Below are 72,089 nucleotides of genomic sequence, written 5' to 3' on the forward strand. Positions count from 1 at the left end.
CAGTTGCTAATAGTTACCAGTAGCTACCCGCTAGGTAGTCCAGGTAGTGAGTTAGCTAGCCTCGTGCTTCACCGGGCTCAGCCGAATACAATACTTACCTGCAATAATTACCTGCAATAACCTACGATAACTACCTAGAATACCTAACTACAATCTAAGTACATGGTTTAAGCTTTACTCGACACCATATAAGCCAAGCTTACCTCCCGCCAGAGAGAGACACAACCTCACCCGACGACTCCGATGTAAACCAATACACCTTAGCCAAATACATTTAAACTCAGTTTTTCACAATTCCTGACATTTAATCCTAATAAAAATTCCCTGTCTTAGGTCAGTTAGGATCACCACTTTATTTTAAGAATGTGAAATGTCAGAATAATAGTAGAGAGTGATTTATTTCAGCTTTTATTTATTTCATCACATTCCCAGTGGGTCAGAAGTTGACATGCACTTAATTAGTATTTGGTAGCGTTGCCTTTAAATTGTTTAACTTGGGTCAAATGTTTTGGGTAGCCTTCCACAAGCTTCCCACAATAAGTTGGGTGAATTTTGGCCCATTCCTCCTGACAGAGCTGGTGTAACTGAGTCAGGTTTGTAGGCCTCTTTGGTCGCACACACTTTTTCAGTTCTGCCGACAAATTTTCTATAGGATTGAGGTCAGGTCTTTGTGATGGCCACTCCAATACCTTGACTATGTTGTCCTTAAGCCATTTTGCCACAACTTTGGAAGAATGCTTGGGGTCATTGTCCATTTGGAAGACCCATTTGCGACCAAGCTTTAACTTCCTGACTGATGTCTTGAGATGGTGCCTCAATATATCCACATCATTTTCCTTCCTCATGATGCCATCTATTTTGTGAAGTGCACCAGTCCCTCCTGCAGCAAAGCACCCCCACTGCATGATGCTGCCACCCCCGTGCTTCACGGTTGGGATGTTGTTCTTCGGCTTGCAAGCACCCCCTTTTCCTCCAAACATAATGATGGTCATTATGCCAAACAGCTCTATTTTTGTTTCATCAGACCAGAGGGCATTTCTCCAAAAAGTGCGATATTTGTCCCCATGTGCAGTTGCAAACCGTAGTCTGGCTTTTTTATGGCGGTTTTGGAGCAGTGGCTTCTTCCTTGCTGAGCGGCCTTTCAGGTTATGTCGATATAGGACTCGTTTTACTGTGGATATAGATACTTTTGTACCTGTTTCCTCCAGCATCTTCACAAGGTCCTTTGCTGTTGTTCTAGGATTGATTTGCACTTTTCACACCAAAGTATGTTCATCTCTAGGAGACAGAACGCATCTCCTTCCTGAGCGGAATGACGGCTGCGTGGTCCCATGGTGTTTATACTTGCATACTATTGTTTGTACAGATGAACGTGGTACCTTCAGGCGTTTGGAAATTGCTCCCAAGGATGAACCAGACTTGTGGAGGTCTACAACTTTTTTTCTGAGGTCTTGGCATATTTCTTTTGATTTTCCCATGATGTCAAGCAAAGAGGCACTGAGTTTGAAGGTAGGCCTTGAAATAGATCCACAGGTACACCTCCAATTGACTCAAATGATGTCAATTAGCCTATCAGAAGCTTCTAAAGCCATGACATAATTTTCTGGAATTATCCAAGCTTTTTAAAGGCACAGTCAACTTAGTGTATGTAAACTTCTGACCCACTGGAATTGTGACACAGTGAATTATAAGTGAAATCTGTCTGTAAACAATTGTTGGAAAAATTACTTGTGTCATGCACAAAGTAGATGTCCTAACCGACTTGCCAAAACTATAGTTTGTTAACAAGACATTTGTGGAGTGGTTGAAAAACGAGTTTTAATGACTCCAACTTAAGTGTTTGTAAACTTCCGACTTCAACTGTATATATTTATTTTGCCGTTAATGTATTGAAGACCTATTTCAGCAAGTTAACCAAATTTTTGCTGGCTTTGCTAGCCATGTTAATGATGAGCTAACTAGCACCGTTGGTCACTGCACTACAAAGTCACGCTAGCTATTGCCAACAGGTGATTTGCTAGCAGGTGACTTATTGAAATTAAGTGAATGTTTATTTTCTTACTACCTTAAAAGGTTTATATAAAAGGGTTGTACTTGTGCTCTGTATTTATGGATTAATATTACTTCACATTGAGGGTATGTATCACTACTGTTGCTCCTATCTAAAATATATATTGTGTCCTACCTAACCAGTGAACGTGTGGCTGTGACCGTCCTGTCAATGTCTGTCATTACTGTTTGATATCTTTTATTGCAGATAAAAACTGAGTCAACCTGAAGTGTGGGTGTCCGTGTGCCTTTCATCTGGGGGGATATGTGAAGTTGGTTACAGATGCACCCAAATCAATCAGAGGTTTAGACTGAATTAATAAAATATTTGGTTTAGTGTTAATCTATGTAGAATACTTATTGCCGCCAACAGGACAAATCTTGCCCGTCCCCCTCCACCCTCCAGGAGTCCCTAGATCGACCGCCTCCTGGTACTTTACTGCTGGGTCTGGTCGACTGCAGGAAAACACCGGGGCAGAGTGGAACTGAGCGAGGAGAAGAGGAACATGGAGATTTGATTTCATTAAGTAAGAAGCATGGTGTGTGGATTAGACTACAGTCTGCTTCTGTAACAATTCATTGATTCATTATATTTTGATGAAAATATCTGGTAATTCCACCCAATGTCAAAGAAACCGTTTGATTTCACCTAATTGTAACATTATTTCATAAAGAGCACCTGTTCAACTTCATAAAAACATGTTTTCCCATCTGAAGGGGTTCAATAAAAAAGAAATACTATAGGAAGTGCCTAAGTGCCAAATAAAGTAACAGGGTTGACCGTAACAGGGGACTGCTGAAAACAACAAAACCACCAGATTACATGGGTAAAATAGTCCTTTAAATCAGCCATAAAACCGCTTGTTACATTGGCTATGGGAGCTAGGGTTTGTGCAATAGGGAGTGGCAATTGAATACAATCTTCACAAAAAAAGTTATTGTTAAAACATTTCTAGCATGTCTATGAATGGGTAAGATGCTCAGTTTTCCACCACAAAACAGCAGAGAATTTACAAAAAGAGTAGAACCAGCTCACCTGCTTTTACTCCATGATTTGACTATTAGATGTTCAATGTTTATTTTGCAATTAAGAAACAGTTTCACCATATTAAAACAAGTGTTCAGTTCATGTAACAGGGTTGACCTTAAAATGAGGGACAGATGTAAATTAATCACATGAAATAAATAATGTTCAGAAATGTCTGTCAAAATAACCAAATAACTAAGGCTTTACATGCACACTAATCATTTCCTATTAAACTGATTATGGCAGTAGGCTGAGTATGGCATTAGTCATGTAAACACCTTACTCTGCTTATCTTAATTGGTGTGAGGTCATAACCGAAGTAAGCATACCCCTTTAAAAACACCTGGTTTTCTGAGCAATCTTTAGAATTATTAGGACATGTAAACGCTTTAATCAGAGTTATAGCGGTATATTTAATCTGTACATGTGCTAGCACAAGCGGCGCAAGCTAACTTCTTTTGATCGCGTGCAGCGAGTTCAGAAAAACTGAAAGTATGCAGCTTAAAAAATAGTTTTCACATACAAACTTTATTTGTCCAAACTCATAATCAAATATGCTTTAAAAAAAAAATAACATGGTCGCTGTGGTAGAACGTTTAATTTGATTGGCAATTTTTTGCATTTATCAAAGTCAAATGTAAACAGGATTATTGGAGAAATTGTTCTTCTTTCAAAGCATGTCAGCGTTTAAATCAAACTCTTATACTAATTGACTATTCACAATAATCGTATTATTCTGCGCATGTAACCGTACTCAATGATGGTAAAACTTTGAGAAATTATTGTATTAGGTGGATTAAAATCTTTCTAGAAGTTACACAGGGTTGACGGAGGGACCTGTCAAAATGCTGATTTGTGTCACTTTAGCAAGTCTTAATTCATATAAAAAATCTGATTAATCGAATTCTCCAAGTGTTCTGTATTAAAGGGCACTTTATTTAATAAAACAAAGATTTAATATTGAATATTGGTGCACAATTATTACTGGAAAAATAACAAAGGCATTCAATTCATGGAAAGACATCTGTTTATGGACCCATATTTGCTAAACTTAATTATTCAATGTCTTTGTTAAACAGGGGAAAGCCCTAATCGTTGCTCTCTCAGTGGGAGGGGCTTATCTTTTGGTGAACCTCAACAACATCATGATGCTGACAAGAAAGAGAAGAGTCTCTCCAGATCAGAACACCTCAAGAAACACCAGCAGAGACGTATAGGGAAGAAACCTCACCACTGCGGTTCTGACTGTGGGAATAGTTTAGCTAAACAGAAGGAATTGATCATTCACGAGCAGATTCACACCGGAGATAAACCGTACCACTGCTCTCAGTGTGGGAAGAGTTTAGCTGCATCTAAAACCTTAAAATCTCATCAGAGAGGGGAGAGGCCTTACATCTGCTTTGATTGTGGGAAATCAGAGTATCTGTGCTATGAAAAGCTCAACAGTGGAACTGCCCTGCACATATCAACATCCAAGTTATCATGTACTATCAGAACCAAACTGGTATATCCAAGAGAAATGTAATGTAAAATCCTGGGCTCAGTGCCAGAGTATACAGGTTGTGCTGAGTACCTTGGGACTAAAGAGAAAGCCTTCACCCTGAGAATCACAGACCTGAGAGAGAGCGATTCAACTGAGTACAAGTTCAGATTTAAAACACAGTATGCAGAATGTGGGTACAGCTTCCCTGGTACAACTGACTGTCACAGGTAATAAATTATATCTAATTGTAATAATTCATTAGAATCATTCAGACCTGCAGGTGAAGGTGTCTTCCTCCACAGAGGAAAAGTAGAGAACGCTGACCTGTAGCACCACCTGTCTTCTGACCGACAACCCCAACCCCACCTACATCTGTAACAAGAACGGACAACATCTCCATGACCCTACTTCCCAACAATACTCCTGGAATAGAGAGAGAAGGGAGGAAAGTGTAGTCACAAGGCTGAGACTGGGACACAAAGAGAGAGAGAGAGAGAGAGAGAGAGAGAGACCACTGTGACTGACCCAAACTTAAGGAAAGCTTTGACTATGTACAGACTCAGTGAGCATAGCCTTGCTATTCAGAAAGGCCACCATAGGCAGACCTGGCTCTCAAGAGAAGACAGGCTATGTACACACTGCCCACAAAATGAGGTGGAAACTGAGCTGCAATTCCTAACCTTCTGCCAAATGTATGACCATACTAGAGACAATTGTTTCCCTCAGATTATGTCGAGTCTCATGAATATTCATGTCATTGCCCCCCTTCCTACTGAAAGAACATTTAGACTCCCGGCACACCCCTTGTGAACACTTAAAACAAAGTAACTTCTACTGTAGCCAACACATTTCTGGTCCAAGAGAAGTTGTCTGATGAAGAAACAATAGGTTCCACAATGGATCCAGTAAGTCTGGTTTCCTTTTAACAGTATAGGCCTGCTGTGCTATATAAAATGTCTAGGTCTAGTTTTAATCATATTTGATCCACCACATTCCTGTGTTCTGTGCTGATGGCTGGACCAAAAAAAACATGACGGTAAAAGTTTTTTTTTTTTTTTCCTTCAGTAAAGTAACCTACTACATTATCATGTGTAGGAATCTGTGTCTATTACTTAATTATCTCTCCTTCATCACAAAGTGTGCACTTGTTCACCTCCACTGATTTGAAAGTCAGATGATCCATTTATGACCAGATACTCAAATGGCCACTCTAACAATGAAAATACGTATTCTTCTGTGGGGTTTATCAGCGGTTGTTATCCAACGTTATGGTGCATTACACCACCTATTGTAATGGAGTGTGGGCCAGAGACAAGGATCGAGGAACTAAATCCCACATGCCAGCCCCGTTTCTCTTTTAAAAAGATACCAAAATATTTGCTACTGTATCTATATCTATCTACTCAGTATGCTTATCGAACTCAATCCTGTACCCCTTCTCCCTAATACTGTATCAGTCTCTCTCGCTCCCTATCATACTGCCCACACTGTATCAGTACATGCTCCACTGTCTCTGTTTCCTGTCAGTAATCACACCTTCCTGTTGGATGCTTTCCTATCACATTTAATGACTTATTCAGCTGGCTGTGTCCCACCCTTAGCCTTGTAAGGATGGCAGGGGCGGTGTGTTCAATAGGGCGATATGGGCGACGCACTGCCAAACGGGAAAAGGAAGGGATTTTTTTTCTAATCAATTATATCACGGCAACAGTAGTTATCAGTGTTGTAATCTAGACGTCTGATCTGCCACAGTGCCACTAAATGTCCAATCAGGCTAAAGTCGTGCTTCAAATGGCCCCCCCCTTTGGGGCGATTTCAGTCAGGTTGAAAATCGCCCAGAAGTCTCTCATAGCCTCTAATGTAAAATCTATTTTTTTCAAATATCAGAGCTTTCAATACAATCTCTATGGGTTTCTGAGGGCTTGCACTTACGCGCTTTCGTCATACGTAACGTAACCATGAACGTAACTAAGAAAAGAGCGGGTAGCCTCATCAATCAATTCACTACTACTGTGAAAATGGCTAGCCTTCAGTGCAACTCGATTGTCTCTTTGAAAGAAGTTCCTTTTGTCGGCGAACAAATCAAGATAAATTGGCAACGAAACAATTAGGACCTCCCAGACCAAATTTAATAATTCAACAGGTTTCTACTAAAGGCGGAAAGTCCTACACCCGAGGATTTTCCAAAAATTGGTACGAACGAAAAACCTGGCTAGCAGGCTGCGATGTAGCTAATGCAGTCTTCTGCTACCCCCTGCTTACTCTTTCACCCTGAAGGCGGCACGGCAGACAGCACCGCTTGGACAGCGACTGGTGTGTAACGGACATGCACCATCTTTCAGGAAAGATTAAGAAACATGAGCTGTCAAAGACCCACATGGATAGCTGTTTGAGATTGTCTGCTTTGGGGAGAGTGAACATTGCCACAACTGGATGAGGGATACAGGCTAGCTGTCCGCCGCCACAACGATGAGGTTAGTGTTGATAATCACAAGTTTACTGGAGAACTGAAACTGACAAGGCTGACAAGATAGGACCCTTTGTCCATTGTTATTGGATAGGAACAGAACTTATAACCAGCTCCTGACCTAAATAGATCTTAGCACAACATTTTACTCAACATATCATATTCCATATTCACTATAACAAATATATTTACTACGACATTAGCAAGAACCGCCACATCCTCAGCCGGCTAATCCAGTGTGTGAAGTTTTATGGAGTGTTTGAGTTAGCTTTGCGAGGCAAAGATGAAACTGAGGGCTCCACCAACCCTGGTAAGCCAACACTTTTGAGATCAGTCAATAAATGCTTCTGGTATTGACTTATATGCTGCCCCTGTCTTCATGTTGTTGCTGGACATATCTTTTTAAAATGTGTGTAGGTCACCTAAATCATCAGAAAAATTGCCCCCCTGAGAATTTTTTTCAGGAGCCGCCACTGAAGGATGGCCTCCTCTCTTCTGTCCATTCCTACCATCCTCCCCTACTTTACTCTGTACCTGGAATAGGGGCGGCAGGTAGCCTAGTGGTTTAGAGCGTTGGGCCAGTAATCCGAGCCGACTAGGTGGAAAATCTGTTAACGTGCCTTTGAGCAACTTAACCCTAATTTCTCCTGTAAATCGCTCTAGATGACATTGCCTGCTAAATGACTAAATTGTAAACAATGAATAGATGCCTGCCCTTAGTGCCACTGTTTCACTGTTCCTGCCATCTCTGCACCACCACTGCCCATATCATTCCCTTAGCCTCTGTCTTGCTTATTGGCATCTCCACCTCCTGTCTCCTAAGGGCCTGTTTAGCTAGCATATCTACTTCCTCATTCCCTTCCACCCTCACATGGGCCGGGACCCAAGCAAAGCTTATATGGACACCCAGCTGTCTCATCTGGGCATGAATTTGTATTCCCTCATATAGCAGGCCTTGTCTGCTATGTGAGCTAAATTATTGCAGACTCATCAACACTGCACATGAGTCAGAACCTATAACTACTCTGTCTGGCTTGACTTCCTCCACCCACTGCATGGCCAACAGTACGGCCATCAGCTCTGCCATGTACACAGCCAGGTGTTCTGTAATAGGTCTCCTAACAGCCACCCAACTTTCCTGTTCAACAAAGGCTGATCCAGTCTGACTTGTCTTTGGGTCTTTTGATCCATCTGAATATATGGGCAAAAAAATACAGATTTACAGTTTCCAGTCACCTATTAAATAACAACAGATGGATTAACCTCCTCCCTGTCTTTCCGTACTCTCTCTAAGACTTGTAAATCAACTACTGGAGGTGGGAATAGCCATGGTGGACTCACAGGGATAGGTACTGTGGGGCTAAAGTCCCTGCCATACAATCCCATCTGCCTCGCCTGCTTATCAGCCACCCATCCAAAGGTTTTATTCTGTCCATGTTCATGCTCCCAACTTTTCTGTAGCACCCCTTTTGTGGGTGAGACCAGTGGTGGAAAAAGTACCCAATTGTCATACTTGAGTAAAAGTAAAGATACCTTAATAGAAAATTAAGTAAAAGTGAAAGTAACACAGTAAAATACTACTTGAGTAAAAGTATTTGGTTGTATATATACTTAAGTATCAAAAGTAAATGTAATTGCTCAAATATACTTAAGTATTAAAAGTAAAAGTATAAAAAATTTAAAATTCCTTATATAAAGCAAACCAGACTTCATAATTTTCTTGTTTTTTAAATTACGGATAGCCAGGGGCATGCTCCAACACTCAGACATCATTTACAAACAAAGCATGTGTTTAGTGAGTCTGCCAGATCAGGGGCAGTAGGGATGACCAGGGATGTTCTCCTGATAAGTGTGTGAATTAGGACATTTTCCTGTCCTGCTAAGCATTCAAAATGTAATGAGTACTTTTGGGTGTCAGGGAAAATGTATGGAGTAAAAAGTACATTATTTTATTTAGGAATGTAGTGAAGTAAAAGTAAAAGTTGTCAAAAATATCAATAGTAAACTACAGATACCCAAAAAAACTACTTAAGTAGTACTTTCAAGTATTTTTATTAAGTGCTTTACACCACTGGGTGAGACAACCCATGTTCCAATAATTAATTGCCTTCTAATATGTAATGGCAATGAAAATAAATGTCTTAATAAAATGAAAGGCAGTTGGGAGGAGCAAGATGAGATGGGACCATTCTAGCCAATGAGAGGGCAGATATGCATGTGAACAACAGGCACAACGTTTTTTTGGTATGTTCATTAGCACAGTAAACATGATCCCAATTTTAGCTTCAAGACACCGGACATTTGAAAAACGGAAAAAGTAGATTGTGTTGATTTATTGCAGTCCTTCTCAAATAGTGGGGGCGCCTCCCTGGGGGGGGCTCGGAGCGATGCCGGGGGGGCGCGTGTGACCCCGGGGAACATGCTTTTTTTTTGCCGCAGGGAGTAGGTTTTTTTGCACCGAACAAGAGCACACAGCACAGAGCAGGAGATATGAAGTGCAGATAACAAACCCTTAGGAGACACCATGGAAAAATATTCAACAGGGATGAAAAGAAAGGCGGAGAGAGACGGAGATACTGAGACAAACGTAAGTCTCCCGAAAGCTAAGACGGGGAAATATGATGAAGCGTATGTAGCGCTTTGGCTTCACTGTGACTACGGTGGGAGACGAGGAAAGACCGGTATGTTTACTGTGTCTAAAAATGTTGGCAGCGGACAGCATGAAGCCAAATAAATTAAGGCGTCACTTAAAGACATTACACCGATAAGCCGCTTGAGTTTTCAGCGAAAACGTGGTGAAAATTGCAAACAATCGTCCTGCTTTGTGAATGCTACTTCAGTAAACCAGCGAGCACTGTTAGCATCATATAAGGTGGCGTACCAAATTGCTCAGTGCAAAAAAACACTCCATAGCAGAGGAGCTGATACTGCCTGCAGCATTAGACATGGTCTCTGTCATGCTGGATGACGCAAGTGCTGCAAAAATAAAAACTATCCTCTGTCCAATGACACTGTCGCCAGACGTATAAATGACATTGCTAACGATCTTAAAGAACAGCTGGTAGATAAACTCAAAGACAAACGTTTTGCCTTACAGTTCGATGAAGCAACTGACAGCAACAAAGACTGTTTGTTTATCGCTTATGTACGTTTTGACATGACAAACTCCCTGTGTGAGGATCTACTTTTTTTGTAAATATGTCAGAGACAGAGCCACAGCTGAAGAGCTATTCAAAATGCTGGACTGCTTCCTGACTGAAAATGGGCTAAAGTGGGAGAACTGCATTGGTGTTTGCAGTGATGGTGCACAGACCATGGCAGGGATGAGAAAAGGACTTCGGGCACTCATCAAGAAGGCCTCACTTAATGCTGAGTGGACACACTGTGTTATACACAGAGAAGCACTGGCATCAAGGCACCTTTTCTCTGAATTAAGTGAGGTTATGACTGACATTGTAGGTGTAGTCAATTTTATAAAGACCAGACCACTAAAAACAAGAGTCTTCTCTGCTATCTGTGAGGAGATGAGAGCTGAACATCAAGCTGTGCTGTTTCACAGTGAAGCAAGGTGGCTGTCACGAGGAAAAGTCTTGTCCCGAGTTTTTGAGCTCAGAGAGCAGATAAGAATGTTTTCGGAGCAGGAGCACAAGTATGACCTCGCAGAAAAATGTTGTGATGAGAACTTCCTGGCAAAACTGGCCTACCTGAGTGACATATTTGGAAAGCTAAATGAACTAAATCTACAGCTTCAAGGGAAAGATAAACACCTCCCTCAGGTCACAGACAAGATCAGCTCTTTCACTCGAAAGCTTGCAATGTGGGGCAGGCGACTTGATGAAGGAAATACTGATTCATTCGAGAACCTGCATGAATTTGTTGACACTACTGACTATGATGCCACCTCAGTGATTCCATATATTAAGGAGCATATTTCATCACTGATGGGATTCTTTAAAAAGTACTTCCCTGAAAACAGTTCCCAATATGACTGGGTGAGAGATCCTTTCAATGCACCAGCTCCAACTGGTTTCAGCTCTGCAGAGGAGGACCAGTTCATTGATATGACGTCTGACTCCACATTGAGACTGAGGTTCACATCACAGACACTGAGTGAATTCTGGCTGAGTGTAGAGAGGCAGTATCCACTCATAGGGCAGAGGGCCATGGGCATTCTTCTTCCTTTTGCAACATCTTATCTTTGTGAGACTGGCTTCTCTGCTGTTGCTGCACTGAAGACCAAGTACAGGTCCCAGCTAAACATTGAGCAGGAGCTGAGAATTGCAGTATCATGCTTCAAACCCCGCTTCGAAAAGCTGTGCACTGCAAAACGTGGTCATTGTAGCCATTAATCCTGACTTCTCATTTTGATTTAAAAAATAATAATAATCAGCACAAATTGTTTTATTCATTTTTGTTTTATAGGTCGAAGTGTTTCATATATTGTGCTCCTGAGTTAATGTTGCTGATCAATTTGAATGTATTATTATTTATTGATTATATTTAATTGTATTTTTCAGTATCAAATGGTCAAAAAAAAATTACAGTTTAAATAAGGTTTGAATTTTTTTTTAATTTCAGGCAAATTTATGCACTTTTAGTATTTTCTGTTACAGACTAAAAACAATGTTAATAAAGTTATTCTTTGTTGTAAGTTGATCTATATTTTTCTTTTTACTTTTTTTGTTTTCTTTAATGTTAATAAGGATACAATGTTATGCAGAGGTGTACTTATAACAATTTTATAGACAAATTATACTATTTACAGTTGCGGCAGAGAGTTGGGGGGCGCGAAATGTTTACTTCTTCCTAGGGGGCGTAACAGAAAATAATTGAGAAGCACTGATCTATTGGAACATTGTTCAATGTCGCACACCGTAGTTTCATAACTCAGTGGATAGTGCTGAAACAATGACATCATATCAGAATTCTGCCATCTTTATGCACTTTAGTCATTCATTGATTAATTATATATTGATGAAAATATCTGGGTAGTTCCATCCATTTTTAAAAGTGTAACTTGGTCCCAAAAAATGTTTCGCCTAATTGTAACATTCTCTCATAAAGACCACATGTTCAACTTAATAAAAACATGTTTTACCATCTCAAGACACAGAATACATTTTTTTTTGTAGTAAGTGCCTATATACCAAATAAAGTAACAGGGGACTACTGAAAACAAAAAAACACTGGATTACATGGATAAAATAGTCCTTTAAATCAGCCATAAAACAGCTTGTGACAGGGGGAATGGAAGGTTGTTTTGGGTAACAGGGAGTGTCAATTAAATGCAATCTTCACAAAAAATCGTAATAGTTGAAACATGTCTAGCATATCTACGTATGGGTAAAAGGATTGACATGCTCAGTTTTCCACCACAAAACAGCAGTAAATTGACAAAAAGAGTAGAACCCGCTCACCTGCTTTTACTCTATGATTTGATTATTAAATGTTCAATGTTTCTTTTGAAAACATATTTTTTTAAGGAATAGTTTCGCCATATTAAAACGAGTTCAGTTCATGTAACAGGGTTGACCTTAAAATGAGGGACAGATGTAAATAAATCACTAATCACATTCTTAATAATCTTCAGAAATGACTTTGTCAAAGCAACAAAATAACTAGTGCTTTACAATGAGTATGTTTACATGCACACTCATAATTGGACATTAAACTAGTTATGGCAGTAGGCTGAGTATGTTATTAGTCATGTAAACACCTTACTCTGCTTATCTTAATTGGCTTAAAGTGACAATCCAAGTAACGCTGTTAAAAACACCTGCTTTTCTGAGCAATCTTTAGAATTATTAGGACACGTAAACGCCTTCATCAGATTCATATAGGCATACAGTGCCTTGCAAAAGTATTTATCCCCTTGGCGTTTTTCCTATATTGTTGCATTACAATCTGTAATTTAAATGGATTTTTATTTGGATTTTATGTAATGGACATACACAAAATAGTCCAAATTGGTGAAGTGAAATGAAAAAAAATTACTTATTTAAAAAATTTAAAATAAATAATAACGGAAAAGTGGTGCGTGCATATGTATTCACCCCCTTTGCCATGAAGCCCCTAAATAAGATCTGGTGCAACCAATTACCTTCAGAAGTCACATAATTAGTTAAATAAAGTCCACCTGTGTGCAATCTAAGTTTCACATGATCTCAGTATATATACACCTGTTCTGAAAGGCCCCAGAGTCTGCAACACTACTAAGCAAGGCACCACCAAGCAAGCGGCACCATGAAGACCAAGGAGCTCTCCAAACAGGTCAGGGACAAAGTTGTGGAGAAGTACAGATCAGGGTTGGGTTATAAAGAAATATCCGAAACTTTGAACATCCCACGGAGCACCATTAAATCAATTATTAAAAAATTGAAAGAATATGGCACCACAACAAACCTGCCAAGAGAGGGCCGCCCACCGAAACTCACGGACCAGTTAAGGAGGGCATTAATCACAGAGGCAACAAAGAGACCAAAGACAACCCTGAAGGAGCTGCAAAGCTCCACAGCGGAGATTGGAGTATCTGTCCATAGGACCACTTTAAGCCGTACACTCCACAGAGCTGGGCTTTACGGAAGAGTGGCCAGAAAAAAGCCATTGCTTAAAGAATAAAATAAGCAAACACGTTTAGTGTTCGCCAAAAGCCATGTGGGAGACTCCCCAAACATATGGAAGAAGGTACTCTGGTCAGATGAGACTAAAATTGAGCTTTTTAGCCATCAAGGAAAACGCTATGTCTGGTGCAAACCCAACACCTCTCATCACCCCCGAGAACACCATCCCCACAGTGAAGCATGGTGGTGGCAGCATCATGCTGTGGGCATGTTTTTCATCGGCAGGGACTGGGAAACTGGCCAGAATTGAAGGAATGATGGATGGCGCTAAATACAGGGGAAATTCTTGAGGGAAACCTGTTTCAGTCTTCAAGGGATTTGAGACTGTGACGGAGGTTCACCTTCCAGCAGGACAATGACCCTAAGCATACTGCTAAAGCAACACTCGAGTGGTTCAAGGGGAAATATTTAAATGTCTTGGAATGGCCAAGTCAAAGCCCAGACCTCAATCCAATTGAGAATCTGTGGTATGACTTAAAGATTGCTGTACACCAGCGGAACCCATCCAACTTGAAGGAGCTGGAGCAGTTTTGCCTTGAAGAATGGGCAAAAATCCCAGTGGCTAGATGTGCCAACCTTATCGAGACATACCACAAGAGACTTGCAGCTGTAATTGCTGCAAAAGGTGGCTCTACAAAGTATTGACTTTTGGGGGGTGAATAGTTATGCACGCTCAAGTTTTCTGTTTTTTTGTCTTATTTCTTGTTTGTTTCACAATCAAAAATATTTTGATTGTGAAACAAACAATGTTGTGTAAATCAAATGATGTGTAAATCAATGTTGTGTAAATCAATGTTGTGTAAATCAAATGATACAAACTCCCCAAAAATCTATTTTAATTCCAGGTTGTAAGGCAACAAAGGGGGGCGAATACTTTCACAAGCCACTGTATTTAATCTGCGCATGTGCTAGCACGAGCAGCACAAGCTTCCTTCTTTGCGCGAGTGCAGTGAAAAACAAAGTATGCATCTTAGAAATAGTTTTCACATTCAAACTTTGTATTTCCGGAATCAAATATGCCTATAAAAAATAACATGGTAGGAATTTTCTGCATTCATCAAAGTGCCATCAGGTAGCCTGATTTCAGATGTCCATGCTATTCAATATCTTTGTTTCACAGGGGACAGCCCTAACCATTGCTCTCTCAGTGGAAGGGGCTTATCATCTGGGGAGCCTCAACAACAACATGATGCTGACAAGACGTCTCTCCAGAAGAGTCTCTCCAGATCAGAACGTCTCAATAAAAACCAGCAGAGTACTTATAGGGAATAAACCTGACAACTGCTGCTTTGACTGTGGGATGAGTTTTGCTAAACAGAAAGGATTGATAATTCACCAGCGGATTCACACTGGAGAGAAGCCTTATAGCTGTGATCAGTTTGGGAAGAGTTTTTCTCAATATTTCACCCTGACTACACACCAGCTGCCACACACTGGAGAGAAACCTTACTCCTGTCTATGTGGAAAGAGCTTTGCTTGTTCAGGGTCACTGATAAAACACCAGAAAGCACAAACATGTTCTTTCATCTCCCTCCTCTCCGGCATTGGTTCCAGATCTTTAAATAAAGTTTCAATAGAAAACATCTTGTAAAGAGTCATCTATCTCCTATTCTCTAAGAGTTTACTAAGTCTGATTAACATGTAGCATAAATGCAACTCTGGATGCTGTGTGTGTGGTGGGGTGGGGGTGTTCAGGGCTGTATCTTATTTCATTAACTCCTATTATCCATGAAATAATGTTATAATGTTTTTACAATACTAGGTGTGTATTCATGTATTCAATAGATCAATCAATTAAATCCATTATCTGCGTAACAATGTCTGCTTATCACATTGTTTCTTTAAACTGTAATAATAATCAATTTTTTATAAGGATCATAGGCCTCTTGTATAATTAGTTTGGTCCTAAAAGATGTTCACATATTTATTGTATATCCTGTGGTGGAGAAATTACAAGATTATGTTATAATACTGTTTATGCGTCGAATGGTTGTTTTATGCAATAGAATAGGGTTCTTATTAATTATTATTATTATTATTATAATAAATTTTTTTGGGGGGGGTGGTAGAATAGCTTTAATATTGCAGATAGATTGTAACTTCCATCAGTGTAATTGTCTGCATCACTTTTAATCCGCCATGTTTTTTTCCCTCGCAAATATATATATATATATATATATATATACAGTGGGGAGAACAAGTATTTGATACACTGCCGATTTTGCAGGTTTTCCTACTTACAAAGCATGTAGAGGTCTGTAATTTTTATCATAGGTACACTTCAACTGCGAGAGACGGAATCTAAAACAAAAATCCAGAAAATCACATTGTATGATTTTTAAGTAATTAATTTGCATTTTATTGCATGACATAAGTATTTGATACATCAGAAAAGCAGAACTGAATATTTGGTACAGAATCCTTTGTTTGCAATTACAGAGATCATACGTTTCCTGTAGGTCTTGACCAGGTTTGCACACACTGCAGCAGGGATTTTGGCCCACTCTTCCACACAGACCTTCTCCAGATCCTTCAGGTTTCGGGGCTGTCGCTGGGCAATACGGACTTTCAGCTCCCTCCAAATATTTTCTATTGGGTTCAGGTCTGGAGACTGGCTAGGCCACTCCAGGACCTTGCGATGCTTCTTACGGAGCCACTCCTTAGTTGACTTGGCTGTGTGTTTCGGGTCCTTGTCATGCTGGAAGACCCAGCCACGACCCATCTTCAATGCTCTTACTGAGGGAAGGAGGTTGCTGGCCAAGATCTCGCGATACATGGCCCCATCCATCCTCCCCTCAATACGCTGCAGTCGTCCTGTCCCCTTTACAGAAAAGCATCCCCAAAGAATGATGTTTCCACCTCCATGCTTCACGGTTGGGATGGTGTTCTTGGGGTTGTACTCATCCTTCTTCTTCCTCCAAACACGGCGAGTGGAGTTTAGACCAAAAAGCTCTATTTTTGTCTCATCAGACCACATTACCTTCTCCCATTCCTCCTCTGGATCATCCAGATGGTCATTTGCAAACTTCAGACGAGCCTGGACATGCGCTGGCTTGAGCATGGGGACCTTGCGTGCGCTGCAGGACTTTAATCCATGACGGCGTAGTGTGTTACTAATGGTTTTCTTTGAGACTGTGGTCCCAGCTCTCTTCAGGTCATTGACCAGGTCCTGCCGTGTAGTTCTGGGCTGATCCCTCACCTTCCTCATGATCATTGATGCCCCATGAGGTGAGATCTTGCATGGAGCCCCAGACCGAGGGTGATTGACCGTCATCTTGAACTTCTTCCATTTTCTAATAATTGCGCCAACAGTTGTTGCCTTCTCACCAAGCTGCTTGCCTATTGTCCTGTAGCCCATCCCAGCCTTGTGCTGGTCTACAATTTTATCCCTGATGTCCTTACACAGCTTTCTGGTCTTGGCCATTGTGGAGAGGTTGGAGTCTGTTTGATTGAGTGTGTGGACAGGTGTCTTTTATACAGGTAACGAGTTCAAACCGGTGCAGTTAATACAGGTAATGAGTGGAGAACAGGAGGGCTTCTTAAAGAAAACTAACAGGTCTGTGAGAGCCGGAATTCTTACTGGTTGGTAGGTGATCAAATACTTATGTCATGCAATAAAATGCAAATTATTTACTTAAAAATCATACAATGTGATTTTCTGGATTTTTGTTTTAGATTCCGTCTCTCACAGTAGAAGTGTACCTATGATCAAAATTACAGACCTCTACATGCTTCGTAAGTAGGAAAACCTGCAAAATCGGCAGTGTATCAAATACTTGTTCTCCCCACTGTATATATATATATATATATATATATATATATATATATATATATATATATATACACACACATACATATACACATACAGTGGGGGAAAAAAGTATTTAGTCAGCCACCAATTGTGCAAGTTCTCCCACTTAAAAAGATGAGAGAGGCCTGTCATTTTCATCATAGATTTTTTTTTCCAGAAAATCACATTGTAGGATTTTAATGAATTTATTTGCAAATTATGGTGGAAAATATAATATTTGGTCACCTACAAACAAGCAAGATTTCTGGCTCTCACAGACCTGTAACTTCTTCTTTAAGAGGCTCCTCTGTCCTCCACTCGTTACTTGTATTAATGGCACCTGTTTGAACTTGTTATCAGTATAAAAGACACCTGTCCACAACCTCAAACAGTCACACTCCAAACTCCACTATGGCCAAGACCAAAGAGCTGTCAAAGGACACCAGAAACAAAATTGTAGACCTGCACCAGGCTGGGAAGACTGAATCTGCAATAGGTAAGCAGCTTGGTTTGAAGAAATCAACTGTGGGAGCAATTATTAGAAATGGAAGACATACAAGACCACTGATAATCTCCCTCGATCTGGGGCTCCACGCAAGATCTCACCCCGTGGGGTCAAAATGATCACAAGAACGGTGAGCAAAAATCCCAGAACCACACGGGGGACCTAGTGAATGACCTGCAGAGAGCTGGGACCAAAGTAACAAAGCCTACCATCAGTAACACACTATGCCGCCAGGGACTAAAATCCTGCAGTGCCAGACGTGTCCCCCTGCTTAAGCCAGTACATGTCCAGGCCCGTCTGAAGTTTGCTAGAGTGCATTTGGATGATCCAGAAGAGGATTGGGAGAATGTCATATGGTCAGATGAAACCAAAATAGAACTTTTTGGTAAAAACTCAACTCGTCGTGTTTGGAGGACAAAGAATGCTGAGTTGCATCCAAAGAACACCATACCTACTGTGAAGCATGGGGTTGGAAACATCATGCTTTGGGGGCTGTTTTTCTGCAAAGGGAACAGGACGACTGATCCGTGTAAAGGAAAGAATGAATGGGGCCATGTATCGTGAGATTTTGAGTGAAAACCTCCTTCCATCAGCAAGGGCATTGAAGATGAAACGTGGCTGGGTCTTTCAGCATGACAATGATCTCAAACACACCGCCCGGGCAACGAAGGAGTGGCTTCGTAAGAAGCATTTCAAGGTCCTGGAGTGGCCTAGCCAGTCTCCAGATCTCAACCCCATAGAAAATCTTTGGAGGGGAGTTGAAAGTCCGTGTTGCCCAGCGACACCCCCAAAACATCACTGCTCTAGAGGAGATCTGCATGGAGGAATGGGCCAAAATACCAGCAACAGTGTGTGAAAACCTTTGTGAAGACTTACAGAAAACGTTTGACCTGTGTCATTGCCAACAAAGGGTATATAACAAAGTATTGAGAAACTTTTGTTATTGATCAAATACTTATTTTCCACCATAATTTGCAAATAAATTCATTAAAAATCCTACAATGTGATTCTCTGGATTTTTTTCTCATTTTGTCTGTCATAGTTGACGTGTACCTATGATGAAAATTACAGGCCTCTCATCTTTTAAGTGGGAGAACTTGCACAATTGGTGGCTTACTAAATACTTTTTTTCCCCACTGTACATATATAAACATATCCTTTAAAAAAAAATATTTCCCTTTATTAATTTCCAACCCCACCACCCCTTCCCTAATTGGAGTAAACTAGTGAACAACAATGCTTAGGCCTCTACTTCCAGCTTATACATACTATATACATTTTATGGACACAGTCAATTTTACAATAATTATATTTTGTTAGTTTTTTCTCCTGAACTTCCTCTACCCTCAACCTCTCCGATCATTTTCATGATGTCTATCCGGTATGCTTCTATATGCCATATCTTTCTAACTGTGCTCTTTCACAAAGCTCTCAACCTATAACCTACAGTGGGGAGAACAAGTATTTGATACACTGCCGATTTTGCAGGTTTTCCTACTTACAAAGCATGTAGAGGTCTGTAATTTTTATCATAGGTACACTTCAACTGTGAGAGACAAAAATCCAGAAAATCACATTGTATGATTTTTAAGTAATTAATTTGCATTTTATTGCATGACATAAGTATTTGATCACCTACCAACCAGTAAGAATTCCGGCTCTCACAGACCTGTTAGTTTTTCTTTAAGAAGCCCTCCTGTTCTCCATTCATTACCTGTATTAACTGCACCTGTTTGAACTCGTTACCAGTATAAAAGACACCTGTCCACACACTCAATCAAACAGACTCCAACCTCTCCACAATGGCCAAGACCAGAGCGCTGTGTAAGGACATCAGGGATAAGATTGTAGACCTGCACAAGGCTGGGATGGGCTACAGGTCAATAGGCAAGCAGCTTGGTGAGAAGGCAACAACTGTTGGCGCAATTATTAGAAAATTGAAGAAGTTCAAGATGACGGTCAATCACCCTCGGTCTGGGGTTCCATGCAAGATCTCACCTCATGGGGCATCAATGATCATGAGGAAGGTGAGGGATCAGCCCAGAACTACACGGCAGGACCTGGTCAATGACCTGAAGAGAGCTGGGACCACAGTCTCAAAGAAAACCATTAGTAACACACTACGCCGTCATGGATTAAAATCCTGCAGCGCACGCAAGGTCCCCCTGCTCAAGCCAGCGCATGTCCAGGCCCGTCTGAAGTTTGCCAATGACCATCTGGATGATCCAGAGGAGGAATGGGAGAAGGTCATGTGGTCTGATGAGATAAAAATAGAGCTTTTTGGTCTAAACTCCACTCGCCGTGTTTGGAGGAAGAAGAAAGATGAGTACAACACCAAGAACACCATCCCAACTGTGAAGCATGGAGGTGGAAACATCATTGTTTGGGGATGCTTTTCTGCAAAGGGGACAGGACGACTGCACCGTATTGAGGGGAGGATGGATGGGGCCATGTATCGCGAGATCTTGGCAAACAACCTCCTTCCCTCAGTAAGAGCATTGAAGATGGGTCGTGGCTGGGTCTTCCAGCATGACAACGACCCGAAACACACAGCCAGGGCAACTAAGGAGTGGCTCCGTAAGAAGCATCTCAAGATCCTGGAGTGGCCTAGCCAGTCTCCAGACCTGAACCCAATAGAAAATCTTTGGAGGGAGCTGAAAGTCCGTATTGCCCAGCGACAGCTCCGAAACCTGAAGGATCTGGAGAAGGTCTGTATGGAGGAGTGGGCCAAAATCCCTGCTGCAGTGTGTGCAAACCTGGTCAAGACCTACAGGAAACGTATGATCTCTGTAATTGCAAATAAAGGTTTCTGTACCAAATATTAAGTTCTGCTTTTCTGATGTATCAAATACTTATGTCATGCAATAAAATGCAAATTAATTACTTAAAAATCATACAATGTGATTTTCTGGATTTTTGTTTTAGATTCCGTCTCGCACAGTTGAAGCGTACCTATGATAAAAATTACAGACCTCTACATGCTTTGTAAGTAGGAAAACCTGCAAAATCGGTAGTGTATCAAATACTTGTTCTCCCCACTGTATATACTTATTATGGACACAGTATGCTTTACATTAGTTATCTTTTTATTAGTTGTTAGTTGTTATTAGTCCCATCCTTCATCTCCATTCAACACCTCCCATCTATCTCTTAACACCATCCATATTGGATTTCTATTTGCCATATATTTTTCAACTGTACTGTGATGTTTCACAAAGGTTCTGAACCCTTCTATTCTCATTGTTTCTACAGATTGTACATTGACTGTACACATTTTTGCTAAAAGTATTATTATATTATTGATCGATTGATTATGACTTTTCAGATCACCCAGTAGTGCTATCTGCAGGGTTAGATCCAGGTAAATATTGCAATCCTTCAGCCATTCCTGGACCTGTGTCCAAAAACAAATGATTTAATGATTCTGTCTCTTCTCAGTAAAATCTGCAGAGCTGGGAATATAGTATCCCCCATATAAATAACATTATATTGGTAGCAAGAATTTTGTATAATAATATAAATTGAAAAATTCTAAGTTTTGAATCCGTCGTCGTTTTGCGTATCAATTCATAAACACTATGCCATGGAATCGGTACATCAAAAATCTCTTCCCAACTATTTTGCAATCTACAGTTGAAGTCGGAAGTTTACATACATCTTAGCCAAATACATTTAAACTCAGTTTTTCACAATTCCTGACATTTAACCCTAGTAAACATTCCCTGTCTTAGGTCAGTTAGGATCACCACTTTATTTTAAGCATGTGAAATGTCAGAATAATAGTAGAGAGAATGATTTATTTCAGCTTTTATTTCTTTCATCACATTCCCAGTGGGTCAGAAGTTTACATACACTCAATTAGTATTTGGTAGCATTGCCTTTAAATTGTTTTACTTGGGTCAAACGTGTCGGGTAGCCTTCCACAAGCTTCCCACAATAAGTTGGGTGAATTTTGGCCCATTCCTCCTGACAGAGCTGGTGTAACTGAGTCAGGTTTGTAGGCCTCCTTGCTCGCACACGATTTTTCAGTTCTGCCCACAAATATTCTATAGGATTGAGGTCAAGCCATTTTGCCACAACTTTGGAAGTATGCTTGGGGTCATTGTCCATTTGGAAGACCCATTTGTGACCAAGCTTTAACTTTCTGACTGATGTCTTGAGATGTTGTTTCAATATATCCACATAATTTTCCTTCCTCATGATGCCATCTATTTTGTGAAGTACACAAGTCCCTCCTGCAGCAAAGCACCCCCACAGCATGATACTGACACCCCCGTGCTTCACGGTTGGGATGGTGTTCTTTGGCTTGCAAGCTTCCCCCTTTTTCCTCCAAACGTGGACCAGAGACAGTGAAGGACTAAATCCTGCCCAATATTCTTGTCTCCTTAAGGAAACGAAATACATAATTAAATACCACATCCTCTGAAGATTTATCCAGCAGTTCACTTAATCCTGGCTCTTCAACCCCATTACTCCTTAAAATGAATAACAATCGCTCCCTTTCCCTCACATATTTCTGGCACTGTTCTACTGTCTCCAGCTCCTCCTGACAATGATCACACCTCCCAGTCGGATGTTTCACCACCAATTTCAATGTACTATTGAGCCTTGTGTGTCCCAGTCTCAGCCTTGTGACTACACTTTCCTCCCTTCTCTCTCTATTCCAGGAGTATTGTTGGGAAGTAGGGTCATGGAGATGTTGTCCGTTCTTGTTACAGATGTAGGTGGGGTTGGGGTTGTCGGTCAGAAGACAGGTGGTGCTACAGGTCAGTGTTCTCTACTTTTCCTCTGTGGAGGAAGACACCTTCACCTGCAGGTCTGAATGATTCTAATGAATTATTACAATTAGATATGATATATTACCTGTGACAGTCAAGAGTTGCTCCAGGAAGCTGTACCCCCATTCTGCATCCTGTGTTTTAAATCTGAACTTGTACTCTCAGGTACTGTGATTCTCAGGGTGCAGTCTCTCTTTAGTCCCAAGGTACTCAGCACAACCTGTATTCTCTGGCACCGAGCTCAGGATTTTAGGCACCTCATTACATTTCTCTTGGACATATGATATGTGCAGGGCAGTTCCACTGTTGAGATTTTTATAGCACAGATACTCTGATGGGTGTAAATCATGTTGAAACAGTTCACCTAAAACAGTAGTAGGCCCATTCATTTATTCAATTTGTTTCTTCAATAACTATTGCACTCAACAAAAATATAAATGCAACATGCAACAATTTCTAAGATTTTACTGAGTTACAGTTAATAAAAAGAACTGTCAATTGAAATAAATGAATTAGGCCCTAATCTATGGATTTCACATGATTGGGAATACAGATATGCATCTGTTGGTCACAGATACCTTTAAAAAAGGTAGTCAGTGTCTGGTGTGACCACCATTTGCCTCATGCAGGGCGACACATCTCCTTCACGTAAGATAATGGATTTAATTTATTTTTGTATTGAATACATGTTTAGTGGAAATTACCACCAGGGACTCAAAGTCAAAATTAAATGAATACATCTTTATTACCAGCAAGCTGGAGAAGTTCCAACAAACTTAATGCACCATAGTACACATCGGTCGGGAGCTCTTTCGGGGCAGTCCCGTTAGTTCTCTTATAAACTGCTTACACAGAAATTATATATGCATGATTTACATTATACATTATTCATAATTAACATTTGGTTCCTGCACATTTCTCCTATCTTAACTTATAGAACATATTCTGGGCGTTCTGCCAAAAGTTCTGACCGCCTCCCCCTCATATCTTTACCCAGCACCTACAGGAACCAATGATTGTATGAGACAAGATGTACATTTCAAGGCTATTTCCCTCACACATTAATATACACCTACTATTGTTGAAACATTATTCTACATTATTTAATGGATAATAGAAGTTTTTGAAATAAGATACAGCTCTGAACACCCCCACCCCACAACACACACACAGCACTCCTACTCCGAGACGCTTGATATATATGGATCCAGATGGTAACCTGTATGCTACACAGGTTACCATGGTAATCAGACTTAGTAAACTGTTAGAGAATGGGATATAGATGACTCTTTACCAGATGTTTTCTATTGAAACTTTATTTAGGGATCTGGAACCGGTGCCGGAGAGGAGGGAGATGAAAGACAACATGTTTGTGCTTTCAGGTGTTTTTTCAGTGACACTGAAAGAGCAAAGCTCTTTCCACATAGACAGGAGTACGGTTTCTCTCCAGTGTGTGTGAGCCGGTGTTTGCTCAGGGTTCCTGATTGATTGAAGATCTTCCCACACTGATCACAGCTATAAGGCTTCTCTCCTGTGTGTATGCGTTGGTGTGTAGTCAGGTTTCCAGATAGAGCAAAGCTCTTCCCACACTGATCACAGCTATAAGGCTTCTCTCCTGTGTGTATGCGTTGGTGTGTAGTCAGGGCTCCTGATTGATTAAAGCTCTTCCCACACTGATCACAGCTATAAGGCTTCTCTCCTGTGTGTATGCGTTGGTGTGTAGTCAGGTGTCCTGACTTCCTGAAGCTCTTCCCACACTGATCACAGCTATAACGCTTCTCTCCTGTGTGTATGTGTTGGTGTGTAGTTAGGGTCCTTGATTGACTGAATCTTTTCCCACACTGATCACAGATATAAGGCTTCTCTCCTGTGTGTATGCGTTGGTGTGAAGTCAGGTCTCCTGATAGATTGAAGCTCTTCCCACACTGATCACAGCTATAAGGCTTCTCTCCTGTGTGTATGCGTTGGTGTGAAGTCAGGTGTCCTGACTTCCTGAAGCTCTTCCCACACTGATCACAGCTATAAGGCTTCTCTCCTGTGTGTATGTGTTGGTGTGTAGTCAGGGCTCCTGACTGATTGAAGCTCTTCCCACACTGATCGCAGCTATAAGGCTTCTCTCCTGTGTGTATGCGTTGGTGTGTAGTCAGGTGACCGGATAGAGCAAAGCTCTTCCCACACTGATCACAGCTATAAGGCTTCTCTCCTGTGTGTATGCGTTGGTGTTTAGTCAGGTCTCCTGATTGATTGAAGCTCTTCCCACACTGATCACAGCTATAAGGCTTCTCTCCTGTGTGTATGCGTTGGTGTTTAGTCAGGTTTCCGGATAGAGCAAAGCTCTTCCCACACTGATCACAGCTATAAGGCTTCTCTCCTGTGTGTATGCGCTGGTGTGTAGTCAGGTTTCCTGACTGATTGAAGATCTTCCCACACTGATCACAGCTATAAGGCTTCTCTCCTGTGTGTATGCGTTGGTGTTTAGTCAGGGCTCCTGATTGACTGAAGCTCTTCCCACAATCAAAGCAGGGGTAAGGCCTCTCCCCTGTATGAATTCTCTGAGATTTTAAGGTTTTAGATGCAGCGAAACGCTTCCCACACGGAGAGCAGCGGTACGGTTTCTTTCCAGTGTGAATCCGTTGGTAAATGATAAATTCCCTCTGTTTAGTAGAACTCTTCCCACAGTCAAAGCAGCAGTGGTGAGGATTCTTCCCTATACATCTCTGCTGGTGTTTGAGACGTTCTGATCTGGAGAGACTCTTCTCTGTCTTGTCAGCATCATGATGTTGTCGAGGCTCCCCAGATGATAAGCCCCTCCCACTGAGAGAGCAATGGTTAGGGCTATCCCCTGTGAAACAAAGATATTGAATAGCATGTACATCTGAAATCAGGCTACCTGATGGGACTTTGATAAATGCTGAAAATTGCGAATCTAAAAATGTTTACTACCACATGTTATTTTTGAGAAGCATATTTGATTCCAAATTCGGACATATAAAGTTTGTATGTGAAACCTATTTCTAAGATGCATACTTTCGCGCAAATAAAGGAAACTTGCGCTGCTCGTGCTAGCACATGTGCAGATTAAATATGCCTCTATGAATCTGATTAATTTGAAAAATGTCTCTGAAAAACAGGTGTTTTTAACAGCGTTACATCAATTGTCACCTTAAGCTGTTTTGTGGTGGAAAACTGAGCAAGTCAAACCATTTACCCATACATAGACATGCAAGAAATCTTTTAACAAATACAAATGTTTGAAGATCGCATTACATTGTCACTAACTGTTGCAAAAAACAAGCTTCCTGTCACAAGTGAATTGATGGCTGATTTAAAGGACTATTTTACCAATGAATCCAATGGTTTTTGTTGTTTTCAGTAGTCCCCTGTTACTGTCAACCCTGTTACTTTTTTTGGCACATAGGCACTTAGTATAGTAATATTTGTATTAAATGTGTTGAGATGGGAAAACATGTTTTTTATTAAATTGAACATGTTCTCTTTATGGGTAGGGGAGGGGAGGGGAGGGAATGGCCGGCAGGGATGTAGCTCAGTTGATAGAGCATGGCGTTTGCAACGCCAGGGTTGTGGGTTCGATTCCCACGGGGGGGCCAGTATAAAAAAAATATGTATTCACTAACTGTAAGTCGCTCTGGATAAGAGCGTCTGCTAAATGACTAAAAAAACAAAAAAATAAAATAAAATAAAAATGACAGAATGTTAAAATTAGGTGAAATATCTTTTTTGAATGACTAAAGTGTATAAAGATGGCAGAATTTTTATATGATGTCATTGTTTTAGCACTATCCACTGAGTTATGAAACTACAGTGCACAACATGGTTCAATGTTTCAATAAATGAGCACAATCTACTTTTTTGTTTTTTCATATTGCCGGCGTCTTGAAGCTAAAATTGGGATCATGTTTACTGTGTTAATGACCATACCAAAAAAAACAGTAAAGGAAAGCAATGTACAATACAGTGAACTTAGCAAAATTAGGAATTTATGGTAGGTACATGTGGGCCGCCATCTTTATGCACCTCCACTATTGTTACAGAAGCAGACTGTAGTGTAATCTACACACCATGGTTCTTACTTAATGAAATCAAATCTCCATCTTCCTTCTCTTCTCCTCCTCCTCTCTCACTTCCACACTGCCCCGGTGTTTTCCTGCAGTCGACCAGACCCTGCAGTAAAGCGGTACCAGGAGGCTTTTGACCTGGGGACTCCTGGAGGGTGGAGGGGAACGGGCTAGCTTTGTCCTGTTGGCCACAAGAAGTATTAAACAGTTCATCATTAAACCAAATATTGTATTAATTTAGTCTAAACCTCTGATTGATTTGGGTGCATCCCTTGAAAATCTCCTTTTACTTGAAATGTTCAATCATTCACTACAACCCACAAATCTAAGAGCATTATGTTGGTGGTGGCATGGGCTAGTTTCCACCATACTTCTTATACCAGTCATTTCCTTTCAAACAGCGAGGAAGAGGCAAAGAGAGAGGGATAACTGGGCCCAAAATCTGGCTTCTGGCTTATTTGATTGAATATAAATGTCGTAACGATTAGGTTGTTAGGAGTGTATTGGTAAAAGTAGGACACGTGACATCTCGGCAACTTTGAGAAAAAATAAACTTTGTATGGGAGCAGTGCCTGGTCGTCACTAGTTACCAAAAACAAAATCATAAACCACACCATTTCTACAATTGATCTTATTAAAATGTGATTTAAACCTTAACCACACTTCTAACTTTAAGCCTAACCCTAAATAAATAAAAATACGATATAGACGTTTGACTTTGTGATTGTGGTAACTAGTGGAAACACGCATATCTGCCCTCTCATTGGCTATAATGGTCCCACATGATCTTGCCTCTTCCCGATTGCCTTCCATTTTTGAAAACATTTGTTTTCTTGGTAAGAGCGGCCACTTGAGTATTTGGTCAAATAATGGATAATGTGTTCGAAATCAGTTAAGGGATGTGAACATGTGCACCCTTTGGGAGGAAGGAGAGATGTTTAGGTCATAGTCACAGATTCCTAAACATTATATAGTAGTAGGCTACTTTGTTGAAGTAAAAAAATACAAATTTTTACCGTCTTGTTTTCTTTTATCCGGCCATTTAAACCGAACATAGGAATGTGGAGGATCAAAGATGACGAAAACTAGGCCTATACATTTTATACAACACACCTATACTGTTAAAAGCAGACTTACCCGATCCATTGTGGAAGCTATTGTTTCTTTGTATGACATGAAATGTTGTCGCCCACAACAGTACAGTTAGGCTACTTTGTCTTCTTCTTCTTTAAGGTTTTATGGCAAACTACACCTATTGGCTTATTACCGCCACCTACTGTACCGGCAGTGAAAGAAAAATTTAAATATCCATTGTGGGAAATGGAGGCGGTGGGCGTGGGGGGCACCATCATACACAATACAAAAATGTTATTCATCCCAAAATGCCAAACCCCTTCAGTGATAATCCAAATCACTACCCTACATAGGCTCAGGGGCTTGTGTGGACAGAACATATATCGACAGGATTTCTTGTAATGCCTCTGCTGTAAAATCCCTGTGTCCCAAAAAAACTTTCAGCTGCACTCACAAGCATTCACAAGTCACAACAATGCCTATTTTCTCAAATTTCTTATTTGTTTGCACTGTGCAGTTTTTAACCAATCAATGCAATAAACGATACAAAGTCCACCTTTTTAACATACAACATGTCAGGACCCTACGGAGCCCCTTAGGGGTCATGTTGGAGAGGGAAAAAACTGTCAGACTAATCCGTTCCCTCGTTTTAAAAAATCAGTTCTCTTCGATTTTTTTATCCATTCCCTCTGATTTTTGAATCAGTTCTCTTAGATTTTTTTCCCAATTCCCTCTGATTTTTTTCCCATTCCCTCTGATTTTTGAATCAGTTCTCTTAGATTTTTTATCCATTCCCTCTGATTTGTTATCTGTTCCCTCAGATTTTTTATCCATTCCCTTGATTTTTTTATACGTTCCCTCAGATGTTTCATGTTTTCCATATGAATTCCAAGATCTAATTTGGGGCACACAAGCGTCCAACTTCAAGTTCAATCAATAGACCCCCACCCCCGAGTATCAGTCACATAGGCCTATCAGTTTATTCTCTATGGCCTGTAGCAGAACCACAAGATCTGGAGCAGTAGTTGCAATAATCTATTATACAATCCTAAAGTTCAGGGGAATGGCAACAATATCATAGCAGTCTCTTGCCCATGAGGCCTTCCACATGCCAACACACTAGCAATGCCAATGCCAACCCCAACTAGCAACAGGTATAGAATCTTCTCATGAGCTCTGAGTTGAGCGGACATGCTGCCCCTGGTGACCCTTTGGATTTGTGTGTATTGCTAGGTATTACTGTACTGTTGGAGCTCGAAACACAAGCATTTCGCTGCACCTGCGATAACATCTGCAAAAACATGTAGGATAGGCTACTGGTAGTCCCACATTATGGTGAAATAGAACTATATTTGTTTTCTTATTTTGGCACTTGTAGGGCTTGATATGTTCATGATACCTCATTATTATTATTTCTACCTCAAATGGATGAATTGGACGCTACAAAGAGACCTGGAAGAGTCACCTGATCCACCCCTCAAAGAACGAGAATGTCCCCCATGGTCGGCCCGATGTCATGCACACAGTTCCAGAGTTGCATGATACACATGATTACTTGTGTGGTGTGTCACAAAAGGACATAACCAGCTGCGAGGACCAGTGTGACCACCGTCATGACATAGCTTGTGATTAGGATGTGCACACCCTGTGCTCCTACATCATGGCAGAGAACAATCTTGCTGTTCCTGTGGATGCATACATGGCCATTGACCTCTACCTCGCGCTAAGGGAAGAGCTGTTAGTACTTTTAAACCCCTGAGAGTCCATGGTGGTATGCTTGACTGAGACTGTAGGCATATTTCATTCTCCCTCTACTCCCTTCACCACTCAGAAATATACTAGGGATTTACCAGTCATATTATTTGAGAATCAATGGATATGAATTGTGCCTTTAAGTAACAGTATATTTCTACATATTCAGAAAAAAATATTAGCAATGTTGACTTTTGTTGTCAATTGCCCTTTTAGTTTATGAAAATGTAAACCCATGAACACAAACTTTGGACTAAAACACATTTTTTACACAGTTTTTACAAACTAGGCTACTCCTGAGTGGCGAGTGCTGTCACGAATTCCGCCGAGACTGCTCCTCCTCCTTGCTCGGGCAGGCTTCGGCGTTCGTCGTCCCCGGAGCACTAGCTACTACCGCCTGATGTCTCAATGTTTGTTTGGTCTTGTCTTGTTAGTGCACCTGTTTCGTGTTATGTATTGATTAGGTCACCTATAAGTTTCCTTTAGTTTTGTTTGCAGTTGTGTGTGATTGTCCGCCTGTCCGTTGATGTTTATATTTGTTCTCGTGTTTATAGTGTATTTACGCACTGTATGCGTAATCGCTCGCCTCCAGTGTTCGAGGCCCGTTATTTTTGTATTGTCTGTTTGACTAGTAAAGTCGTTTTGACTGAGCTTCTGTGTCCTGCGCCTGACTCCAACACCGCATCCACATCAGCTTGTGACAGAATCACACACCTATACTATGGAGTCAGCAGGAGCAGCGGCGGCGACCGAGCCGCTGGAGGATCGGGTCAGCTGCCAGGACGCCAGGATTCAGCAACTCGGCTCCGCCATGCAAGAGGTGATGAACACCCTGCGCCGATGGGAAAGGGGAGGCGTGCCCACACCTCCTCCTACCTTACCACCACCATCGGCCAGCCCCACCAGACCAGCTCCGGAATCCAGTGGGATTCGGCTCTCGCTCCCGAGGGCGTATGATGGCACCGCAGCCGGGTGTCAGGGGTTCCTCCTTCAGGTGGAACTCTACCTGGCCACCATACACCCGGCGCCCTCGGGATACGAGAGCGTTTCCGCCCTCATCTCCTGTCTCTCCGGCAAGGCGTTGGGTGGGCCAACGCCGAATGGAGGGGAATAGACGCCGCCTCCATCAGCTACGCGGAGTTCTCCCGCCGCTTCAGGGCTGTGTTCGATCACCCTCCTGAGGGTAAAGCAGCGGGGGAGCGTCTGTTCCACCTCCGACAGGGGGAAGAGGAGCGCACAGGAGTTCGCCCTGGATTTCCGGACTCTAGCGGTGGATGCGGTGTGGAATGTGAGGACGTTCGACGAGAGCTGGCCTGCAGGGACACCACTCTATCCTTCGACCAGCTGGTGGACATGTCCATCCGTCTGGATACCCTGCTGGCCACCCGCGGACGTCCCGAGTTGGGGCCGTCCATTCCATCCCCCAGCATCTCAGAGCCTAGCCCTATGGAGCTCGGGGGTGCTGGTGCTAGAGAGAGGAGGAGAGAGAGCCCGAGGAGGGCCGTCCCCTGCACCAACTGTGGCCGTGGAGGACACACTGCGGCTAGGTGCTGGGGAGGGTCTCCAGGGAGTCGGGGCAACAGGTCACGCACTGGGGAGTCATTCCAGGTGAGTAGGCGCCCCACTCACCCAGAGCTCTCTGTTGTTCACTTGTGTATACCTGTGGTATTTCCTCAGGTTGCATCTCATTCCCAGCATAAGGCGCTAGTCGATTCAGGCGCAGCTGGGAATTTTATTGATCGGAAATGTTGTATTAAGTTAGGGATTCCCCTCCTGCCCGTTGATGCACCCTTCCCTGTCCATGCCCTAGATAGCCGCCCGTTGGGATCTGGGTTGATTAGGGTGGTCACAGCGCCACTAAAGATGAAGACGCAGGGGGGTCATGAGGAGATCATTCAGTTGTACCTGATCGACTCTCCTGCGTATCCCGTGGTGCTGGGGCTTCCTTGGTTAATCATCCATGACCCCACCATTTCGTGGCAACAGAGGGCTCTCAAGGAGTGGTCTGACCAGTGTGTTGGGCAATGTTTAGGTGTTTCCGTTGGGGCGACCACGGTGGAGAGTCCGAACCAAGTGCCCACAATGCACATTCCCCCTGAGTATGAGGATTTGGCACTCGTGTTCAGCAAGACTAGGGCGACGCGATTGCCACCTCATAGACAGGGAGATTGTGCGATAAACCTCCAGACAGGTGCGGCACTCCCCGCGGAGCCATGTGTATCCTCTGTCTCAAGAGGAGACGGCGGCTATGGAGACATACATAGCCGAGTCCCTGAGACAAGGATACATACGGTCCTCCACTTCCCCTGCGTCCTCGAGTTTCTTTTTTGTGAAGAAGAAGGATGGAGGGTTGCGCCCGTGTATTTATTATCATAGTCTCAATCAGATCACTGTTAAAAACAGGTACCCTCTTCCTCTGATTGCGAGTATGACTGAATCATTACGCGGAGCGCGTTTCTTCACAAAACTGGATCTCAGGAGCGCCTATAACTTGGTGCGCATTAGGGAGGGAGATGAATGGAAGACGGCATTTAGTACCACCTCAGGTCATTATGAGTATCTCGTCATGCCATACGGGTTAATGAATGCTCCTTCAGTCTTCCAATCATTTGTGGACAAAATCTTCCGGGACCTGCATAGGCAGGGTGTGGTAGTGTACATTGACAACATCCTAGTGTACTCTTCTACACAAGCCGAGCATGTAGCCCTGGTGCGCCGAGTGTTGGGGAGGCTGTTGGAGCATGACTTGTATGTCAAGGCAGAGAAATGTCTGTTTTTCCAGGAGTCCATCTCCTTCTTGGGTCATCGGTTGTCCGCGTCAGGGGTGAAGATGGAGATTGACCGTGTGTCAGCCGTGCGTAACTGGCAAACCCCAACCACTGTTAAAGAGGTGCAGCAGTTTTTGGGGTTTGCCAATTACTACCGGAGGTTTTGGACAGGTAGCAGCTCCCATTACTTCCCTGCTGAAGGGGGGCCCGGTGCGTTTGCAGTGGTCGGCTGAAGCGGACAGGGCGTTTGGTAAACTGAAGGACCTGTTCACTTCGGCTCCGGTGCTGGCGCACCCGGACCCCGCTTTAGCGATCCAGGTAGAGGTGGACGCGTCAGAGGCCGGGATTGAGGCAGTACTGTCGCAACGCTCAGGCACGCCTCCTAAGCTCCATCCCTGCGCTCTTTATTCTAAAAAGCTCAGCCCGGCTGAATGTAATTATGACCTAGGGGACAGGGAGCTGTTAGCCGTGGTTCAAGCTCTAAAGGTGTGGAGGCATTGGCTTGAGGGGGCTCAACACCCTTTTCTCATTCTGACTGATCACCGTAACCTGGAGTACATCCGGGCAGCTAGGAGATTGAACCCTCGTCAGGCTAGGTGGAACATGTTTCTGACCCGGTTTGTGTTTAAGATAACCTACATCCCAGGGTCCCAGAACGGTAAGGCAGACGCCCTGTCCAGGCGGTATGACACAGAGGAGAGGTCCATTGAGCCCACTCCCATACTGCCGGAGTCTTGTCTGGTGGCACCGGTGGTATGGGAGGTCGATGCGGAAATTGAGCGGGCGTTACGCACCGACCCTACTCCCCCAGAGTGTCCAGTGGGTCGGACGTACGTGCCGCTCGAGGTCCGTGATCGTCTCATTTATTGGGCTCATACGTCACCCTCCTCTGGACATCCAGGTATTGGCCGGACAGTGCACTGCCTTAGTGTTAAGTACTGGTGGCCAACATTGGCTAGGGACGTGAGGGTTTATGTCTCCTCCTGCTCGGTGTGCGCTCAGTGTAAGGCACCTAGACACCTTCCCAGGGGGAAGTTACAACCCCTGCCCGTTTCACAACGGCCGTGGTCTCACCTCTCTGTGGAATTTGTTACGGACCTTCCCCCCTCTCAGGGGAATACCACTATTCTGGTCATTGTGGATCGGTTCTCTAAGGCCTGTCGTCTCATCCCAATGCCGGGTCTCCCTACTGCCCTACAGACTGCTGAGGCTTTGTTTACCCACGTCTTCCGGCACTACAGGGTTCCGAGGATATAGTGTCTGATCGGGGTCCCCAATTCACCTCTAGAGTCTGGAGGGCGTTCATGGAACGCTTGGGGGTCTCGGTTAGCCTGACCTCGGGGTTCCACCCTGAGAGTAATGGGCAGGTGGAGAGAGTGAACCAGGATGTGGGTAGGTTTCTGAGATCCTATTGCCAGGGCCGGCAGGAGGAGTGGTCGGGGTATATTCCCTGGGCAGAGATGGCTCAGAACTCTCTTCGCCACTCCTCTACTAACCTGACCCCTTTCCAGTGTGTGTTAGGGTATCAGCCGGTTCTGGCACCATGGCATCAGAGCCAGATCGAGGCTCCTGCGGTGGATGAGTGGTTTCGGCGCTCTGAGGAGACGTGGAACGCTGCACACGTCCACCTGCAGCGGGCCATCCGTCGGCAGAAGGCGAGCGCCGATCTCCACCGCAGTGAGGGTCCAGTATGCGTACCTGGAGATCGAGTCTGGCTCTCGACTCGAAACCTGCCCCTTCGCCTGCCCTGCCGGAAGCTGGGTCGGCGGTTTGTGGGGCCATTTAAAAGTCCTGAGGAGATTGAACGAGGTTTGCTACAAGTTACAACTGCCTAATGATTATCACATTAACCCCTCGTTCCATGTGTCTCTCCTCAGGCCGGTGGTAGCTGGTCCACTCCAGGACAATGAGATAAGAGAGACTCCTCCGCCCCCACTGGACAGCGAGGGGTTAATTTACGCACTGTATGCGTAATCGCTCGCCTCCAGTGTTCGAGGCCCGTTATTTTTGTATTGTCTGTTTGCCTAGTAAAGTCGTTTTGACTGAGCTTCTGTGTCCTGCGCCTGACTCCAACACCGGATCCACCTCAACTTGTGGCAAGTGCGCACTGTGGAACCGCGGTTTAAAAAAAAGAAGTGAAGACAGAGCCCTTACACTAATTATTGATAGTTTTTTGGCAAATGTAGATGCATTAGAAACCTCAGTTTCTTCTTTCAGATTGTCTATAGAAATCTAAACATCTAGGCTGTATTCAATTAGAAATTATGATTTGAAAAAAACTAAAACAGAACAAACGCTCTGTTTCCTGGCTCCATATAGACCAAAATGACATGCTGTTCATCAGCCTTTTCAGTCACAATTGCACAATTGATAACATTGTCAACCTTCAGAGTATTCTCAACTTAATATATTATTATATGTGTGAAAATAGTTTTGATATTGTGTAGGTGTAGTTTTGATGGGCATGTTGGGTGAAGGGGCAGGGAGGTAAAAAACATGCATTCCCAAAAACTGCTTATAACATCAATTCTACTTGTGTTTTGTGATATTGAAATTGTAACAATGTCAGTGTGTTTGAAAGAAAAGTCCAGGATGAGGACAACAATGAGGACATCGTACAGCATGTGTGTTCTTCAGCAGTCTGGGGGGCTTCTTCCTAAGTCACTCTTGGTCTCAACACAAGGACATCTGCACCTGTTTAAGAAAGTAAGACAGGGTAAAACATAACATTGTGAATGTAGTTGTTGAATGTGTTGTCAACATATCTTGTGGTGGAAGGGTTGGGTGAGGTAGCCTGGTGGAACAAGACAGATACATGTGTACCGCTACCCAATAACATAACTACCATCCTCCCTGGTCACTTTTGACAGTTCAACCCCTAATGCTACATGATTGATTTGAGCAAGTTCATTGTGTGTGTGTGTGTGAGAGAGAGAGAGAGAAAATGTCCCACTTACATTTAAATTATGTCCATCACCCACACGTTGGAATCCAGGACCTGGGTGAATACCTCTGACATCTCAAGGTATGATGTGTAGGTGTTGGGGATCTCAAAAACACATCCGCAGGTGTGTGATTGGGGGCTTCTCACAAAGTCACTCTTGGATTCAACAAAGCGGATGTGAATGGCTGAAGACACAAGGACGTCTGCAACCTGTATAAGAAATTAAGACAGAACAAAGAAACACTCAATTACATTTGCATTTAACCTCCATAGAAGCAATATCAAACATACACACGCTAGGAGGTGGGCAACTTAATTATTATTGTTCAACATTGATGTTACCTGTGCAAAATCTGAGAAAGTGCTTTAGGCGGTGGGTTGAGCAGTTGCCTATGTACTTCTTTAAAAAGTCCATGATCGTTGGTTCCCTCTTGGTTAAGGTATCGTGTTTAACAGCTGCAGCAACTCTCTTGCTTATTGGTGTGAGGCTCCCCAGCACCTCATCCAAACCCCCATGAGGCATCTTCAACCTTTTCAGTATGCCGTTCCAGCACTCAGCAATGTAGGCAGGATCTTTAATGATTTATTTGTGGGCAACTTCAAGCAACATCTTCTGCCAGTTCATCTCATTGATCAGAATCTTGACATCATGTTCTTCAAGAAAATCCACTTCCAGCAACTGTCGAGTAATCTAGGATTGACTGTTCGACGATTACCCTTTCCTCACTTGGTATGGACTGCAAAAATGTTGCCAAGAGGTCTTCAGATTTGATCTGTTTTCCAAGACAGTGTTGCAGAAATGGCTTGGCCAATACTATAGGGAAGTAGCCTACCATGTTATATCCAAGGACCATCACTTTTGCAACAATTTCCCATGAGTCCTTCATGTCATGCCTTGTCATGGAAATTTGTATTGTGGTCCCACTTGTGCACTTCCTCATGAATTTGTCCCAGTATTCACTGAAGGCGTCCCTCAGCACTCCACCATGGTTCTCACCTTTCTCTGTGGTCCCGTTGGGTAGAACCATTTCTATCTCTAAAATGGAGTCTTCTACAGAACCACACCCATCTTGAAAGGCAGCATTCAGGTCTTGGAACAAATTCCCTCTACGAATTCTGATTCTGGTATTCTTGGTGGGGGTGGGGATGGGCCTCTCGGAGTTGAAAATAACAGCTTTGAGCAAGTAACTTGATTTGATGTGTGGTTATAGTGGATGGGATGAATAAATTAAGATTGAAAACATAGATGGCTCAATTAAAGCAAGAATCCTTAATTGAAACAATAACAAAGCGCCCAACCAAATCTGTTTTGGTAAAAAGCTGAGGAACGGGCTTGGAGAAATGTAACAACTCTCAAATTCATACACAGAGCTATGGATGCAAGGAATGACCATCTGTTATGATGAGTTTCTCTGGCATCAAGTAATTCAGTATGCTAGGAGATACATAAACACTTACATGGAGACTTGATGCAAAGTATTTAATATCGCGGTACCGGGTTCACATAGCAAACGGCACGTGGGTGGCCCATTTGCTATCTGAACTCCTGAACAAAGCAAATCTCTTAGCTTATATACTTGTTTGCAAGCTAATTCTATCCAACAGTTGCCGACCATTATTGAGTGTCACTCCTCACCACAATAGGATCACCCTATATGGTATTGTGTTGCAGGATATTCCATCACGTACTCCTTCTAAGATTAGCACCAGTGGCCCCCCAGCTATCTTGGCACGCATACCTTCTGGCACCCATCAGTGACAGAAATAAATACATGGAATGTGTCATCCTCCAAATCCTATGCAGCTCACAATATCAAACATTAACTAATCCTGTATAAAAGACGTAATATCAATCCCACATTTTCTTTCTTTTTCTGTTGTAAGTAAAATTCCACAGATAACATTACTTAAACCAAACAAACCAAACATACAAATGAATTACTAACCTCATGACATCATCCCAGAAAATACATTGATTCATGACAATTTCTAAATTACATCTCTAGCTGTAATCACTAATCCCATCCTGTATTTCTCTAATATTTCCCATAGCTTTAGTTAACTTCACAAAACCTTCCTATTCTGATGGCAAGTATGTACAACATGCATCTCCCCCTATAATCACATACATTCCCCCTTTATCTACTGTAATAGCATCCAATGCTATGCGATTATCAATTGCATATTGTCCAATGAGTGACATTTCAGACCCAGTTGCTTGAAAACCCAAGACTGTTAGTAGGTACCAGGTTTAGTCTGAACTCTGTTCAACACTAAATCCGTTCCCACAATATGCCTGAGGAGAGATACAAAGGATTACACTCTGGTTTCAGTCCCTGATAGATCAGTACAGCCTTGGATTAGTTAGGATTGAGGAATTCAACCCAAGGTCAGATCAGATAAAAATAGCATTAACATTCCTATGTCACACACACCAAACCCCATGATAGGAATCAATTAAGTTCTTGCCTAGCAACAGAGATATGCACCACTGTAAAAATCCACATCAATCCCCCCTCTTTGGGAATTAATAGTCCCATATCAATACCTCCAAATACTTCAAATGTATATAGTGACTAATATGTGAATACGGTAACCTAATAATCACCATGTTCATGATATCAATTATTTCACTCCATGCATCAACCGCTGTTTGAGGAGCATGCAGCCTCTCACTGTGTGACAGGTGATATTCCACCATGGGCTCTCCAATTATGTTCTTGCAGCTACCCAGTGCTTAATTTGGAAAACCAAGTGAAATCTGTTCGGGAACATCGATGTTTTCACAACTAAACATATTTCATTAAACTGTTGCGAGCCCCTCTCTCTGCCTGCTGGAGAGAGGAATGAAGGAGAGAGAGGAGATGGAAACCCAGGCTGGTGAGATAATCTGTAGCTAAAGGTAATGTGTCAGCCTTTTAATTATGAAAATATAAAAAATACCCTATTCAAAATCAAATACAAATTCACTTAGTAGGCTTAGCCGCCCTGCACAATCAATGAACCAACAGCATTGCTTAGGCATGATGAAAATGTATGTGTTGTATAGCACATTGTATTACTTATACAACTAATATAAGGACAGGACATGAGACGGGAGTATAAATTAACATGGGCATTGTTTTAATGCGTTTCACAGGAAGAACATTCCAAGCATTTCAACGTAGGTAAGCAAGGGGGGGTATACAGGTGCCCTAAAGGGACAAAACTAGAATATCAATACACAACATATTCCTCCCCCTTTACTTTTGATGACTCATAAGGAAAAAGTAAATATTCACTGTTTTGCCTATTGTTTTCTTAATGTAAAGAAATGAACTTTTCAGAATAACATTTTCTAAACTAGGGATAGAGGGTAGACTGCCTCAGTCCCCAGACTTAACCCTGGGGTGTATTCTGCCCCAATATCGGAGGTTAGTCTGAACTAAATAGTCAACCTGTCAGGGGGGTCGTCTTTCTCTTGCAGGGTAATGACGACGTACAGGTGAGTCTACAGTCACATTATCTCTGAGTCTGAGTGGTGATGGTGTATGCTCAGACTGGGGTGCAACAGTACCCTGAGTAGGCACTCTGGCTGGTTCAGGTGAGTCTGGAGCACTTTCCACATTGGTAGGTTGCTGCAGTGGATGTTCAGGTGATAGCTCGTAGTCATGGTAGGTCTCCAGTAGCTGATCTTGTTTTGTCACTTGACAGGAGTCATCTCTGAGGTTGGTTCCTGGCAACAGTTGATCCACGTGTCTCCTCCAGATGATGTTTTCCGGTGTGTGAACTGTGTAGGACACAGGCCCTGTTTGTGCAACCACTGTGGCTGGTATCCACTTTGGACCTTTGCAGTAGTTTCGAGCAAGAACTCTCTCTCCAGCTATGAAGCTTCTGTCTTTTGCTTTGCTCCGTCTCTCCACCTGTGCTCTCTGTTGCGTCTGTACAACCTGTCTCGCCTTTGGAGGTCTCAGGAGGTCGAGTCACGTGCGAAGCTGTCTTTTCATCATGGCTGACGCGGGTGCCACTTTGGTTGTAGTGTGGGGAGTGTTTCTGTAGGTTAACAGGAAGGTGTTTAGACGCCTATTGAGGGAGCCGTTCCCTTGTGATGATTTTAAAGCTTGCTTTATCGTTTGGACAAACCTTTCAGCGAGGCCGTTCATTGCAGGGTGATACGGCGCTGACTTGATGTGTTGAATTCCATTTGCTTCAATGAATGACCGGAACTCTTCAGACATCAGTTGGGGGCATTATCACTAACGAGTTGTGTTGGCAAGCCGAGGCGACTGAAAATTTACCGTAGCTATTCGATGGTTCTCTACGCTGAGGTGCTCTTCATCACTGTGACCTCAGGCCATTTGCTGTGTGCGTCAACTACGACTAAGAACATACGATCCTCCAGTGGGCCTGCATAGTCTATGTGGACCCGCTGCCAAGGCTCCTCTGGGAAGTCCCATGGGTGTAGTGGCGCTAGCTGAGGCATGTTCCTCATCTTTTGACATGCAGAACATGACTGCATCCAGACCTGGCCACCAAAAGTAGCTGCGTGCAATCTCCTTCATTCGCACCATGCCACAGTGCCCTGAATGGAGTTCTTCAAGCACCTGCCTTCTCAGTGGCAGTGGTATAATGACTCGAAAACCCCATAGCAAGCATCCAAACTGAACTGTGAGCTCGTTTCTCCTCACTAGGTAAGGTTGTAGGCTGTCCGACATCTCTCCTTCTTTTCCACGAGTGACAATGTCCACGACCTCAGACATCACTGGATCAGTGTGGGTGAACTTTTTCACTTGGACAGATGTAACTGGGGCGTTCGTCACTTCCGTGAAGTAGAAGATTTCAGCCTGGGAGTGCGACAGGTAAGGGAAGCCTTGAGAGGCCATCTGCATTGCAGTGCTGCTCAGACCTTCTGTACTTGATATCATACAGGCGAGCAGATAACAATAACGCCCATCGCTGCATGCAGCTGGCTGCAAGCGACGGAATGCCGGTGTGGGGACCAAATATGGAGGTGAGGGGTCTATGCACAGAACATTTCTTAACTCCAAACACAATGGCGAGTGCTTCACGCTCTATCTGTGCATTATTGCTCTCGGCTTTGCTTAAGGTCCGTGATGCGAAAGCAATTGGCCTTTCTTCACCTGATGGCATGATGTGTGAGACAACCGCACCAACGGCATAAGGCGATGCATCACATGCCAACTGTAATGGCAAGTTGGGGTTGAAGTGGGTTAGGACCTCTGACTGAGCTAAGGCTGTTTTCACTTTCTTGAAGGCCTCCTCACATCTGTCTGTCCACTTCCACTGTTTGGCTTTGTTCAAAAGCTCATGCAGTGGCTGTCACGATCGTCATAGGAGTGAGTAGACCAATGCGCAGCGTGTTGAACGAACATGTTTACTTTAATTAGTTAAAGCACAAAACTCAAATCAAAACAAGAAACGACTCGTGAAGTCCACGGTAACACTGACCGAACACGGAACAAGAAACCACAACACAAAGTGAAAAGCCAGACAGTTAAATATGGCTCCCAATCAGAGACAACCAGCTGACACTCGTTGCCTCTGATTGGGAGTCACTCAGGCCAACATAGATATACAAACATAGAATCACACACCCTGGCTCAACATAACCTAGTCCCCAGAGCCAGGGCGTGACAGTGGCTTTAACATGTTAGCTAGGTTTGGCACAAACTTTGCGTAGTATGTCAGTAGTCCTAAGAATGATCTCAGCTGACTCACGTTCTGTGGGGATGGAGCTTCTGCAACGGCCTTCAACTTCGATGGCGCCTTGTGGAGCCCCGAGCTGTCGATGACGTGGCCTAGGTACTCAACAAAGGGCCGGAAAAACTTGCATTTGTCCTTCCGGACCCTCAGACCGTACTCCTCCAATCTCTGTAGTGTAGCGATCAGGTTTCTCAGGTGCTCCTGCTCGTCTTTGCCGGTGATGAGTAGATCATCGAGGTAACATTGGACCCCAGTGAGCCCGCTCAGTATCTGGTCCATAGCTCTCTGAAACAAGGCCGGATCTGAGGTGATTCCAAAAGGAAGCCTCCGGTACCTGTACAGTCCTTTGTGAGTCACTATGGTTAACAGTTCTTCAAATCAAATCAAATCAAATCAAATTTTATTGGTCACATGCGCCGAATACAACAGGTGCAGACATTACAGTGAAATGCTTACTTACAGCCCTGAACCAACAGTGCATTTATTTTAAACAAAAAAGTAAGAATAAAACAACAAACAAAAAAAGTGTTGAGAAAAAAAGAGCAGAAGTAAAATAAAGTGACAGTAGGGAGGCTATATATACAGGGGGGGTACCGTTGCAGAGTCAATGTGCGGGGGGCACCGGCTAGTTGAGGTAGTTGAGGTAATATGTACATGTGGGTAGAGTTAAAGTGACTATGCATAAATACTTAACAGAGTAGCAGCAGCGTAAAAAGGATGGGGTGGGGGGGGCAGTGCAAATAGTCCGGGTAGCCATGATTAGCTGTTCAGGAGTCTTATGGCTTGGGGGTAGAAGCTGTTGAGAAGTCTTTTGGACCTAGACTTGGCACTCCGGTACCGCTTGCCGTGCGGTAGCAGAGAGAACAGTCTATGACTAGGGTGGCTGGAGTCTTTGACAATTTTGAGGGCCTTCCTCTGACACCGCCTGGTATAGAGGTCCTGGATGGCAGGAAGCTTTGTCCCAGTGATGTACTGGGCCGTACGCACTACCCTCTGTAGTGCCTTGCGGTCGGAGGCCAAGCAGTTGCCATACCAGGCGGTGATGCAACCAGTCAGGATGCTCTCGATGGTGCAGCTGTAGAATTTTTTGAGACTCTTGGTCCACATGCATCCGTAGATAGGCCTGACATACGTCTATCTTACTGAATTTTTGTCCTCCAGCTAAACCAGAAAAGAGGTCGTCAATGAGGGGTAGTGGATATTTTTCAGCATCAAGACTGGGTTAATGGTGACTTTGAAATCACCACAGAGTCTGAGTGATCCATCTTTTTTATGACTGGAACAACGGGTGTAGCCCATTCACTAACATTCACTGGATCCAATACTCCACTCTCGACTAGTCTGTTTAGCTCAATTTCAACTTTTGGTTTTATGGCGTATGGGACAGGTCTAGCTTTGAAGCATTTTGGCTTGCTGTCTGGTTTCACGGTCAGTTTAACTGTTATGTCCTTCATACTGCCAAGTTCTCCTTTGAACACATCCGCGTGTTTCCTCAATATCCCTTGTAGGTTTGTGTCCTCTTTTGCAACCATGTGAATTTCCTGCCAGTTTAGTTTGATCTTTTCCAGCCATGTGCGTCCTAGCAACGCTGGATGGTTGCCTTTCACAATGTAGAGTGGTAGCTTTACCTTCTGTTTGTTGAGCTCCACTGTAACAATCACGCTTCCTCTCACTGGAACAGTCTCACCCATGTATGTTTTCAGCGTCATCTTTGTGGGCTGTAGTGTGAGGTGATGTAGTTTCTCCTTGTATACAGCCTCAGACAGCAAAGATATGGCTGCTCCAGTGTCCACTTGCATCCCTACTGCGTTTCCATCCAGTAGCGGTGTCACCCAGTACCTATATCCATTGTCTGAAATTGACATAACATGCAAAGATTCTTCCCCTTCAGACAGGGTATCACTTTGTTCATCCTCTGTGTGCTCCATTTTATGTACTTTATTTTTGTACTTCTTGATTGTGCAGGGCGGCTAAGCCTTTGTTCAGTACTTTTGTTTGATTGTGTCTTTTTGTTTTTACATGCACGTTCGATGTGACCCTTTTTACCACAACTTCTGCAGTCTTTGCACCAACACTCCTCTGCTTGGTGACCTGGTTTCCCACAGCGATAGCATGGCTTCCCACCTCCTGCCTTGTTTTTTAACTCCATAGACACATTATGTACTTTGGTCGATGCACTTAGCTGTTGTGCGTCTTTATTTCCCATTTCTATTGACGTACTCACTTCTATTGCTCTCTGCAATGTTACGTTACTCTCAGTCAAAAGGCGTTTCTGAATTGCCTCGCTGTGCATGCCACACACTAACCTATCACGTATAGTGTCACTCATTGATCGCCCAAATTCATAGTGTTCAGATAACTGTTTCAATACAGCCACAAACTGTGAGATTGATTCCCCCTGATCTTGATTTCTCTTATGAAACCGGAATCTCTCTGCGATTATCAGTGGTTTTGGAGAATAATGTCCTTTTAAAGGTAGCCACAATTTCATCATATGATTTATCACCAGGTTTTTCAGGTGTTACTAGGCTGCACAGTAGATTGAATGTTTTTCCTCCCATAACAGTCAAAAATGTTGGCACAACGACTTCAGCTTTAATTCCATTTGCCAACACAAAGTACTCAAAACGTTCTGTGTAAGAACTCCATTGTTCCGCAGATTCATCAAATGTTCCTATATTTCCAATCAATGCAGACATTTTCGGTTTGTTTTTCTTTCTTTTAACTCACGATGACTTCACTTTCTCCCGCAGCGAAACTCTTCCTATCCCTCGAGGCTCTCGTTGCCGTGACATCAAAGGCTAGCTAGCATCACTCGACTAGCTAGCTCCACGTTATGTTTGCGTCTTTCTACAGCGAGAAAAATAAATAAATAACAAATTTAACTCAGACTTTCTGTCGAAGACGATGAGCACAAACTTGAGAACGTTTCTTCCTCGTCGCCAGTGTTGTTGTATAGCACACTGTATTACTTATACAACTAATATAAGGACAGGACATGAGACGGGAGTAGAAACTAACATGGGCATTGTTTTAATGCGTTTCACAGGAAGAACATTCCAAGCATTTCAACGTAGGTAAGCAAGGGGGGGTTACAGGTGCCCTAAAGGGACAAAACTAGAATATCAATACACAACAGTATGCACTCACTAACTGTAAGTCGCTCTGGATAAGAGCGTCTGCTAAATGACTTAAATGTAAAAAAATATCAGGCACAATCCTTGCATTAACCTTATATGTTTCAACCAGTAAGTTTCAAAAGTTTCTACTCTAAATTTTTATTTATTTATTTCACCTTTATTTAACCAGGTAAGCCAGTTGAGAACAAGTTCTCATTTACAACTGCGACCTGGCCAAGATAAAGCAAAGCAGTGCGGTAAAAACAACAACACAGAGTTACATATGGAATAAACAAAACGTACAGTCAATAACACAATTGAAAATCTATATACAGTGTGTGCAAATGTAGTAAGTTATGGAGGTAAGGCAATAAATAGGCCATAGTGCAAAATAATTACAATTATGTAAGTGTATCCTAACACATTAAAATAATGTATCGCTGTTTCAACCATAATATCTATTTAAGACAGTTATCTCACGATTATACAAGCAATACCAGTCATGCTGAAAATAGTTTCAACATCTTTAGTTACTAATATATTCTAATAATTTACTTAAATCACTCAGTCATCTTATAAATCATAACCAAAACCAAATTACTTATCTCAACCAAATTTAGAATGACAATCCTTAGTGATTCACATTGGTCCTATCACTCAAAATTAAAACCCTGAACTTGATCTGTCAGAATGTACACTTATATTAACATACAGTATAAATATCCATAATTCTAGTATGACCTTCCTCATCCTGAGAATAACTACAGATCATTATCTCAATCCATTCTTAGTACTATTAATTTAGCAGTGTATATACCTCCTACATCAACCTCATACCCAAATTACCAAATTTAGATCAATCCAAATGTATTATTGACACAGCTAACCACCCCTTCCTTCCACGCCACTCAATCTTCTGGCATCTCTTCATTATATTCTTCAGACAGCTTCATCGTTCAAAATGGATTGCCCATGACAATGTCCCAACTTAAATGTCTCATCTGAGCAGCTACCATCTCTACCCCCCATTCTGTATTGTCCATTTGCCAATCAGTATACCAACAACATGAGAAATGTTGTATTTGAACAGATCTCTCTCCATCCTCACTCCTCGTGGACTCCTGTCCCACTCCCGAGAAAAAAAGGCATGAGAGAAAAGCAGTATATTGCTTCGATTGGCTGTTGTAGACCGGATGCAAGTAGAAGTGGTGCTGTACAGGAACGTCTTCAACGCCTCTGATGCTCATCTTCAGCCGGTTTAGTTTTTTTTTGGTATTTTTTTTTTACATTTACATTTAAGTCATTTAGCAGACACTCTTATCTAGAGCGACTTACAGTTAGTGAGTGCATACATAATTTTTTTCTTTTTCATACTGGCCCCCCGTGGGAATCGAACCCACAACCCTGGCGTTGCAAACGCCATGCTCTACCAACTGAGCTACATCCCTGCCGGCCATTCCCTCCCCTACCCTGGACGACACTGGGCCAATTGTGCGCCGCCCCATGGGTCTCCCGGTCGCAGCCGGCTACGACATCTCTAGGTTCACACCATTCTAGGTCGAATTATCCCTGCTATGCATCAAGACACCATCTCTATTTACCTCAAGAGAAGACAGAACGTAACAGTTTAGTTGAGTTCATTTCTAATCCAAGAAATACATATAAACATTGACTATATGACAAATTATTATGTTTTACCAATTATTCTTAATACCAATTTCTAATATACTCCCCTTATCACCCTATCAACTACACCGCAGATTCACAGGATCGGGAAGTTAGACCTCAATTTCTGTTAGGGAAAGCCTCCACAGACAGATAAATGAATGGTGTGAAAGTCAGGTGATTCTTGAAGATCTTGAAGTTCTTGGATGTTCTTGGAAGTCTGTCCCTCCGCCGAGGGAATCAGCCAGAGCACGTAGCTCATCAGTAGCATTCCCATTGCCATTGTATTCTGGCCAGCTCCATCATCCTCAGTTCCCTCATCTCTAGGTCATCGGTTTCCTCGTGGGCTCTGTTGCAGTGGTTTAGATGATACCAGGTCGATCTCCCCTCTATCCGTACAGCCGTTGGTGTAGCCTGGGTGATGATGTATGGTCCCTTTAGGTATGAACCTTCTTCCATCACTAGGGTCTCGGATCATACAGATTCCTTCTCCATTTATCAACATCGTTCTGTGGAGTGTGTCCTTCTAGCAGCATACCAATAGGGAAGTTGAGAGTAACTGCTGCAAAGACATACAGATACAGACACAAAAGAAAACAATACTCCGCAGTGGCGGTGCCATCTTCCTCCTCTGGGTTTGGAACACTCCTACAGTGGGACACATGGATGCAGGTATCTCTCTGCTACTTTCCCCTCCAACGAGGTAGCCAGCAACACCTAGTACTGACCTCCCCACCTTGGGTTTGTCCATCTCTTATTTCTGTAATCCTTTACCGCCAGTCTCCAGGGTGCAGACAAGGCTCATATTCTCCTGCTAGGTTGGGCGGAGAAGCCTTCACCCGTGGGAAGAAAGTCTTAAGAACATTGTTAGGTGAGACACCGTATGCTACTATACCCTGTCTTCTTATCAGTCAGGAGAAGCCTTGAGATTAGGAAGTGCTCATTCTAGCATCTTATATGTCACGAGTTTCAGAGACAGGCCTCCTCTACACCCTGCCTCCTACCACAAATAAACTTGCACCTAAAACATTTAATCTAACTCATAACACATGAATTACTACTGCTCATATTCTTAATACAGTTTGCATATTTACCAAAAAGCCCCATGCGACCAGTACTTCCCCCTTTGGACACATGACTCACAACGTGATTCATGCGTTCAAAAACAAAACAACAACATTGCCTGTTAAACCAAAATAATAAATGAAATTAAAATGACAACCTTTGATAATACCTTAACTTAATTGTATCCCATAAGGTAATTCAAGGAATAGTAAAATTGACTAGCGACAGGTGTCCCTCATTCAGGACTAGCTCTCTCACTCTGTCCTTGTCATGGTCCGAATGATATATAGGACTATTGCCAAATTATAAACTTCTTCATAATTATCAGTATTATAAATGACCCTCAACTCGGTGTAATAAATTACCTTAAATTCCTCATCCTATGTCTCTCGGTTTTCCAGTGTGGGTGATCAAATCACACTAGAAAGTCAGGACAGAGGTCAGAGGTCATTCAAACACTTCAAAAAGGTATTTCATTCTATAGTAGACTAATCATTAACAACAGTCAAAACATTTCATACATTTTATATCCCAAGTGTACAGTAAGTCCTCATTACATTTCTTCTCAAAAGAAATCACGTGTTTACCCACAACTCACTCAGAAAACGTATCATCTCTAACCCCTTAAAACCCCCTAAAATCAAAACAAAAACCCTATATAACCATCATACTAGGTGGGTTGTGTGTGGTTATTTGAAAAATCATACAGTAAAACAACAAACAAAAATGGCCAGGCCTTATTTCATTCGTTAGCTCCCTCTTATGACCTAATCCGGATATCTTCATACTTATCAAACTGCCTAATGTAACTAACACCTCTTCCCAAGACCACATACACGGGAACATCTGTAAAAGATAATGAAAGCCCTTTTCTCTTGGAAAATAAAGTTTACAAATTGTTAACATTTACTCTTAATCATCAACAAGCATGGCGACGATAATTTCACTGTCTTCCCTTAACTCAATTATGGAAAAAGTGACCTGCTCACAATGCGTCTCCTGTGTGATCATGGTGACTGGTACCCTGACTTCCTTTATCAACCCGGACCCTAATGGTCGACTATCAAATGCTCTGATGGGGCGTGGAATGGATAGGGGAACTAATGAAATGCCCTGGCGGCGTGCAAAAGTTTTATCCATAAAGTTCCCAGCTGCGCCTGAATCTACTAGCGCCTTACACTTGGGAACTCTCATGTAATCAGGAAAGTATATGGGTATGGTACAGTGCGCAGCAGAGGGCTCTGAACAAGTGTGGGTGCTCAATACCTGGGGTGATGCGAGAGTTCCCTGCCGGCCGCCTCCTGACCCAAAAGAGCGCTGACGACAACGTGTGGTGGAATGTCCCTTCATGCCTTCCGATTGGCACTGGCGCTGTCGTCCTCCGCTCTCTCTGTTCACGGCAACACCCAGCTCCATGGGCTCTGGATCCGCGTCGGTCGGGACGGGAACGGGCAGCCCTCCTCCAGGACGTCGTCTGGTTGCCAGCAGGTTGTCCAGATGAATGGCCATGTCCACCAGTTCGGTAAAAGACAAACTGGTGTCACTGCAGGCTAGCTCCCGTTGGACGTCCTCCTGTAGATGGCACTGGAGCTGGTTGATCAGGGCCTGCTCGTTCCACCCAGACCCTGCTGCCAGGATCCGGAACTCCAGCGCGAACTCCTGTACTGTCCTCGTCCCCTGCCTCAAGTGGACCAGCTGCTCACCCGCCTCTCGACCCTCGGGCGGGTGATTGAAAACCGCCCGATCCCTGTAGTTCTCCAACACGGCTCCTCCTTCTCTCCAAACCGCGTTGGCCCACTCCAGGGCTTTCCCCGAGAGGCAGGAAATGAGGACGGACACCTGCTCTCGATCTGATGGCGCCGGTCTGACACTGGAGCAGTACAGCTCCAGTTGGAGAAGGAATCCCTGACACACAGCCGGCGTCCCCATCGAATGCCCGAGGTCGGGATATCTGGATCCCTCCGGGTGCTGTGATGTAGGTGGCTGGATCCGGTTGTCCAGCTGGTCTCGACAGATCGGTTCCTCTTCTCTCCAGGCGTTGGACGACCTGAAGAACACGATCCATCGCTTCCCCCAAGCTGGCCAGCATCGTGGAATGCTCCTGGATCCTTGCCATGATTCCAGGTGTGCGGTCTTCTCCCGCTGACTCCATAGTGGGTGAGTGATTCTGTGATGAGGCGTAGTATAGAGGCTTGGGCCTTCAGCAAATGACTTGTGTGAGAATGATACTATGAAGACATAGAAGAGCCTTGTCTAGAATAACAGCCTGAGCTGCAAAATAGAAAGTAAATATGATTTAGGCTAGGCCTATTCCACTATCTAAATATGCCATGCTGTTGTGTGTTATTGAATGGCAATCATGTAACCTAATGAATCACACCTTTTCCAGTATCTGGGAGCAGGGACTGTAGGCCTTATATTAGGCATTTTGACTGTTGTATTTGAGAATTCCACTCTGAATGTAGGCTTGTTATAGCCTTTTGCGTTGCACAACCCCATCACGCAGAGGCTATATCCATATCAATAAATGAGACAAAACTAAATATTGATTAAGTCTTGGCTATAACCTGTCCTGAGTTTAATAGCCAAGGGGTCCCAAATGGTCAAGACGATCTATAACCTATTCTTATTGCCAGATCTGTTTTCCCTATCAGCCCCTGCATGTGCTCCTTCAACTATTTTGTTTAAAATGTATTTAGAGGCTATATTTAGAGGCCTGTGAGCTAGGGTTTCTTTTTAAGGGGAGGCCTATAATAAAAACGGTTATAAAATGTCACGGTTTCGGCCGAGGCTGCTCCTCTTCCTTGTTCGGGCAGGCTTCGGCGGTCGTCGTCTCCGGAGTACTAGCTGCCACCGTTCTATGTTTCATGTTCGTTTGGTTTTGTCTCTTTGTAACACCTGTCCCTTGTTTGTGTTTGATTATGTTCCCTATTTAGTTTCGTTTGTTTGGGTCAGGTGTTATGCGTGATTGTATTTTGTCAGCTTGCCACAGAGGAGTTTGTTCTCTCTCGTTTATTGTCATTTTCGAGAGTTCGCACTGCGTGCGCTTTTTTCTTGTTTTCCGCACTGTGTTTGTGCGTAATTGTTCGCGCCGCCCGGTTGGGTTGGCGACTCTTTACCTGTTTTTGGAATTACTAAAGTCTGTTGAAGTCATCCTGGTTCCTGCGCTTGATTCCCTACACTCATCCACACACAGCACTCTGACAGAATCACGCATCATTCCATGGAATCAGCAGGAGCGACCGCGCCAACAGCAGGTATGGAGGAACGTCTTCGTGGGCAGGAGGATCGGATTAACCAGGTCTGTCATGCCCTGGAGGGGGTGATGAACACTCTCCACCGATGGGAAACCAGCGGGGTACCCACGACCCCACCCACCGAACCATCCCCATCGGTCAGTCCTCCTGTCCCATCTCCGGAACCCAGTGGGATTCGGCTCTCGCTCCTGAGGGCGTACGACGGCTCCACTGCCGGGTGTCAAGGGTTCCTGCTGCAAGTGGAGCTCTACCTCGCCACCGTACACCCGGCGCCCTCGGGACACGAGAGCGTCTCAGCCCTCATCTCCTGTCTCACCGGCAAGGCGTTGGAGTGGGCCAACGCCGAATGGAGGAGAATGGACGCCGCTACCACTACCTATGCGGAGTTCTCCCGCCGCTTCCGTGCTGTGTTTGACCATCCACCAGAGGGGAAGGCGGCGGGGGAGCGTCTGTTCTACCTCCGACAGGGGATGAGGAGCGCCCAGGACTTTGCCTTGGAATTCCGGACTCTAGCGGCCGATGCAGGGTGGAATGAGCGGGCCCATATAGACCACTTCCGTTGCAGCCTCCGGGAGGAGCGTTGGCATGCAGGGACACCTCGTTGACCTTTGACCAACTTGTCGACATGGCCATTCGGCTGGATACCCTGCTCGCCACCCGTGGACGTCCCGGGTGGGGTTCGCCCATTCCACTCTCCAGCACCTCCGAGCCGAGCCCTATGGAGCTCGGGGGTGCTGGCGCTAGAGAACGGAGGAGTAGGAACCCGAGGGGGGCCGTTCCCTGCACTAACTGTGGCCGTGGAGGGCACACCGCGGCTAGGTGTTGGGGAGGGTCCCCCGGTGGAGGAGAAGGCAGGTCACGCATTGGGGGGTCCCCCCAGGTGAGTAGGCGCCCTACTTACCCAGAGCTTTCTGTCGTGCACCTAACCTTGCCTGTTTGTTTTCCACAGGTTGCACCTCGTTCCCAGCATAAGGCGCTGGTAGATTCAGGCGCAGCTGGGAATTTTGTAGATCGCCAGTTTTGTATAGAGTTAGGGATTCCCCTCCTTCCAGTTGATAAGCCTTTCCCTGTTCATGCCCTAGATAGCCGTCCGTTAGGGTCTGGGTTGATTAGGGAGGTCACAGCGCCCCTTCAAATGATGGCGCAGGAGGGTCATGAGGAGACGATTCAGCTCTATCTGATTGACTCTCCTGCGTATCCGGTAGTGCTGGGCCTTCCCTGGTTGATGACCCATGACCCTACTATTATGTGGCGAGAGAAAGCTCTTAAAGGGTGGTCTGCCCAGTGTGAGGGGCGGTGTCTGGGTGTTTCCATAGGGGCGACCTCGGTGGAAAGTCCGAATCTAATGACAGCACTGCATATTCCCCCGAGTATGAGGATTTGAAACTGGTGTTTAGTAAGACTAGGGCGGCGCAGCTGCCGCCTCATAGACGGGGGATTGTGCGATAGATCTCCAGTCAGGAGCAGCTCTCCCGCGGAGCCATGTGTATCCCTTGTCTCAAGAGGAGAGGAAGGCAATGGAGACGTACATCGCTGAGTCTCTGAGACAGGGATACATACGGGCCTCCACTTCACCCGCTTCCTCGAGTTTCTTTTTGTGAAGAAAAAGGATGGAGGTCTGCGCCCGTGTATTGATTACCGCGGTCTCAATCAGATTACGGTGAAGTACAGCTATCCACTTCCTCTGATTGCGACTATGACGGAGTCACTGCACGGTGCGCAGTTCTTTACAAAATTGGATCTCAGGAGCGCATATAACCTGGTGCGCATTAGAGAGGGCGATGAATGGAAGACAGCGTTTAGCACGACTTCCGGACACTACGAGTATCTAGTCATGCCATATGGGTTAATGAATGCTCCCTCAGTCTTCCAATCCTTCGTCGATGAGATTTTCCGGGACATGCAGGGACAGGGAGTAGTCGTGTACATCGACGACATTCTGGTGTACAGTCCTACCCGAGCAGAGCATGTAGCCCTGGTGCGCCGAGTATTGAGGAGGCTGTTGGAGCATGACCTATATGTCAAGGCAGAGAAATGTCTGTTTTTCCAGAAGTCGGTCTCCTTTCTGGGTTACCAGTTGTCTGCGTCAGGGGTGAAGATGGAGGTAGACCGGGTGTCAGCTGTGCGTAATTGGCAGACCCCAACCACTGTGAAGGAGGTGCAACAGTTCTTGGGTTTTGCGAATTATTACCGGAGGTTTATCCGGGGTTTTGGACAGGTGGCAGCTCCCATAACGTCTCTGTTAAAGGGGGGTCCGGTGCGCTTGCGGTGGTCAGCTGAGGCGGACAGGGCTTTTGGGAGACTGAAGGACCTGTTTACCTCGGCGCCGGTGTTGGCGCATCCGGATCCTCTTTACCGTTCCAGGTAGAGGTGGACGCGTCAGAGGCCGGTATAGGGGCCGTTCTTTCCCAACGTTCTGGCACTCCACCTAAACTCCGTCCCTGTGCGTTTTATTCTAAAAGCTCAGTCCGGGCGGAGCGGAATTATGACGTAGGAGACAGGGAGCTGTTAGCCGTGGTACAGGCCCTAAAGGTGTGGCGGCATTGGCTCGAGGGGGCTCAACACCCTTTCCTCATTCTAACTGACCATCGTAACCTGGAGTACATCCGGGCAGCTAGGAGACTGAATCCTCGCCAGGCCCGCTGGACTATGTTTCTAGCCCGGTTTGTGTTTAAAATCACATACATCCCTGGGTCCCAGAACGGGAAGGCAGATGCTCTGTCTCGGCGGTATGACGCGGAGGAGAGGTCCGTTGAGCCCACGCCCATACTACCAGAGTCTTGTCTGGTTGCACCGGTGGTGTGGGAGGTTGATGGCGAGATCGAGCGGGCGTTACGCACCGACCCAAGTCCTCCACAGTGTCCAGTGGGTCGGACGTACGTTCCGCTCGAGGTACGCGATCGCCTCATTTGTTGGGCTCATACGTCCCCCTCCTCTGGCCATCCAGGTATCGGCCGGACAGTGCACTGCCTTAGCACGAAGTACTGGTGGCCAACGTTAGCTAGGGATGTGAGGATTTATGTCTCCTCCTGTTCGGTGTGTGCCCAGTGTAAGGCGCCCAGACATTTGCCCAGGGGTAAGCTACAACCCCTGCCTATTCCACAACGACCCTGGTCCCACCTCTCGGTGGATTTTGTTACCGACCTTCCCCCTCACAGGGGAATACTACCATCCTGGTCGTTGTGGATCGGTTCTCGAAGGCCTGTCGTCTCCTTCCCATGCCGGGTCTACCCACTGCCCTACAGACCGCTGAGGCTCTGTTTACCCATGTCTTCCGGCATTACGGGGTACCCGAGGATATAGTGTCTGACCGAGGCCCCCAGTTCACCTCCAGAGTGTGGAGAGCGTTTATGGAACGGTTGGGGGTTTCGGTAAGCCTTACCTCGGGTTACCACCCGGAGAGTAATGGGCAGGTTGAACGTGTTAACCAGGAGGTGGGTAGGTTTCTGAGGTCTTATTGCCAGGGCCGGCCGGAGGAGTGGGCGAGATACGTTCCGTGGGCCGAAATGGCACAGAACTCTCTCCGCCACTCCTCCACCCAACTAACCCCTTTCCAGTGTGTGTTAGGGTACCAGCCGGTTCTGGCACCTTGGCACGAGAGCCAGATCGAGGCCCCTGCGGTGGATGAATGGGTACGGCGCTCGGAGGAAACATGGAACGCTGCCCACGTACATCTGCAGCGGGCCATCCGTCGGCAGAAAACGAGCGCCGATCTCCACCGCAGTGAGGGGCCTGTGTACGCACCTGGAGATCGAGTCTGGCTCTCGACCAGAAACCTGCCCCTCCGCCTGCCCTGCCGGAAGCTGGGTCGGCGGTTTGTGGGGCCATTCAAAGTCCTGAGGAGGTTGAACGAGGTGTGTTACAGGTTAGAACTGCCTATTGACTATAGGAATATTAACCCCTCGTTCCATGTGTCTCTCCTCAGGCCGGTGGTAGCTGGTCCACTCCAGGAGTATGAGATAGAGGAGACTCCTCCGCCCCGTTGGACATTGAGGGGGCTCCGGCGTACACCGTGAGGTCCATCCTTGATTCGAGACGCCGGATGGGGGGTCTTCAATATCTCGTGGAGTGGGAGGGGTACGGCCCGGAGGAGCGGTGCTGGGTGCCAAGGAGGGACATATTGGACCAGTCCCTGCTGACCGAGTTCCATCGGGGTCATCCTGCGCGCCCTGCTCCGCGTCGTCCGGGTCGTCCCCGAGCCCCGGGTCGGCGCACGGCTGGAGCCGCGCGTCAAGGGGGGTACTGTCACGGTTTCGGCCGAGGCTGCTCCTCTTCCTTGTTCGGGCAGGCTTCGGCGGTCGTCGTCTCCGGAGTACTAGCTGCCACCGTTCTATGTTTCATGTTCGTTTGGTTTTGTCTCTTTGTAACACCTGTCCCTTGTTTGTGTTTGATTATGTTCCCTATTTAGTTTCGTTTGTTTGGGTCAGGTGTTATGCGTGATTGTATTTTGGCAGCTTGCCACAGAGGAGTTTGTTCTCTCTCGTTTATTGTCATTTTCGAGAGTTCGCACTGCGTGCGCTTTTTTCTTGTTTTCCGCACTGTGTTTGTGCGTAATTGTTCGCGCCGCCCGGTTGGGTTGGCGACTCTTTACCTGTTTTTGGAATTACTAAAGTCTGTTGAAGTCATCCTGGTTCCTGCGCTTGATTCCCTACACTCATCCACACACAGCACTCTGACATAAAACACAAATAGAGTTCTAAAATCATCCCGTAAGACACAAGTACCTAGAATGATAGCCTAAATTGCAATGCCTACAAGTTGAAGGCATATTTTTTATTAGGCCTAAATTAAACATTGCATTATTAAAATTATAGGCTAAAGAACTTTGGAGAATTTAGATAATTTTGAATACACACATGGATTTCAATAAACAAATGGATAAGACTGTTCTATTCTCTTTGATTTAGTTCCTATTGCAACTCAGACAAATGACAGAATGGATGATATACTGACTGACTGACTGACTGAACTGAATGAAGGATTAATTAAATGTTCAAATATGTTGGAATGATGAGTTGCAAGCATCATGCATGCTCTGCACTTTATTTGGCTAGTAGGCAAACAGGCCTACATTAGGGTATAATGACTCTATGGCTGCATGCCTCCAGAAGGGCATCTTCTGAGGCGGAGGGGTGCTTTTACTAAGGTGCATGGTGCTGTGGTGCTGCATGGAGATCACAAGCTCTTCAACTGGGCAGCAGTGTCGCAATGGAGGGAATAGCCTATACGGAGACTACCTAAGACCACTGCAACATAGTTATTGTAAAGTGTGGGAATAAGCTTATGCCAGACTTGGCCTACGTTTAACCTTTCCCTTGTTAATTTCAAAGTCCATATGTTCATGACCCGATTCATATAAATCATGTCAAATTATTTTAAATTCATATTCCTACAGAATATGCTTTGGCAAGATTTTGAGTGATTAAATACATTTCAAAATATTCTAAAATAAAATATTTTGAGTGGCAAAGACTCCACTGGTCATACATTATTCATAGATTCTCCAAACATCGATTATTATTATATGTTTCATTATTCCTGGTATATACTACTGGCTATGATTGCAGACAGAGCTATATCTTGTGGAAGGATGAAATAGTATGAATAAATTAATCAAAATAACGTTTTGATTAATGTCTATGATTGCAGACAGAGCCCAGAGAATGGGATGGTGCAATATCGAATTAGTCATTTAAGTGATAATGCCCGAGAAGCCGTTGTTTGGAGGATATATTGGCACAGGTGTTTTCAGACCCGAGATGAGTTGTCAGGCCCGAGTCGGGACTATATCTTCCACAAGATATAGTCCCAACACAAATCTAGGGTTGCTACCCAAGCCGGCTGGTCGTTTGTTCTATCGGTTCGGTTGCTAGAGACTCGCGTCTCTAGCAACCGAACCGATAGAACAAACGACCAAGTCGTTCGTTCTAAATGTTCCATTGCCATACTGGCTGTCAACATTCTTATCCCTTGCTTGCTAGCTAACCAACTATGGCTAACTTACAGTCACGTCAAAAAGTGCAGCCAGAATATCAGCAAAGTAGCTGCATTTGCATTTGTTTTAAGCTGTTTTCTAGTGACATTTATTTAGATACATCCATAGCAATGAGCTAATGAGGCGCGATTTCTCCTGGCATAGAACATTTATTCACTTGTCAGGACACTGTTGTTCAGAGGAGCTAGCCAACAACACAGCTAATACAATCGCTTCAAACTGTAGCTGGAAAGACTGCAAACTAGATGCACTTCGTTTTGATTTACCTTTTTTCAATTGACATATCTTTGTATATATCATTTAAAATGATATCAGCTGATTAATGATTTAGACTGGCTGAGAAATGCTGCCTGCCTGTCTGTCTCGTCCCGACTCCCAACACATTACTATGAGACAGCTGGAGATCGAATTTGAATATTGAAACAATGTTGCAAATGTCGGAGAGACAGACAGAAAGGTTTATACAAATCTCCGCTATTGAAAAGTAAATGTTAGTGTAAAATAAATGTGAAATAACGTTTTACAGTGGAGATCAAGTTTATAAAGTGCCTGGCTGGGCTGATGAGACAGTGGATTGCACAGTCAGATAAATAAATAGTAAATAGGCATTTTAAGGTCATAGATTTAGCTGGTGGTAACTTGTGGAATAGACACCGGCTGGAATGAGGTTTTAACCAATCAGCATTCACGATTGATAAGGTGCATGCATGGGGATGTCCACGTCACCCAGAAATATACCCATGCTGTAGTGATACACCTAGCGGACTGAAACTTCACTGTTGTAGGCATAATACAGCTAGTTCTATCTAGACTTGCACTGGCAAACAAATCCATTACATTAGCTACTGTGGTATCTGATGAATTTATGACTTTGCTAATGGTTTCAAATGGTTTTAGAGGATGTTGACTCAGCTTAAGGGGAGCATCTGGGGAGTAGTTCTATAGGGGCACCCTAAAGCCGAGGAAGTCTGTTAGGTGGAGTCCTGGGATTGGTCTGTAGGGAACACCCATATCAGGTTACATAGGATGAATACAAGGGTTAAAACAGAGGACGGGGAGAATAACATATTACAGATTTGGGTCGTTGTTCTCCAGATATCGGCAGATATCTGTAAATTGACAGCTGGAATACTTTGATATAAATAAACCTTTATAATCAAAGTACAGTGTCAGCGGAATTCTTGTTTCACAGCATCTCAGCATAGTTTTCTCGACACCACACTACCTAAATGTAAAGTAAACTCAACTGAGGAGTAATAGCGAGTGGAGACTTTTCATTTGAAAACATGCCGGCTACCTCTTTCCGGTTTCCCTGACTTCAGGATTTTTTATACAGTGTTATGCTTGTTGGCGTAGCACTCCTTACAGGCCGTTTGGTGTATGTTTTTTTTTGTTGGTGAGATGAAACTGCCAAAACTCTGAAAGGTATTATTGTACGTCAGAATTGTAACACAAGATTTGTTCTAGCCTAAAATGTTAGTCCGTAATCGTAACATGGTGTTTGTATGTTCACCGATGAAATTTCACGGTTATGTTTTATGTCTCACTCATGGCTTTTCTTACGATCCTAACAATTTACGTATGGATTTTCTTACGATCCTAACGATATGTACGTTCAACCTTTTGGCAGCTATCTGGCTCCATAGTTTTGGATCGATCGAGATACCAAGGAGATCTGTCTGAAGTCTCTATGAAAATCATAGATGTGTTAGATGAGGTGGCGTTGGTGAAAATATCAAGATGTATTCATTTTTTTATTTGTTTGTATGTCCAAGGAGCAGAAGGAGCGTGCTTTGCACCTGAAAAAGATATTGGATTGGAATGTGTCGTGTGGATCTGTGAAGCAGGGCACCTATCAAGGGGGTTATCTCTGGAGTGGCTCTAGAAGTGAGTGCAAAGGATGTAACTGAAGAAGTAGATGTAGTGGTTGATGCACGCTGACTGACCCGTATGGTGATGGAGTGAGGAAGACCATTCCATCCATTATTTTGTTCTTTGAAGAAGAGTCTCTCTCTTCGTACGTATATTTGGGTTATGTGAGATATCCTGTAAGAGCCTTCATGCCCAAACCCTTGCAGTGTGATAAATGTAAACTATTTGGACGTGTGTCAAGTGTATGTAGACGGGAGGCATATTGTATGTCAGTTGAGGCGAAGTGATGCAATTGTGGTGGCGAGCATGCACCAGAACTCATGAAGTGCCCTGTTAGGGTGAAGGAGACCCAGGTGGCAAGAATAAGGGCTGTCCAGCATGTCTCCTATCCGGAGGTGGTGAGAATGGAAGAAGGAAGTAACGTTGAAGACCATGGTAGTTGGATTAGAAACATCATTAAATGTAACTCACCAACAGGATCCTTACATGTTGCACATTTAAAAAGGTGGACTTTGTATAATTGATTGCAGGGGCGCAACTTTCACTATGGACGGGAAAACATATGGAAAAATCTCTAATGTTACAGGCTTCACTGTCATGGTGCACACCGGTTTCTTCATCCCGTTCCCACCCACACCTGCTGGGCTTCTGTCCGACTCCCACCCGCTACTGTAAGAACTGGTCCCAAACCCAACCTCAGTCCAGTAATGCTATTTTAGGCGTATGTGATGCGCTCTATAGGCAATATCAAAAACATAAAAAAATAATGTAAGAAATTGGTTAAATTACCATAGATTATATGTTTTTACAGGGCTATATCAGCCAATATGCACTTTATCTTGAGCTATTTTTAGAGCCTACCTTTTAGGAGTGGGAAGATTTTCAGACGGAGAAATAATGGGTGATCAATATTTAGGCCTATTTCTAGGCAATATAGTAAACTATAGCCTAATCATAGGCCTATTAAGGAAGTACTTTTCCTTGGAAAGATAACTGCCCCGTGCTTCTTCGCCCATGCATAGGCTATAGCCTACTCTATTTAATTGAGGCCACACGTGCACCTAATCTCGCAGGTATGGCTACTGAACTGGAAGCAGCAAGAATGATGACAGCAACATGTTTTCAATAGTCCTATAGGATATAGCCTACCTTTTAGGAGGACGATTTGCAGGCAGAGACAAATAGATGGGTAATCAATACTTATTGATAATGAGAAGGTGCAATGCTCGCTCACCATAGTAGCCTAACCTATTCAGACCTAAGTATTCAGACCCCCTGACTTTTTCCACATTTGTTATGTTACAGCCTTATTCTAAAATGGATACAATTTTTTTCCCCTCATCAATCTACACACAATACCCCATAATGACGAAGTGAAACAGGTTTGTAGATTTTTTTGTGCTAATTTATCGAAATAAAAACATCAGAAATAGCTTTTTTACATAAGTATTAAAACAATTCAAGATGGGATGGAAATTGTGTTGGGATTGAGTAGAGTTATTGACTAGACTGGTGTGGGTTAGGCGTGCAGGCGGCTCGGGCTGGCTGATCAGACTGGCAGAAATTTTATATAGAGGATGTCTTAATAAAGACAATCAAAAGTCTTTGTATTTTTTCAAGAGTTGTTCATTTGTTAGGCGATTGGTTAAAGGTGCAACAGAATATTTATTATTGAATTACCTTTGATCTAGTTCAGTCTTATTATTCACTTACCTAGCTTGATGACTGTGGTCATTTTTGCTTAATTTTTGTTCTAAATGGAGACGGCATATTGGATTGTGTAAAAAGGCGTAAAATGACCTTTAAATGCCCATCAGAATTCTGGGGGAGGACCCCCATACAGGTTATGATCCCACCACTTATAAAACCAAAGTGGCACCCCTGGTTTATTGCATTGGATTTAAAATGCACAGTACAAACAAAGAAGAAATCTGAGAAAATAGGCATCAATTGTGAGTGCAGCTGAACGTTTTGGGGGATTTTACAGCAGAGGCATTACAAGGAATCCTGTCGATATATGTTCCGTCCACACAGGCCCCTGATCCTATGTAGGGATGTGATTTGGATTATCACTGAAGGGGTGGGGCATTTTGGGATTAATTAAATGTTTGTATTGTGCGACTGTATTTCCCCGGCCCTGGCCCCCCTTTCACGAAATGGATTTCTTTTTTTTCGTTCACTACCCGTACAGTAGGTGGCAGCAATTCAAAAATAGGTGTAGTCTACCATAAACCTTAAAGAAGAAGAAAACAACAGCAGCCTATCTGTACTGTTGTTGCCGACAACATTTCATGTCAAATAAAGAAACAGTAGATTCCTTAATGAATTGGGTAAGTCTGGTTTTAACGTTATAGGTCTGCTGTGCTGTATAAAATTTATAGGTTTAGTTTTCATCATCTTTGATCCTCCACATTCCTGTGCTCGTTTTAAACGGCTGGATAAAAAAAAACCCTGACGGTAAAACTTGTTTGGATTAAATTTTTACTTCAACAAAGTAGCCTACTACTATTCATGTTTAGGAATCTGTGACTATGACCTAATTATCTCTCCTTTCTCCCAAAGTGTTCACATGTTCACATCACTTCACTGATTTCGAACACATTATCCATTATTTGACCAGATACTCAAGTGGCCGCTCTAACAAAGAAAATACATGTCTTCAAAAATGGAAGGCATCGGGGAAGAGGCAAGATCAGGTGGGACCATTATAGCCAATGAGAGGGCAGATATGCGTGTTTCCACTAGTTGACACAAAGTCAAACGTCTATATCGCAGTGCTTAATTTGTATTTCGGGAGGCACGAGAGGGGTAGTTATCCGAGGTGCTCTGAGGTACCGGAACACATTGAGAAAAGAAAGTGTCAAACACAACGTAGCAGCGCAGCAGAAAGAGTAAACAGCTAAGTAGCCTACTATCTATGGTGGTGAAACTGACAGCACTCTCCAAGGTGCTGATTAATTCAAAGCATTTTAAATGTCACTGCAGTATGCCCACATAGTTGAGTATACTTACGGGGCTTACACAAGTCAGAATGTCTTATAGGCTAATTTTCTAGACATCCATGTACAGCAACATTTTTAGACAACACTGCAGAAACCCGCCATATGCATATCCACACATACTCAGCTGTGGGGCTTACATACCCAAATTTCAAATAATTTTCAAGACATCAATGTAGCTGTAGAACAAATATCGGAATATAACTTCAAATAAAATAAATAAATGTAGGCTACATCAGAACACACATATCAGAATATATAGGCCTCATGCCTATGTGATAATATGAAGGACATATTCAGATTACCTTCACAGAACAAGTTTGTAAATAAAAAATAAAGTCCTACCTTAGTTTTCAAAACCTCCCACAATGACTCTCCCCATGTCAAGTCCATTTAACTCCTGAGAGTACATTTCTTGCTCAAAGCCATGAGCGGGCCTGTGGCTGTGACGTTTAGCCTCCTTCTAAGGCTGTTCTGAAGACTCTGGCTGTAGTGTCTATTTTTTCATTTTGAGTGTTAACTATAACCTGGGTGTCCTCTTTAGCCTTGTCTACAAGGCTTTCTGCCACCAAATGTGCCTTGGTTGGAGCATGTTCAAAAACCTTTTTTCTGTGGTCTCTTTGTTGTTTTGTTGTTTTACGTCTGAGGCAGAGGATGTTACTGTACATTCCACCCACTCTTTTGCTAGATTAATCCCTCCAGTCGTTTCTAGACCCAAGCTCCCTACCTTTTTGCATGTTTTACAGCCCAACTTTGAATTATAAATGACAAGCCAGGGGTTAAACGTTTGCTTGTTCTTAACCTGCAAATTGCACCAGCTCCGAGCACTTTGTCAGTGGATTAACTATCCCCCTACCCCCAGCTCCCCATCTCTAGTGGAGGTGCCTGTGCCGGTGGTGATGCTGAACTGGCAGAATTAGCAGCGCTGCTAGCTAAGGCATCGCCACCAGGAACAGTTTGCCCCTCACTCCTCTCCTCAGGCACTGACAGTTCTCTGGCTGGTTCTGGGTTCGATTCACCATCTTTCTCTTTTTGGACTTCAAAAATGTAATCAAACTCAATTGCCTTTTCTTATCCCGTTTTTTATTTGGCTTTCCCACGATTCAAATTCAGTAGGGAGACGACTAGCCTAGACTACATTTCATGAATATGTAGGGACCTCTTAACTAGCTGACCACCACTACCAACACCTGTGTCAAGATCAGTTACTTACCCCACCGGCCCTCCCCATAACCTCTATGTACAATTAAGAGAGCAGGTCTGGAATCAGTGTGGCAGGATAGGATGATTACACAGAAAGATCACGGCGCTTTTACATGGTCTTTCTGGGGGGCGGGAGAAATAACGAGGAGGCAACTTGACTTAACAATTAATAAATCATGCTGCGAGAGGTACCAGGTCCTTGCAAATAGTTGCCAGAACAAACGAAGTCAAATCTGATAGGTGCCTGATGCTGTTCCGGAAGGATCCGGCTAAAATTAAGCTCTGCTATATCGTATTTTTATTTATTTAGGGTTAAGCATAAAGTTAGAAGTGTGGTTAAGGTTAGGTTTAAGATCACATTTTAATAAGATCAATTGTAGAAATGGGCGTGGTTTGGCTTTGTTTGTGGTAACTAGTGACAACCAGGCACTTCTCACAAAGTTTTTTTCTCTCAAAGTTGCCGAGATGTCACGTGTCGTACTTTTACCAATACACTCCTAACAACCTAATCGTTACAAAATTTATATTTGATCAAATAAGCCAGAAGCCAGATTTTGGGCCCAGTTATCCCTCTCGCTTCTCCTATTCCTCTGTGTTTGATAGGAAATGACTGGTATAAGAATTATGGTGGAAACTAGCCCATGCCTCCACCAATCCAATGCTCTTAGATCTGTGGGTTGTAGTGAACGATTGAACATTTCAGGTAAAAGGACATATTCGAGGGATGCACCCAAATCAATCCGAGGTTTAGACAAAATGTATAAAATATTATTTTTAATGTTAATCTATGTAGAATACTTCTTGCCGCCAACAGGACAAATCTAGTCAGTCCCCCTCCACCCTCCAGGAGTCCCCAGGTCGACCGCCTCCTGGTACTTTACTGCTGGGTCTGGTCGACTGCAGGAAAACACCGGGGCAGAGTGGAACTGAGAGAGGAGAAGTGGAACATGGAGATTTGATTTCATTAAGTAAGAACCATGGCGTGTGGATTAGACTAAAGTCTGCTTCCGTAACAATTCATTGATTCATTATATATTGATGAAAATATCTGGTCATTCCACTCAAATTTGAGAAGTGTAACTTGGTCAAAAACAACTTTTGATTTCACCTAATTTTAACGTTCTGTCATAAAAAGCACATGGTCAACTCATAAAAAACATGTTTTCCCATTTCTAGAGGTTAAATACTATAGTAAGTGTCCATGTTGACCGTAACAGGGGACTACTGAAAACAACAAAAACCCTAGTTTACATTGGTAAAATAGTCCTTTAAATCAGCCGCAAATTCGCTTATGACAGGGATAATGGAAGCTAGGTTTATGCCACAGGGAGTGGCAACTGAATGCAATTTTCACAAAAATATGTAATTGTTAAAATATTTCTACCATGTCAATTTTTGGGTAAAAGGGTTCAATTGCTCAGTTTTCCACCACAAAACACCAGAGATTTGACAAAAGATTAGAACCAGCTCACCTGCTTTTACGCTATGATTTGACTATTAGATATTCAATGTTTCTTTTGCAAAACAAAATAAGGAATAGTTTCACCATATTAAAACTAGAGTTCAGTTCATGTAACAGGGTTGACCTTAAAATGAGGGAGAGATGTAAATATGTCACTAATAACATTCATAATAATGTTCAGAAATGACTTTGTCAAAGCAACAAAATAACTAGTGCTTTACAATGAGTATGTTTACATGTACACTCATAATTTGACATTAAACTAGTTATGGCAGTAGGCTGAGTATGGCTTTAGTCATGTAAACACCTTACTCTGCTTATCTTAATTGGCTTAAGGTGACAATCGAAGCAACGCTGTTAAAAACACCTGCTTTTCTGATCAAGCTTTCGAATTGTTAGGACACATAAACGCCTTAATCAGATTGAGGCATATTTAATCTGTGCATGTTCAGCACGAGCAGCACTAGCGTCCTTATTTTGTGCGAGTGCAGTGAGTTCAGGAAAAACTGAAAGTATGCATCTTAGAAATAGTTTTCACATACAAACTTTATATATACCGAAATCGGAATCAAATATGCTTATCAAAAAATAACATGGTCGCTGTGATAGTACGTTTATTTTGATTGGCAATTTTCTTCATTTATTAAAGTCCCATCAGGTAGCCTGATTTCAGATGTACATGCTATTCATTATCTTTGTTTCACAGGGGACAGCCCTAACCATTGCTCTCTCAGTGGGAGGGGCTTATCATCTGGGGAGCCTCAACAACAACATGATGCTGACAAGACGTCTCTCCAGAAGAGTCTCTCCAGATCAGAACGTCTCAATAAACACCAGCAGAGACTTATAGGGAAGAAACCCCACCACCGCTGCTCTGACTGTGGGAAGACTTTTGCTCAACTGAGAAAATGTATAATTCACCAACGGATTCACACTGGAGAGAAGCCTTATAGCTGTGATCAATATGGGAAGATCAATAAATCAAGAGACCTGACTATACACCAGCGCATACACACAGGAGAGAAGCCTTATTGCTGTGATCAGTGTGGGAAGAGCTTCAATCAATCACGAGACCTGACTATACACCAGCGGATACACACAGGAGAGAAGCCTTATAGCTGTGATCAGTGTGGGAAGAGCTTCAATCAATCAGGACACCTGACTATACACCAACGCATACACACAGGAGAGAAGCCTTATAGCTGTGATCAGTGTGGAAAGAGCTTCAATCAATCAGGACACCTGACTACACACCAACGCATACACACAGGAGAGAAGCCTTATAGCTGTGATTGGTGTGGGAAGAGCTTCATTTATTCAGGACAACTGACTATACACCAACGCATACACACAGGAGAGAAGCCATATAGCTGTGATCAGTGTGTGAAGAGCTTCATTCATTCAGGACACCTGACTACACACCAACGCATACACACAGGAGAGAAGCCTTATAGCTGTGATCAGTGTGGGAAGAGCTTCAATCAATCAGGACACCTGACTACACACCAACGCATACACACAGGAGAGAAGCCTTATAGCTGTGATCAGTGTGGGAAGGGCTTCAATGATTCAGGACAACTGACTACACACCAACGCATACACACAGGAGAGAAGCCTTATAGCTGTGATCAGTGTGTGAAGAGCTTCAGTCATTCAGGATCCCTGACTAAACACAAGCACATACACATAGGAGAGAAGCCTTATAGCTGTAATCAGTGTGGGAAGAGCTTCAGGAAATCAGGACACCTGACTACACACCAACGCATACACACAGGAGAGAAGCCTTATAGCTGTGATCAGTGTGGGAAGAGCTTCAGGAAATCAGGACACCTGACTACACACCATCGCATACACACAGGAGAGAAGCCTTATTGCTGTGATCAGTGTGGGAAGAGCTTCAGGAAATCAGGACACCTGACTACACACCAACGCATACACACAGGAGAGAAGCCTTATAGCTGTGATCATTGTGGGAAGAGCTTCAGGAAATCAGAACACCTGACTACACACCAACGCATACACACAGGAGAGAAGCCTTATAGCTGTGATCAGTGTGGGAAGAGGTTCAGGAATTCAGGACATCTGACTACACACCAACGCATACACACAGGAGAGAAGCCTTATAGCTGTGGTCAGTGTGGGAAGAGCTTCAATCAATCAGGTTACCTGATTACACACCAACGCATACACACTGGAGAGAAACCTTACTCCTGTCTATGTGGAAAGAGCTTTGCTCATTCTGGGTCACTGAAAAAACACCAGAAAGCACAAATGTGTTGTGATTTAACTCCCTCCTCTCCGGCACAGGTTCCAGATCCCTAAATAAAGTTTAAATACATGACTCTTTACAATATGTTTTCTATCTCCCATTCTCTTAACAGTTTACTGAGTCTGATTACCATGGTAACTTGTGTAGCATAATATGCAGCTCTGGATCCAAATGTATCAAGCGTCTTGGAGTAGGAGTGTTGTGGGGTGGGGGATGTTGAGGTGGGTGGGGGTTTTCAAAACGGTATCTTATTTCATTAACTTCTATTATCCATTAAATAATGTAGAATAATGTTTCAACAATAGTAGGTGTATATTAATGTGTGAGGAAAATAGCCTTGAAATGTGCATCTTGTCTCATACAATCATTGGTTCCTGTAGGTGCTGGGTAAAGATTTGAGGGGGAGACGGTCATGTCCCCCTCATAACTTTTGGCAGAATGCCCAGAATATGTTCTATAAGTTAAGATAGGAGATGGTGCCAGTCATATGAAGGAACCAACTGTTAATTATGAATTAATTATTAATAATGAATAATGTAAATCATGCTAATATAATTTGTCTGTGTAAGCAGTATATAAGAGAACTAACGGGACTGCCCCGAAAGAGCTCCCGACTGACGTTTACTATGGTGCATTAAGTTTGTTGGAACCTCTCCAGCTTGCTGATAATATATAATTATTCATTTAATTTTGGCTTTGAGTCCCTGGTGGTAATTTCCACAACACGTATTCAATACAAAAATAAATTAAATCCATTATCTTACATGAAGGAGATGTGTCACACTGCATGATGCAAATGGTGGTCTCACCAGATACTGACTACCTTTTTTTTAAGGTATCTGTGACCAACAGATGCATATCTGTCTTCCCAATCATGTGAAATCCATAGATTATTGTCTAATTCATTTATTTCAATTGACTGATTTCTTTGAATGAACTGTAACTCAGTAAAATCTTAGAAATGGTTGCATGTTGTGTTTATATTTTTGTTGAGTGCAAGAATAATTGAAGAAACTAATGAATAAATGAATGGGCCTACTATTGTTTTAGGTGTTCTGTGTCAGAACTGTTTCAACGTGACTTACATCCATCAGAGTATCTGTGCTATGAAGGGCTCAACAGTGGAACTGCCCTGCACATATCAACATCCAAGTTATCATGTTGTCTCAGAACCAAACTGGTAAATCCAAGAGAAATGTAATGAGGTGCCTAAAATCCTGAGCTCGGTGCCAGAGAATACAGGTCATGCAGAGTACCTTGGGACTAAAGAGAAAGACTGCACCCTGAGAATCACAGGCCTGAGAGAGAGCGATTCAGCTGAGTACAAGTTCAGATTTAAAACACAGTATGCAGAATGTGGGTACAGCTTCCCTGGTACAACTGACTGTCACAGGTAATATATCATATCTAATTGTAATAATTCATTAGAATCATTCAGACCTGCAGGTGAAGGTGTCTTCCTCCACAGAGGAAAAGTAGAGAACGCTGACCTGTAGCACCACCTGTCTTCTGACCGACAACCCCAACCCCACCTACATCTGGTTCAAGAACGGACAACATCTCCATGACCCTACTTCCCAACAATACTCCTGGAATAGAGAGAGAAGGGAGGAAAGTGTAGTCACAAGGCTGAGACTGGGACACACAAGGCTCAATAGTACATTGCAATTGGTGGGAAACATCCTACTGGGATGTGTGATCATTGTCAGGAGGAGCTGGAGACAGTGGAACAGTCCCAGAAATATGTGAGGGAAAGGGAGCGATTGTTATTCATTTTGAGGAGGAATGAATAACAGTTGAGAACAAGTTCTCATTTACAACTGCGACCTGGCCAAGAAAAAGCAAAGCAGTGCGATAAAAAACAACAACACAGTTTCATATGGGGTAAACAAAACATAAAGTCAAAAATACAACAGAAAAGATATATACAGTGTGTGCAAATGTAGCAAGTTATGGAGGTAAGGCAATAAATAGGCCATAGTGCAAAATAATTGCAATTTAGTATTAACACTGGAATGATAGATGTGCAAGGGATGATGTGCAAATAGAGATACTGGGGTGCAAATGAGCAAAATAAATAACAACATGGGGATTAGGTAGTTGAGTGGGCTAATTTCAGATTGGCTGTGTACAGGTGCAGTGATCGGTAAGGTGCTCTGACAACTGATGCTTAAAGTTAGTGAGGGAGATAAGAGTCTCCAGCTTCAGAGATTTTTGCTGTTCGTTCCAGTCATTGGCAGCAGAGAACTGGAAGGAATGGCGGCCAAAAGAGGTGTTGGCTTTGGGGATGACCAGTGAGATATACCTGCTGGAGCGCATACTACGGGTGGGTGTTGCTATGGTGACCAATGAGCTAAGATAAGGTGGGGATTTGCCTAGCAGTGATTTATAGATGACCTGGAGCCAGTGGGTTTGGCGACGAATATGTAGTGAGGACCAGCTAACAAGAGCGTACAGGTCACAGTGGTGGGTAGTATATGGGGCTTTGGTGACAAAATGGGGTAATGGGGTTGAAGAGCCAGGATTAAGTGAACTGCTGGGGAAATCTTCAGGGGATATAGTATTTAATTACGTATTTCGTTTCCTAACGGAGACAAGAATATTGGGCAGGATTTAGACCTACACTGTCTCTGGTCCACACTCCAGTTCAGTTGGTGGTGGTACTGCACCTTAAAGTTGGTTGCCAACCACCATATAAAATCCACAGAAGAAGAAAAAGAAGAGAGAATAGAGAGAGAGAGACAGACCACTGTGACTGACCAAAACTTAAGGAAAGCTTTGACTATGTACAGACTCAGTGAGCATAGCCTTGCTATTGAGAAAGGCCGCCGTAGGCAGACCTGGCTCTCAAGAGAAGACAGGCTATGTGCACAATGCCCACAAAAGGAGGTGTAAACTGAGCTGCAATGACCATATTAGAGAGACATATTCAGATTACACAGACCCACAAAGAAATCGAAAACAAACCCAATTTTGATAAACTCCCATATACACTGCTCAAAAAAATTAAGGGAACACTAAAATAACACATCCTAGATCTGAATTAATGAAATAATCTTATTAAATACTTTTTTCTTTACATAGTTGAATGTGCTGACAACAAAATCACACAAAAATTATCAATGGAAATCAAATGTATCAACCCATGGAGGTCTGGATTTGGAGTCACCCTCAAAATTAAAGTGGAAAACCACACTACAGGCTGATCCAACTTTGATGTAATGTCCTTAAAACAAGTCAAAATGAGGCTCAGTAGTGTGTGTGGCCTCCACGTGCCTGTATGACCTCCCTACAATGCCTGGGCATGCTCCTGATGAGGTGGCGGATGGTCTCCTGAGGGATCTTCTCCCAGACCTGGACTAAAGCATCCGCCAACTCCTGGACAGTCTGTGGTGCAACGTGGCGTTGGTGGATGGAGCGAGACATGATGTCCCAGATGTGCTCAATTGGATTCAGGTCTGGGGAACGGGCGGGCCATTCCATAGCATCAATGCCTTCCTCTTGCAGGAACTGCTGACACACTCCAGCCACATGAGGTCTAGCATTGTCTTGCATTAGGAGGAACCCAGGGCCAACCGCACCAGCATATGGTCTCACAAGGGGTCTGAGGATCTCATCTCGGTACCTAATGGCAGTCAGGCTACCTCTGGCGAGCACATGGAGGGCTGTGCGGCCCCCCAAAGAAATGCCACCCCACACCATGACTGACCCACCGCCAAACCGGTCATGCTGGAGGATGTTGCAGGCAGCAGAACGTTCTCCACGGCGTCTCCAGACTCTGTCACGTCTGTCACGTGCTCAGTGTGAACCTGCTTTCATCTGTGAAGAGCACAGGGCGCCAGTGGCGAATTTGCCAATCTTGGTGTTCTCTGGCAAAAGCCAAATATCCTGCACGGTGTTGGGCTGTAAGCACAACCCCCACCTGTGGACGTCGGGCCCTCATACCACCCTCATGGAGTCTGTTTCTGACCGTTTGAGCAGACACATGCACATTTGTGGCCTGCTGGAGGTCATTTTGTAGGGCTCTGGCAGTGCTCCTCCTGCTCCTCCTTGCACAAAGGCGGAGGTAGCAGTCCTGCTGCTGGGTTGTTGCCCTCCTACGGCCTCCTCCACGTCTCCTGATGTTCTGGCCTGTCTCCTGGTAGTGCCTCCATGCTCTGGACACTACGCTGACAGACACAGCAAACCTTCTTGCCACAGCTCGCATTGATGTGCCATCCTGGATGAGCTGCACTACCTGAGCCACTTGTATGGGTTGTAGACTCCGTCTCATGCTACCACTAGAGTGAAAGCACCGCCAGCATTCAAAAGTGACCAAAACATCAGCCAGGAAGCATAGGAACTGAGAAGTGGTCTGTGGTCACCACCTGCAAAACCAGTCCTTTATTGGGGGTGTCTTGCTAATTGCCTATAATTTCCACCTGTTGTCTATTCCATTTGCACAACAGCATGTGAAATGTATTGTCAATCAGTGTTGCTTCCTAAGTGGACAGTTTGATTTCACAGAAGTGTGATTGACTTGGAGTTACATTGTGTTGTTTAAGTGTTCCCTTTATTTTTTTGAGCAGTGTATATTGGGTAAAATACCACAGTGTGCCATCACAGCAGCAAGATTTGTGACCTGTTGCCACAAGAAAAGGGCATTTGTCAGAAAATGAACTAGCAGCCAGTTGTTGTTGTCCATGGTGGAATCATATCCAACCCACAGACTCCTGAAGCTTATGTTATGTCCCCACATGAGCTCCCGAGTCTAGCTAACATGACGTTAGCTAGCGTCGCGAATTAGCATTTCGCTTCCTAGCTAAGCTGTTTCATGACAAAACGGATTATATGAATCAAACACTGTAGCTAGCTGGCAAGCCATCCTCGGTGACAATGTTATTGTGGAGCAGTAATGTCAGATTTGTGTTTTAATTTTATGTTAACTATAATTGAAGTTGATGTTAACTACTGGTTTCAGATCTGAAGCAAGATAAATTACCCGCCATGTTTTGGGTTTTGTTAAGGGTCAGAGTGACGTCAAGCACTTAAGAAAGCACAACCAATCATCCGAATTCTGCCATCTTTATGCACTTTAGTCATTCATTGATTAATTATATATTGATGAAAATATCTGGGTAGTTCCACCCATTTTTAAAAGTGTAACTTGGTAAAAAAAACAACGTAATTTTAACATTCTGTAATAAAAATCACATGTTGAACTTCATACAAAACACGTCTTCCCATCTCAAGACATTGAATAACATTTTTACTATACTAAGTGCCTATGTGCCAAATAAAGTAACATGGTTGAACATAACAGGGGACTACTGAAAACACAACCATCAGATTACATGGGTAAAATCGTTTTTTTAATCAGCCATAAAACTGCTTGTGATAGGGGGAATCGAAGGTTGTTTTGTGAAATAGGGAGTGGCAATTGAATGCAATCTTCACCAAAAAATGTAATTGTTAAAACATTTCTGGCATGTCTATGTATGGGTGAAAGGGTTGACTTGCTCAGTTTTCCACCACAAAACAGCAGTAAATTGACAAAAAGAGTAGATCCAGCTCACCTGCTTTTACTCTATGATTTGACTTACAGTGGGGAAAAAAAGTATTTAGTCAGCCACCAATTGTGCAAGTTCTCCCACTTAAAAAGATGAGAGAGGCCTGTAATTTTCATCATAGGAGCACGTCAACTATGATAGACAAAATGAGGAAAAAAAATCCAGAAAATCACATTGTAGGATTTTTAATGAATTTATTTGCAAATTATGGTGGAAAATAAGTATTTGGTCAATAACAAAAGTTTCTCAATACTTACTATATAACATATATACCCTTTGTTGGAAATGACACAGGTCAAACGTTTTCTGTATGTCTTCACAAGGTTTTCACACACTGTTGCTGGTATTTTGGCCCATTCCTCCATGCAGATCTCCTCTAGAGCAGTGATGTTTTGGGGCTGTCGCTGGGCAACACAGACTTTCAACTCCCTCCAAAGATTTTCTATGGGGTTGAGATCTGGAGACTGGCTAGGCCACTCCAGGACCTTGAAATGCTTCTTACGAAGCCACTCCTTCGTTGCCCGGGCGGTGTGTTTGGGATCATTGTCATGCTGAAAGACCCAGCCACGTTTCATCTTCAATGCCCTTGCTGATGGAA

The 72,089-nt window shown here is 43.6% G+C and overlaps 2 protein-coding genes across 3 annotated transcripts; one reads left to right on the forward strand and one right to left on the reverse strand.

The window, feature by feature from the left end:
• Positions 1–23,439: 23,439 nt before the first annotated feature.
• LOC121559713 (zinc finger protein 345-like) lies at positions 23,440–28,019 on the reverse strand. 2 transcript variants are annotated; one of them, XM_045216747.1, is made up of 3 exons: positions 27,933–28,019; positions 26,811–26,976; positions 23,440–25,561 (listed from the first exon to the last, which is right to left on the reverse strand). In XM_045216747.1, exons 1-3 carry the CDS (start codon positions 27,969–27,971, stop codon positions 24,039–24,041), a joined length of 1,728 nt encoding a protein of 575 aa, XP_045072682.1. In that variant the 5' UTR covers positions 27,972–28,019; the 3' UTR covers positions 23,440–24,038. The 2 variants fall into 2 exon arrangements, with proteins under 2 accessions (XP_045072682.1, XP_045072681.1); XM_045216746.1 differs by having other exon boundaries at positions 26,799–26,976.
• A 32,235-nt stretch (positions 28,020–60,254) lies between these two features.
• On the forward strand, positions 60,255–66,062 carry LOC121577396 (zinc finger protein 501-like). Its single transcript, XM_045216743.1, has 4 exons — positions 60,255–60,339; positions 63,005–63,179; positions 64,380–65,687; positions 66,055–66,062. The coding sequence occupies exons 1-4, from the start codon at positions 60,301–60,303 to the stop codon at positions 66,060–66,062; spliced, it is 1,530 nt and encodes a 509-aa protein (XP_045072678.1). The 5' UTR covers positions 60,255–60,300.
• The last annotated feature ends 6,027 nt before the right edge of the window (positions 66,063–72,089 follow it).

This window comes from Coregonus clupeaformis, unplaced genomic scaffold (genome assembly GCF_020615455.1).
Source record: "Coregonus clupeaformis isolate EN_2021a unplaced genomic scaffold, ASM2061545v1 scaf0787, whole genome shotgun sequence".
NCBI lineage: Eukaryota > Metazoa > Chordata > Actinopteri > Salmoniformes > Salmonidae > Coregonus > Coregonus clupeaformis.

Excerpts from the sequence above, each read along its gene's own strand:
- LOC121559713 (XM_045216746.1), bottom strand. The coding sequence starts at position 27,971 with ATGTCATACAAAGAAACAATAGCTTCCACAATGGATCGG. Across the intron at positions 26,977-27,932 it reads TAGCTTCCACAATGGATCGG|GACAAAGCTAGCCCGTTCCC; the intron begins GTAAGTCTGCTT and ends TGTGGCCAACAG. Across the intron at positions 25,562-26,798 it reads TTCATTAAGTAAGAACCATG|GGGATAGCCCTAACCATTGC; the intron begins GTGTGTAGATTA and ends TTTGTTTCACAG.
- LOC121577396 (XM_045216743.1), top strand. The coding sequence starts at position 60,301 with ATGTCAAATAAAGAAACAGTAGATTCCTTAATGAATTGG. Across the intron at positions 60,340-63,004 it reads TAGATTCCTTAATGAATTGG|AATACTTCTTGCCGCCAACA; the intron begins GTAAGTCTGGTT and ends TAATCTATGTAG. Across the intron at positions 63,180-64,379 it reads TGGAGATTTGATTTCATTAA|GGGACAGCCCTAACCATTGC; the intron begins GTAAGAACCATG and ends TTTGTTTCACAG.